The 70,398-nt window shown below is 47.0% G+C and overlaps 4 protein-coding genes across 5 annotated transcripts in view; 2 read left to right on the top strand and 2 right to left on the bottom strand.

Annotated features, from left to right (window-relative positions):
* The window catches only part of LOC124469057 (neurexin-3b-beta-like), a 47,257-nt gene extending 32,715 nt beyond the window's left edge, over window positions 1-14,542 (top strand). Inside the window, exons 5-6 of the mRNA XM_047022147.1 lie at window positions 2,605-2,683; window positions 11,752-14,542. Of these exons, the coding sequence (XP_046878103.1) occupies window positions 2,605-2,683; window positions 11,752-12,707 (1,035 nt within the window). The 3' untranslated portion in view covers window positions 12,708-14,542. The remainder of the gene's footprint in view (window positions 1-2,604; window positions 2,684-11,751) is intronic.
* Window positions 14,543-19,517: 4,975 nt separating this feature from the next.
* On the bottom strand, window positions 19,518-39,384 carry LOC124469056 (centrosomal protein of 128 kDa-like). The gene is made up of 24 exons (XM_047022146.1): window positions 39,277-39,384; window positions 38,372-38,541; window positions 38,209-38,295; window positions 37,800-37,926; window positions 37,440-37,564; window positions 36,754-36,845; window positions 34,920-34,992; window positions 34,429-34,545; window positions 33,398-33,484; window positions 33,231-33,305; window positions 32,781-33,093; window positions 32,564-32,703; window positions 31,543-31,830; window positions 30,174-30,749; window positions 29,120-29,284; window positions 28,370-28,567; window positions 27,291-27,350; window positions 27,024-27,183; window positions 25,013-25,062; window positions 24,297-24,320; window positions 22,513-22,590; window positions 21,879-21,992; window positions 20,705-20,813; window positions 19,518-20,511 (listed from the first exon to the last, which is right to left on the bottom strand). The coding sequence occupies exons 2-24, from the start codon at window positions 38,519-38,521 to the stop codon at window positions 20,417-20,419; spliced, it is 3,303 nt and encodes a 1,100-aa protein (XP_046878102.1). The 5' UTR covers window positions 38,522-38,541; window positions 39,277-39,384; the 3' UTR covers window positions 19,518-20,416.
* A 704-nt stretch (window positions 39,385-40,088) lies between these two features.
* On the top strand, window positions 40,089-55,904 carry tshr (thyroid stimulating hormone receptor). The gene is made up of 10 exons (XM_047021790.1): window positions 40,089-40,264; window positions 44,368-44,439; window positions 46,204-46,278; window positions 48,200-48,274; window positions 48,787-48,861; window positions 49,147-49,224; window positions 49,527-49,595; window positions 50,963-51,040; window positions 52,955-53,143; window positions 53,787-55,904. Exons 1-10 carry the CDS (start codon window positions 40,095-40,097, stop codon window positions 55,231-55,233), a joined length of 2,328 nt encoding a protein of 775 aa, XP_046877746.1. The 5' UTR covers window positions 40,089-40,094; the 3' UTR covers window positions 55,234-55,904.
* A 2,616-nt stretch (window positions 55,905-58,520) lies between these two features.
* Window positions 58,521-65,916, bottom strand: gtf2a1 (general transcription factor IIA, 1). Of its 2 annotated transcripts, none has more exons than XM_047022024.1 (10): window positions 65,659-65,916; window positions 64,019-64,120; window positions 63,223-63,373; window positions 62,796-62,860; window positions 62,230-62,305; window positions 61,803-61,954; window positions 61,210-61,314; window positions 60,595-60,897; window positions 60,327-60,416; window positions 58,521-60,120 (listed from the first exon to the last, which is right to left on the bottom strand). In XM_047022024.1, the coding sequence occupies exons 1-10, from the start codon at window positions 65,686-65,688 to the stop codon at window positions 60,013-60,015; spliced, it is 1,182 nt and encodes a 393-aa protein (XP_046877980.1). In that variant the 5' UTR covers window positions 65,689-65,916; the 3' UTR covers window positions 58,521-60,012. The 2 variants fall into 2 exon arrangements, with proteins under 2 accessions (XP_046877980.1, XP_046877981.1); XM_047022025.1 differs by lacking the exon at window positions 65,659-65,916 and adding an exon at window positions 64,499-64,607.
* Window positions 65,917-70,398: the final 4,482 nt, after the last annotated feature.

Raw genomic sequence — 70,398 nt, 5'->3', positions numbered from 1 at the left:
AACACGCACGCACACGCTTACACACACACACAGAGCCTATGGATGACACAATTCCCCTCCGAATAATTACACTTGAGAGAATATTATTATAAAATATATGCCCACTCTATGTTATGGAAATTGAGTCAGAGAATTGGAGTTCTCCAGCTGTGAAATCAGTTTCTGTAGTCTTTCCGGCCTGGCGCATCATCATTCTACACCTCCCCGTAGGCTGTTCTGCACGCCCTCCAGTGCACACACAGGCGCTCCACTCTAGTCGGCCCCTGTTCCCGCCATACGTCACATCGACGCCTCGCCTCCCCGGGGGACCGGATGTGGGCTTCACGAGTCACTAATTGGGTTGTGAGTTTGCCTGAGAGCTGAGACGCCTGCTCCCCTGGACCAGCCCCCCGCCAGCACAGCCACCCCGAGGGGACGACGTCACGTGTCACCAGAGCTGATCTGTGAGGCCGTGGGGGGGGAGGTGTTACAGATCCAGAAGGAGAGAGGGGGATTCATCACCGCCGAAGTTGTGATGATTCTTTTCAATCGTTTGATAACCAAATCAGTTTTATTGAGATGGATTTTTGACGGTGTTTGCGCTTGAGTAAGCACAGTCGGGTCGAGGGCGTGTGGTGTGATTCACTGCGGAACAGCAAGTTCTTCTGAACCTGTGGTGTGTCAAACTGGAGGAGTAAAGGAGAAAGAGTCAGGCTTTCGTTCTATCAGTTCAGGCCCCCTAAACCCCAACTGTTTTCTTCTCGTTTTAGTGTGAGGCTTAACTGGGTGAGAGAAACTGGAGCCTGGCTCAACCCACCGCCTGTGGTGTCTGTGTTTGTGTGTACCTGCTTGTATGTGTGTGCGCGTGTGTGTGTTTGTATGTTGTGCGCCTGTGTGTGTGTGTGCATGTCTGTGTGTGTGTATCAGCCTTGTTTCTGCTCTGCTGTGAGCGTTATTGGGAAACGGGCGTGAACCCTTGGCCAGGCTTCTTCCAGCAACACGCTTGAGACACGACAACACGTTGGTACACCTGTGTCACAAAATGTGTCCATGACATGGTTCTGGAGACCAGCCTGTCGGACAGGATGAGCGTCTGGGCTGGAGGGCAGAATTCAGCTCCAACTCTGACCTGACGTGATCAGGAAGGCTAAGACTTCACCAGAAGCCTTTGAAGTTACTTGGTTTTTATCTTTCCTTGCATCTCTCTTTTTTCTCTCTCTCTCGCCTTCGCTCTTTCTCTCCACCCGTTTCTCTCACGCAATTACTTCTTTCAGCAATTACCAGACATGATCTGACTTCAGTGAGTAAGATTGTAATACTGAGGGAAATATCTATTTGGTGGACAGAGTGTTGTCTTTCCATTGTCCTTTGTTATTCATCAGCAAATGCTTCACACACGCGCGCACGCAGGTGTGGCACTCACATATTCACATACACTCACTGACACACACTCTTACACACTCACAAATAAGCAGACACATTTATTTATCGCTCTCTTTCTCCATGAGTGTGTCAGTGTGAGCTTGTGCATGTGAGTATGAATGTGTGTGAATGTGTGTGTGTGTGTGTGTGTGTGTAAGTGTGTGTGTGTGTCCATGCGTGCCAATGTGAGTGTGTGCGTTGGTGCATGCCTGTATGTGGTGTGTGTGTGTTCTCCCAGGCAGTGGTGGTATTGGGGGGTGGTAGAGACTCGTTTCATTAGTCTGTCAAACTCAATGATATTTAGAGCCTGGCACTGAGGGCCTGGACTGCAAACTCAATCAGCGCTCTGATTTCATAACCCTGCTCTCTGACAGGTCGCTTTTATCGGCCCGCTGATCCACTCTAATAAACGCTCGCCACCGCGCTCTGAAATACGACCCTACGTCCTGCCCAGGCCGGGAGAGGGGGTGGGAGAAAGCGAGGCTGGGAGAGGGAGGTGGGCGAGGCCAGGGAGATGGAGGGAGGCGAGGCGAGGCTGGGGAGAGGTCCAGGGATAAATCACTGCTGCTGGGTACTGGAGGATGCTGATAATCCACCACGGCTTCACGTCTTCTCAACACACACACACACACGCACACATACACACACACACAAAGGTATACGCACACACAAACACTTGACTCATGTGCACACGCACACTGTCTTTCACGCACACACAGCACAAATCAGAGCGCTTGGCCGTGGACAGGGCTGATGTGTGGGGCTTGGCAGAGGCCATTGATTGTGGAGGCTGAGGGCGGGCCAGGCCATAAAGCAGGCAGGTGGAAGGATCTGGAGAGCCCAGGAAAACAATTATCTGAGGGAGGAGAAAGCCCATTCATGGAGGAATGATAAACACAATGAAATATGATTGGCTGACAGTGATGGATGATGTGTCTCAGAGGGCATTCTGAGTTGGGTTTATACACTGTAGATATCTCTGAGCTGGGTTTATACACCGTATATATCTCTGAGCTGGGTTTATACACTGTAGATATCTCTGAGCTGGGTTTATACACTGTAGATATCTCTGAGCTGGGTTTATGCACTGTAGATTGTACTCTAGGTTTTAATACACTGTACAGACTCTAAACATGTTCTTCTCTGCGTGTGTGTATCTGTGTGTACCTGCATGTGTGTATCTGTGTGTGTGTGTGCCAACAGACGACGGACGACATTGTGTCTTCAGCGGAGTGCTCCAGTGACGACGAGGATCTGGAGGAGTGTGACTCTGGACATGCAGGTGGGCTGGGAGGGGGGTAGTGCCTGCCTGGTCTCTCTCTCTCCTTTCTTTGATTTGCAACTGAGGATCTACTCCTCCAAGCATCACGCCCCATGGGAGCCTCCAGTGTAACTTCAAAAGACTTCCTAAAAGCAACAGAGAAAGCGAAGGGGTAGCGTTGAGGGTTGAGTGTATGTAAAGTTTAAAGAGCTCCGGGCTCTTTGGAGGAGGATGAAAGCAAGGAGGGCCCTCTTTAACGTGCCCTCTATAAAAAGTCCCTTTAAGTTGTTGTGTACATCCTCAAACTGGAAGTTACCACTCTGTGCATAGTCTTGAGATCCCACACACCACATAGACTTAGACGAAGGAGAGCTCCAGTTTAGCTCCGATAGAACACAAATGCTAAAGTTACACTTCGCTGTGGGGCTTCTGGTTGCTGACATGGTGATGTGTTAATACTAATTTTGTTCTCTTAGCATTCAGAAGAGAGCAAACTTTAAATGAAAAGTACAAAATTAGTATCAAGCTCCATGTCGCCTTGCTGATGCTTCAAAATGTATCTGTCCTGCACACGATTTGAGTTCCTTGCTGTGCGTGTGTGTGTGCATCTTATCGACAGATGATACATTTTGAGATTATTTTATTAAAGAATACAGATGCTTCCAGCATAGATAGTGTGATATGTAGCAGACTAACTGCACCAGAGCCACTTCCTCTTCGTCTTCTTCTCTTGTTTGTTTCTTTGTTTTCTCTCCTTGAAGGTTCGCCTTACCTGAAACATTCTAATAGAGAACAGATATCCTAGAATTTCTGTGCACATCTTCTGTCTCCCGTCCCCACACATAGTCACCAGGTCAAAGTGTTAATCCTCAGTCGTGTCAGATCACCCTAACACAAAGAACTGGAGCTCTGATAAACAGAGAGGCACTGGTTTTGAGAGTACTTTGGGTTTAAACCTGCTGATGGATGTCAAGCTGTTTGTCGGGGCCTCTTGTCCTGGCCAGCTGTGTTTCTGGGTAAGACCAGGCCAGAGAGAACTTGGTCTGGCTTCTCTGAATGCTTAAACACTATGAGGACATGTAGGCCTAGCGTTAGTCTTTCCCAGCTAAAGCTTTTTAATTGCAGGGCCGTCCTTCAAAGACACTTTTCTCTCCAGCTAATGAATGCTCTTCTAATCTGTCTAAATACGCCTGGGCCTATTATGAAACATATGTCCACTTTCTAAACCACAATGCTGGCAAATGTCATTTGGGCCAGTTATTATCGAGGCTACGAGATGATAGATAGGCAGGACCACCCCTCCTCTCCCTCCTTCTAAATGTGTGGAGAGAATTTATTATTAATCCCCTAATTCTTCTCTCTGGGCATGGTCACCTTGTAAGCTTTATCGCTGTGCAACACCGTTTGGGTTGTGGCAAATGCATATTTGCAAAACATTCCTTTATTGCCTGGTCTATTTGATGATAGCTATTGTCAGGGGGAAGTCATTTTCCCTGGAAACACATGCAATGTTTACTCCAACTTAGCACGTACTGTCTGACTTAGCATGAATTAACAGTGTTTTTCTTCAACCACTGACATCCTGAGTTAAACAGGCGTGTTTGACAGCTTGTCAAAGTTTGACATCCCATTATTTCAACAGTTTAATCCCAAGCTTTCTCAAAAGGAAAAGTGCAAGTCAGTAGTTTACAAATCCTGTAAGATTTCACTTGGTCCCCCTGCTCATATAGTGGTACATGTTCTAGCCATATAGCCATACATTCATGCTGACACAGAAATTCATATCTTCATTCGGATCCTTCTCTGCTCCTGGTTCTGTCAAGTGATGCATGACATTTTATTGTTTTTATTATGATTTAATTACATTTTGGGTTTTCCTGGTGATGCAAATGTGGACATCTCTCCTCGGTGTCGACCCCAAGTTGTGTTGTTTATGATTTGAGCTTCAGTTTGGACTCCTTTCGATTCAGTTTTATTTGTCGTCTTCATTCGTCGCACATCTTCCAGGATTAAGCCCCTCCTACGTTTTGCCTCATCTTGTGCCGCATGAAATTTTGGTGGTAAAAAAAAAAGAAAAGAAAAGACAGTACTCTTCCTCATCTTTCTGTTATTGTCGTGCCATGCGGCTTTTAACAAACCATCCCCATCTTCAAGACTTACATAGGAAATGAAAGGCAACAAAATCTTTTTCTTGCCATCACCCTTTTTTGGCCTTGTGTAGGCAACCCCATTCTGTCTCAAGAAAGTTGTGAGTGAAAGAATGACCCCCAGTCCTCCCATCCCTCCCCCATCCCCCCCCCCCCCCCTCCCTCCCTCCCATCTTCTTTCTCAGCCTTTCTGCATACACACGTCTGTTTTGAATGCAGATGGCATAAAAAGACTTTTATTGCCACAAAAGTATATCTGTTTTTCTATTCTCTCTGTCGCTCCCCAGTAGGAGGTGTTAGTGGCATGTGTTGGACTGGACGGTAGCTTAGACACCCCCCCCCCTCTCTCTCTCCCCTGTCAACCTCAAAGCTCCTCCTCTTCTGCGCATGCATGGATTTCGATTGGCCCGCCATTGAGTGTGCTTCCCCACCCATCCCTGTGCTCTGGGGCCCACATGGCTGCCGTTCCCCCTGCGTGTTCAGGCCTCCTCTCCTGCTCTGCGGCTTCAGTGATGTCCCCTGTCTTGTGTCTGTGTGTCTGTGCTCCGTCTGTCTGCAAACATGTCTCTTGTCTCTTGCATAAATGTTTAGTCTGTTTAAAACCGTTCGACCTGGCCGCCCCTCAATCCTGAGTGAGTTCCACAAGAAGGCAACAAAACTTAAAATGTACATATAAAAATGTCCACACAATTTCATACCCGGAACCACATCTAAGACCAAACTGGATTCTATTAACATTTTAACTCCAACTCTCTTTAAAAAAATATCTAATAGCTTTAACTTTCATTAACAATTGACAGGTTTTGACAAGGTAGCCTATGGTCAGATCAAAATCATTGATCCAGTTAAAAATGGAGCACAGAGTACCCAAGATTTGCTTATCGTCTCGGTGAAACGTGACCTGTAGCTGTGAAAGCCGGCGACACTAACACGCAATAAAATGCGTCTCCAACGCCACCGAGGCGTGTGACACGAGCCCGTTAGACTCTTGACGTATAGACACACACACACACACACACACGTACACACCTAATGGAGATATAACCCAGTTCCATATGTCTCTCCAGCACGCACGGTCCGTGGAGAAAGTGGAGGGCCGTTCTCCCGGGGACGCGTGTGTGATTGAGGGCGACGTGGCCCATGATTCCTTCACCCCGCCACCGCAGATGTGAGGGACCGGGGGGGTGAGGGGGCGATGAGGAGTGAAGTACGAGCGGACCAGATCAGCGGTTTCCTGGGCCTTGTCCCGGCCGCCGTCAGGCCCCATCGGAGCGCCTGTCACCGCCATGCGGCCCTCACATCAGTTTAAAGGTTGTTCAGCTGACACCTGTCTCGCTCGCGGGAAGGTGAGCTTAATGGTCCTCCGACAGGGGAGCAACCAGGCCGGGCGAGGAAGGCTAATATGGAGCAGAGCAGCCAGCCACATGATGACGGATTAAGAGCTATCTGCCACACATCCGGAAGAGGGGAGGGAGAAGGAGGAAGGGAGGAAAGGGATATGAGAGGAGAGGAGGAAGGGGAATCCTGGGTAGCGCGGGCCTCTCGCTCGGCCAGAGGTGTCTTCTCACAGCGGCTGGTAGAACCCTGCTCTCAGCCCCGCCTCAGAGAGTTGCATAAATCAGCACGCACACACACACACCCCTTTTGTTTAGCTCACACACACTCTCCCCTCCTGATTACCTCACACACAACACATATTCCCCTCCTGGTTAGAGATGACTTGTTATGTCTTGACAGTCCTGTCGAGGCTTCAGCCTGTGGCCTTTCCTGGAAGCATCCAGAATAATCCGTAGAGAGTGTCTCTTTAAATGTGTTGACAGCAGGAGTTGTTGTTCTGCTGGAAGTGTTGCTGCAATCAGCTCCCTTCCTGCAGTGGCAGAGGCGAGGGAATGTGCTTCAGAAGGGAGCCTCTGGACACAATAGGATTTCAAGCCCAAAGCACTGACTCACCTGCAATCTGCGGCTTGAAATCCCATTGACTCAGTCCAGTTGCGTTGCGGAACGATGTACTGGCTCTCCTTTAGCGTGTCACACCTCAGGATCCTACACACACACACACACACGCCGGTGGGATTCGTCTCCATTCCGAAGTCTCAGCAAACACTGGATGAAAAACGAAGATTAGGCCAAGAGAGGGAGAAAACAATGGTGAAGAGAGAGAGGGTGGGAGAGAGAGGGTAAAGAGAGAGAGGGTGGGAGAGAGAGGGGGGTCGGAGAGAGAGGGCGGGAGAGAGGATGGGAGAGAGGATGGGAGAGGGATGGAGGTAGGGGGAGAAAGAGGGAGATAAAGAAACTAAAGGAAAGAGATGGAGAAAGAGAGAGGGGGGGCTGTGAAACTGCAGCTCTGAGGTTTGTCCTGTGCTGTATGGCTGCCTGAGCCTGCTGAGGTAGTCTGATCGTAGTCGCTTTATTTGCTTACTGTAAGTCTCCTGAAAACGACACATTCAGACTGAAGAATTAGGCTGAGTTACTGCTCTGTGGGAGCATAGCCTACAGATTTTGTTTGTACTATTCAGCATAACATGAGGTTTGCTTTTTGGGATTTCGATTATGAGTTAACTTTTTGCAGCATAATGTTATGTTTTTCTAGCTAGCATCGTCATCTCTGGCAACTGGTTATTCTGTCTTGTTTTACACTTTGTTGCGAGAAGTCATAACCCATTAGGAGAGCCTATGCCTTGTTACTTCGAAAGCTTTCCATACTTAATCTCCTTTGGTAAAAAAAGAAAAAAAGAAGTTACATTGCTTCAGGTTTGCCGAAGTGTAGAATTGTTTGCAGAGATCAGGAGGGCTTAGCACAGAGCCCCCCCATCTTGACACTTGCGCCCAAAACAAACGCTATCTCGTTAAGTAAACCCATTAGAATGTGCAGTGTTTGTTCTGCACACTATGCAGCGAACTGTGTAGTGCCATAGGGGAGCTAATCGAGGATTAACGTGTTTACAAAATCGTCAAGGTTCTCCGTTAGGCTTTGCCCGGAGCACCTGACTGGGGCGGATCTCTTGGATGTAAAGGTTCTGTTGATCCGACGGGAGAACTAACAATACCTGTAAACAAAACAGACAAATCCTGTCGGGCAGACATGCAGAACAAGAAGCAATCAAGGGACGACATAGGGAGGTAGGTAAGATACACAGATCCTCCTCTGCCATCGTTTACTCTGGCCTGATACTGTTTATATAGCGGGAGCTCATTGGAGCTTAATGATAACCACGCGGTAGGAGCAGAAACGATAAAACGCCCGTACTGACCACATGGCAGGATAGTGAAGGATACTCTGTGTTGACTTTCCTAAACTACATGACAGATATTCCCCAGTAGTGGCAATAGATGCTAACAGTGTCTGAGCAAAGACGGGTAAATTAGAAATGCTAATTCGGAGTATGTATTTGGTGCTGTCATTCACGTGAATAAACACACACAAACACAACCCAGTGTAGTCTGACAAAACAAGGACACCCACTCTGTGTAATCGTGTAAACGGCTCGCGCTATCAGCCCGGAGCACAGGAACTAACACTTACAGCTCTGAAGACTAATGCGATCCTCACATCCCTCTGAATCACCAGGGGCGTAAATATACTCATCTCCTTGTGCCCTCTTGTGGAACTCCTCCGAACACTGTGTTTGTTTACCTGTCAAACAAAGGCTGTTGGTTATGCAGTAGCCTAACTTCAAACTAAACATTAACTTTAAAGTAGACTCCTTAATTAACGGTAGTTGAACTGGATTAATTAGATAGAGAACTGGAACTAACGCCAATTAACGTTGGTTGTATATCACCCACGGTCTTGTTCCAACCGACAACTGGTAATTTGTGTTTATTTTATTTGCCATAAATCAATACCTTACAGCCCTTGGTGCAGTGATTTTTAACTGACCTCTGACCCAGTGACTCCCAGCTTGTTGTACTGTAATCATATATTACTCTCCCTAAATGCAACTTACTTATAGCATGCATAAACCTAACCTCTAAGAGTCAAACCAAAATCTGTCAAGTAGGCCTATCCTCTCTCTCTGACGTCCACCCAGACTGCACGCGCTGTCCTGTCTTTTAAAATACTAACAAGAGATCTGTATATTTCGTAAGAAAGAACTAATAATATCAAGGTATTATTAGTTACAAGATGGTGGTGACATTTGACCTCCGACCTGTCCTTTTCCCTGGTCTGCAGTGTGTGCTTTCTGGTGGTTCATCTGATAGTTTGTGAGAAAAAAAAAATGCCTTTTTTCCTTGCTTGCAAATTTGTTTTCTTTCTCTGTGTTTGTACATATATGTCAATATACATATATGTGTATATATCTGTTAATTTTTTTTAAATTGTTTAAATTACCTCTTGATGATTTAATAATTTGCTAAGAATTACTATCAATATTTTTCTGATGACTTATTCGAAATTTGTTAACATCTTCCTTTTTTCTCGATGAGTTTATTGACAGTGGTGCAGTGTCACTCCACTGATCCAGTTGGCTTTCTACAACCTGACGAGCTGTTTCACTAAATGTACAAATTTATCGAGAAAAAATGGAAGATCACTCCAAAACAGCCCCTCACCACAATCTGTGAAAATCTTTCCAAACTGTTCTAACACTAATCTATATTTTTCCTGTTATCAGACAGCTATTTGTGATTAAAAAAATAATACATAAATTGGGATTATCAATAATTATAAGTGATTAATTTGTGCATGGCAAAGAAGTTGCAGTTTAGGGTTTGTAAAACTGTCAGTGTTGAGAGTGCTCTTTTCTTCTGTTCATGGGCATGAATATGCTCACTGTGTGTGTCCCCATCCCTTCCTTACAGCCAAAAGCTCTAACGCTGCCCGGCCGCTTCGTGTCGCCTTTACATGGACATGGCAACTGACGTACACATTCACCCCCATCTATCTCATTTCCTTCCTAGTATGTTCATAGGATGCCCTCCCCCCCACACCCTCCTCCTCCTCACACACCCCCTTCCCCCCACGTAGAGATGTTAAGATATGTACAGTCATCCATTCGTTCATTACCGATGAACAACCTAAAAAGTCGAGCGAAAAAATAAAGAAAACATTTTAAAGAGTTAATCAGACTGTAGATATTTATGCAGAGGTGAAACGGGAGCGTATTTGTCAAAGCAAGACTTATAGATGTACAGTTTTCTTTTTTATAAAATAAGATGACTATTAAAAGAGAGTAGAAAAAAAAACCTGAACAGAATGGTGAAGGATTATTTTTCATGTCATGATGTGTGGATGTATGTGTTGTTGCCTCCCTGTACCATCCTGTCTAAAAGAGAAATAATTACAAATTAATTAAATTGTTAAAAAGAAACTAACCTAACTTGTCCAAAAGCATTCTTACACAACTTTCTTTTGTAAATTTTTTCTTCCTGCCAAAATCATGCGGGCAATTTGTTGATGTAAGTTGACAAAATTGATGGTATGCTTTCTGCCTTTGAAAACTATTTTTGCTTTTATGATTTTCCTAGCTGACTTTATTTTTTCCTCTTCCTATCAGTTAATAATCCCTCTTTGGATAATATCTATTTTTGATATCTCTACCTGTGGCTTTAGTTTGTGAATGTTTACAATGTTTGCTCAAACTCTGAAACGTGTCTGCATTGCCTTACTTATTTTGTATTTCCTTTATTTATTTTGTATTGTTTTCTTTTTTTTGTTTCTAGAGACTTGCATCTCCTTCTAGTTCCCTGTTTGTGCGCCTTTGCAGTGTGCAAGCTACAGTAGCCACCTTGGCAAGAGGTTTCAGCAGTGTCAACCAACACCACCATGTTTCCTGCTCTCACCCTAGACAACCTAAAGTAGCATCCCATACATGAATAGCACCAGGAAGAGAGAAAGAAAGACATACAGAGAGAGAGTGAGAGAGAGACAGAGAGAGAGAGAGAGAGAGAGAGAGAGAGAGAAATCTCTAACTGTTGCTAGCTTCCTGCAGCAATCCCACATGTGAAGAGTGGGATTGCTGGAAGAAAGGAAGAGAGAGATTAAAAAACATACAAGAAAAGAGCTAGAAAGAGAGACTTTTTCAAAAGAGAGAAGGAGAAAGAGAGACAAAGAGAAGGAGAAAGAAAAAAAGGAAAAGAAAGAGAGAAAGAAAAGAGATCACACTCCCACATTCTGGCTGACACCTAAGTGAGCACTTTATAGAAAGAATGGTTTGGCCTTTCAGCATTCAGGTGTTGGTGAGCTGCTGGTTGACATTTTGCCATTGTGGTGTCTGTATAAGAGAAGTCAAAAGGCGAGGGGGTGTCCAGGTCTAGAGTGCCCACACTGACCTGCCGCAGGACATCAAAAGCTTAGTGACACACTGAATAACTGACAATGTTACAAGATGTTATAACTAGAGTAGGACAAAGTCAGTGTATTTAAACCATTCAACCTTTAATAAAGGTCATTTCAAGAATTCAGGGAAGAAAAAAACATCAGGGGAAAAAAACACTGATTTAGTTTAGTGTGTTTTAAGTTAGTTGTGTGGTGACCAAAACAGCAGATCCAAGACTAGATAGATTTGTTGTAGTGTTGTAATGATGCTAAGATAACTATGAAACACAAAACGCCACATGTTCTTGGTAGCAATTTTACTAACATAGCTAGAACCTGTACTACAGAACTAAGCAAGAACCTTCAGTACAATTACAGTTGGATCACCCTCAGGTTGCACAACCCTTGAAGCCTTTTGATGCAGTGTAAACATTTGATGTTTCATTTGATTTTTGTTTGGGTCTTGTTTGGTTTCTGGTTTCATTGAATTTTGCACTGTTACAGTATTTTCCGTTCATTTTATTTCCTTTACATTCATTACGATTTTTTTATTATTATAATTTGTTTCCGTTTTAATCAGCTTTGCCGTTGATGTTGTTGACTAGCTGTGTTTGATGCTGTTGTGTTTGTTGGCTGGTGTCTGGGCGAGTGCTGACCTGTTCTCTCTCTGTTTCCCCTCCTAGGAGAGGAGTTAGTGATCCCCATACTGGTAGAGGACCCCCTAGACACCCCTCCCGTCTCCCAACCCTCCCCCTTCATCCCCCTCCCTCCTACCCTCCGCCCCGTCCTCACCATTATCGAGATCACCCAAGAGTCCCTGCCACTGGCCACTGAGGCGGGGCTACCTTGCTTGTCGGACCGAGGCAGCGATGATTGTGATGGTGATGATGATGATGATGATGGCATGGTGATTTCGGGGTTTGGCTCTGGTGAAGCTTTCGACTCTAGCCTGCCCCCGACTGACGATGAGGATTTTTTCACCACCTTCTCCCTGGTAACAGATAAGATCTTGACCACATCGGCCTATGAAGGAGGCTACAAAGCTCTCGCACCCAAGTGGGAGGCCAAGGACTTGAGGCCTAGCAAAGCCTCAGAGGCGGGTAGGACTACCCCCGCCCTGCCTCTGCCTGATCCCAGGGGCACCGTGGTGGCGCCAGTCCCCTCAGACACGCCGCCCAAGTTGCCCGCCGGTAAAATGAACAACCGTGAGGTGAAGCCCCTCCAGCCGGACATAGTCCTGCTACCCCTCCCCACGTCCTCCGACCTGGAGGGCACCAGGCCGCGGGGGCCCCTCGTCACCTCGCCCATGCTCCGCACCGTGCCTGCCGCCCTGCCCACCGTGCCTGGTGTACGGCGGGTGCCCCCGGGCGCCTCCGAGGTGATCCGGGAGTCGAGCAGCACCACGGGCATGGTGGTGGGCATCGTGGCAGCGGCCGCGCTCTGCATCCTCATCCTCCTCTACGCCATGTACAAGTACAGGAACAGGGACGAGGGCTCCTACCAGGTGGACGAGACCAGGAATTACATCAGCAACTCGGCGCAGACCAACGGCGCAGTGGTGAAGGACAAGGCGCCGAGCGCGGCCAAGGGCACCAGCGTCAAGAGACCAAAAGACAAGGACAAGGAGTACTATGTGTAAGGACAAAAATAATATAAAGGTCCATCATTCCCAACGACATTTAAGAAAAAAATTATGTAACGAAACTGGTTGGAATTTAAAAACAAACTGTTGACAGTACCATATTGGGAGCTGCGATTTCAAACCGGGGGAGGGATTCCTCTGTGAACTCAATGAGTCGTCGAACATTTTCAAACGTAACTGTGACTTGTTGAAACTTTCTTGCTGAGGTGACTGTGACAAAGTAGCTGATAGGGACGATGCAGAGATATCCTGCCTACCCCAGTGACGTAGTCCAAACGACAGTGTAAGATATTTCACTGGTCACACGGCTGCCCCAGAGACTGTTAGGAGGTGTGTGATTGTTGGCGTAAACAACCGTGTCCGTTGTAACCCCTGTAAAATACAACCACCATCATTTCGGCCATTTCTGCGCTTGCATGTGAGTTGTATGTGACGTGCAGGCATTTGTGTAAGTGAGGGACCTGAAGAATTATGATTGTCAGAAAAATGGAAAGACTAAACTTTAGTGTCCAAGGGAAGGCTTTTCAGTACGTGTTGCCAGTGACAGTGTGAGGTAAGCTGTTTGTTGACATGGTGTCTTTCCTCGATCGAGGCATAGAGAGGGATGAGACTTTGTCGCTGCTGTCCACACAGTGCTCAACAAATGCTCAGAGAGAGGCAAAATAGCAATGTATCTCAATTTGTCTTTATTTTTCCTCCCGATCTCACATACAGATTTGATTGCTATGCATGACGTCCAAATTCTAGGTGGTGCTCAGCCATGCTGGAGAGGATTCACAAAATGGCAAAATGCAACATTGTTTTATATTGAACTTTAGATTCCCGCTATAACATTTTCTTTCTCAGTTTTCCCCAAAGACCTCCAGTTTTAGCCATTTATTACGTCCTGTTGGTCCCGTTTTCCCATCTCTGGATCTTACTGACAGATACTACATCATCATTTCTGGAGGTCTGCTACAGTATTGAGACCAAGAGGCAGAGGATTCACCCCGGAATGAGGATATTGTGAATTGTATCTGTTGTCACAGTCAACTGTGTCGAAAACAACAAATATGTTTACATATTTTATTACATCATTAGCCGTTGTAATTTGCCGCTCAATATTGTACATAACATTTGAGTTTCCGTTGTTATTTTTTATTTATTGTACAGACACTCATTTAGTGGTGTAGTACACGACAGAAATCAAACCTTTGTTGTTGGGAGAAGCTGGGTTAGAGCGTTGTACGTATTTGCATATTTTATAAAAGACAGGAGGAATATGTTTTAGGTTAGAAAATCTAGTCTTTCTGGATGGTGTTTCTTCGCATGGATATGTGACTACCGGGAGTTGTCAATGAACTAGAAAACACCCCTCCCAAATAATGTATTGGGGATTCCTTGATTCTTGATTACTTTATTGTAATTTTTTTTTCATTTGAGATCAATTGGCAAGGAAAATAAAGATGCTGAAGGATTTGGAGACCCATAGCTGGCACCTTACTGACATACAGGTGTGGTTTAGTTTTTTAAATTGTGATGTCTATGTTTCTCTCTCTGTTTTTAAATGTTATTTTACATTTGTGTTTCTCTGTTGCTTGTGCAGGTTCATTTACAACTTTCTCATTTTCTGACAGTTTGTGGCTGGAAGTTTTTTTATTATTTATTACACAAATTATTTATCTGTTACATTTTCATTTTGCGTTCATAGCAAATCCAGTGTGTACATTCATTTATTTTCTGTGTTGTTAACGCTTTTTAAATAATTTAATTACTGTTTTTGCTCCTTTGACTCCAGACAATTCCCAGCAATAAAATGTTCTCCCCAAAGTGTTCAATGGTACGCTGCGTTCTCTGAATGTTGCCAAGTGTGCGTCTGAATCGGTTCCTCAAGAATCAAGACCATACACACCTACCAACACTTTGACTAAAGGTGCCACACTTTCTATTCAAATTACCTCCACACAAAGGCCTGACACGTGTGACGATTTCCTTCTTACCTGGGCTGAATGGGTCCTATTAAGCACAAGCACACTGCTAGCGTGCGCTCACCCTGTCAAGCAGAGAGAACTGGAGAGGAAACGCCAGAGCAGAGAAACCTTGCCTGCTTCCTCCAGACGCCGGTCTCTTACAGCAAATGTGATCAAGGCTCGTGGTAGGTTATGACTTGGTGAATGGCCACCACACCTGCTCAGCGCTCTGCTTTAACACTCTCCATATTTCCTGCAAATGGGCCGCATAGTCCTGGTCATTACCTTGGAATAGCCTATTGATGTAAGTTATCAGAGCCCCGTGTTTGAGTATATTCAGCTAACACAATGAGAACATGAACACATTCATCCTGTGAGTGGCCTGTGGATAAGGGGCTGAGAGGGATTTTTATGACCCAAGAGCTACTTCTCATTCTCTGGGAGACCCTTACATGGTTTCTTGCATCCAATAAGAACTTTGTCTCGAACCCCATTGCTCTGTACAGGCAGAACAGGCAGGGTCTGAGTCTGCAGAATCTTCCCTGATCACATGGTGGTGTGAATCCAAACAGGGCTTGTTAACAAGACAGTCAGGATGTTTAGTATCGATGGTGACAGTGGGAAGGGGCAAGAGTTGTGTTGTGGTTCAGTAATGACCTAGACTTATAGGATGCAACAGTGAGATCACTCCACGTTGCACAGAGAGAAAGATTCACAGCAGTAGTTCAACCAAACCGCAGTCCTACACAAAAGTATACCAGCACAGACAAACGTATACCAGCACAGACAAACGTATACCAGCAAAGACAAACGTATACTAGCACAGACAATAAATATATAATCTGTTACGTCCCTAGAAGCTTAGTTTTGGTTTTCAAGATATCAACTTTCAATTGGCTACAGTTCATAAAGACTACAAACCTCTGACCTATCAAGAGGGGGTAAGGGGGTAAGCTCAAAGAGCTGTAGTTTCATGCCCAAAGCAAACTAGGTCAGTTATGAGCCTCTTCCAGTTGAGTCCTCAGTGGGTCAGATGGATCTTTTAGGTCAAGTACCTAGTATCTATTCAAATCAATAGATATTCAATACTAAAATCTAGTTGGCCAATATATTCTAATTGCTGTTTAATGTTAGATCACTCCCAACCGATAGGATGTACCGGGCTGACGGAGGGTGCTAGGTCAGAGGTCATGGATGTGGAGTTCAGAGTTTGCATCACGTCGTCCTGTATTTTAGGGGGTCGACAATTGTGACTGATTGCAGATGACTTTTCGCTTCAGTGAAATTGGAAGAAACAGATTACATCCATTTAGCCAACACAGGTTGGATGATTTGTATCTTAATCGACAGAAAGACTATTTATGTATGCTGGTGGGTTTGCTTCATGGAGTTGTTTGACTGAATAAACTGACTGCGTCGATGTATGGGTGAGAAGTTGACATTTTACCAGATTTGTAAATAGGCTACTTGCAGAGATGGAAAGTTACGAAAGTACAAATACTTTGTTACTGTACTTTTTCTGGTATCAGTACTACTTCACTATTTATTTTTTTGACAACTTTTTACTTTCACTCCTGATATTTTATACACAACTATCTGTTCTTTCTACTTTTTACAATTTCAAACCAGGCTTGTTGCTTTAGTTTCAATCTAGTTTCTGATTTCCCAACTCTGTTACACTGTTATTATTTTGTTAGTACACTGTTGTTACACTGTTATTATGTTGCTGTTACACTGTTATTCCACTGTTATTCCACTGTTGTTACAGCCTTGCAGCATTGGGAAGTAAGGAAGTACAAATAGGCTACTTCGATACTGTATATTTTTCCTGGTATCAGAACCACTTTTTTTAACTTCACTATAAATTGTTATGACAACTTTTTACTTTAACTCCTTAATTACATGTTCATACCAGGCTTGTTACTTTAGTTTTTATGCTGTATTTGGTGGCATGATCAATATAATTTATTGTGGTTGCACGCCTTAATTTCCTGGGTATCACACAACAAAGCTACAGTATAGTCTACGAAGCTACGGAGCAAGGCAGAAGGCAACAAGAAGAATTTCTAACCTTAAGGATGAGACACTTGAGAATGATCATCGACACCTGTCATCATCCAATCACAGCCTCACGCGCATCAGCACACATAATAACAGTGTAATAAGTATTTTTAAACATGAGTATCTGTTTCTATTTGTGTGAAAGATGTGTGTGCTTTTACCATCTCTGGCTATTTGTTTACAGCGAGAACCACGCTCAAAGCTCCACCGTGCATTATAGCCTATAGCTTGTTTCAAAAATGTTCTCAATGGTTACCGTTCTCTAACCGTTTCGAGAACAGACAAAGTACCATTAAACTCTGTGGGATTGTTGGCTTTCAGTTGTCTCCCTGGGGTCCGAAAAAACCTGCACTGAGCAAGATGGTGATCAAACCTGACAAGTCCAATATGAGTGGATTCGACCTTAACGCCAGGAAGATAAAGGGCAAGAGGCTGTGCGTGTGTGATGTGTGTGTGGGCGCGTTTGCATACGTGTGTGCGCGTGTGTATGCGTCTGTGCGCCCTCTTATTATTCAGCTCCTCGAGTTTATGGGGTACGATCTGCACGTAGCTCCATCTTTCAGTTTGCTCTTCAGACCTAATTAACTGGAGAGATATGAACGCAGTAAATCTGGAATCTAAATCTTTGGTTCCACTAACAAAAGCGAGCAGCTCGTCTCCGCTCAGCGGTAAACACTGCAGGCTGGGGGGAGCGTGCTGGACGGACAGTGCCACCTAGAGACTACGTGGGAGGCAGGCTCCGGTAGAACATTTGTATGCTGATCTTGGGAGAAGGGCTTTGTTTGCATCCCCAAACAAATCTCCCGGATTACTTCTGTCTCAAAATAGGAGCAATTAGAGTCTATCCAGAAAACCATCTATTGACGTGTGGCTTTACCTGCCGGAGATAAAACATTTGAATACCTCCAAACACACAGAATATGACTAACAGGGTTATCTGTTTCCATCAAACGAAGACTATAATATCCACATGGGCAGAACCCAGATGGGTAAAGGTCCAGAGGGGTGCTCTGGAGTGTCTGGCAGAGACTAAGAATAACCTTAAATTGGGATTCAGTGGAGCTCTGCAGCCAAGGGTATTGACAGGGGTGAGGTAAGAATTTCTGAGTGTGTTAGTGTGTGGTTGGTTGGTTTGTGTGTGTCTGTGGGGGCGGTGTGTTCATGTGTGTGGTGTGTTCGTGTGATGTCCATATGTGTTGTGACTGGGGAAGGCTCTGTTCCTGGCTGAGCTCGACTCGGATCCAAGAACAATCCCAACGAAGCAACAAGCAGCAGCAAGCTGCTTCCATCCCAACCACAGGAGGACAGACAGACATGCAGGCAGGTAGACAGACATGCAGGTAGACAGACATGCAGGCAGGTAGACAGACATGCAGGCAGGTAGACAGGAAAATAGGCAGACAGGTAGACAGACGGGCAGAAAGGCACACACACAAACAGAAAGAGACCGACAGTCTTCCTGCACAAGTGCTCATGGGAAGCCTCTTGAGAACCAAGCTGCTATAACCAGCTTACTCTCAGACATCAAGGCTGAACACATGAACGGCCAGAGGGCTTCAGGTTGCGCTAAAGGAGTCTGATTGAACAGGTTTGTAATGCAAGAGATCCATATTTTGTTGTGCTTAGGAGAGGGCTGGGTGGGTGTGCGAGCTCATGCAGACACAAGAGCACCGCTGCACACTTCATCACAGCGAGAAGCTTTAGAAACACTGTAGCTACCCTCTATTCACAAATGACCTATTTTTGACAAGATGAAGCTAGTCATTGTGGAGTCCAATATAACTGAGACTGGAGAATGTGTGTGTGTGTGTGTTTACTGTCAGTCACTTGCTGCCAGTTTTGAGGTCTCCTGTGTAACAATCAAGACGCAACAACACAGCTTCAATGACCTGATTTACCCGCCTGTCTGATTTTATCGAGAGAGAAAACATTCAATAATTCATCCGGAATTGATTTGAATATGAGTGACCTCCTTTGAATATCTTTGAATGTAATCCATGCCTACCTCATTTTGGTAACACTTACAAAATATGTGTTTTTCTTTCTCATACATATGCAAATTAAGATTACCGTTGGGTGTTTTTTGACAACGGAAATCCAAGCAAAACCTCAAAATTCTTGATTTTATTCATCATCCATTGCTCACAGAACCGAATATTTGAATGAAACAGCTTGAATAAGCAGGTAGTGTAAATGGGACAGCTCTCACCTGGAATCTAGCTCCACTTGCCCTCTACTGGACTGCCAAGCAGCTGTTAAGCAGTTAGAACAGGCTTTAATCAGACAGAGGTTCTGAACGCCTTTTGGCTTGGGTGTCTAACTGAAACACGCTTTGGTTTGGCCAAGATCAAGATATCAGTACGCCTGGATATGGTTCAATAACTCATCCGTGTTTGTCCAGTCCTTTTTACAAGCAATGTCGCAGAGGCCTTCACAGACGTGTCCATACTTCCTGCCCCTTCATGTTGTGAGGTGGAGAAGGCTAGCCTGCAGAAGAGGCTCCTGCAGGGGATGCTTCTCACTGGCTCTGGTGAGAACGTTATCTTAAAAGTGGGTTAGTGTTCGGGACGCTTCAGTTGAGTCGTTTGCTCAGGGTGCTGTGCTGGGAGGGTTTTGTGTTTGTAGTTGCAACTTTAAAGTGAGGCTGAACCGAGGGGGGCCTCTGAAATAAGTGAGGCTGAACCGAGGGGGGCCTCTGGAATAAGTGAGGCTCTGCATGGACGAGGGCAACACCAGCAGACAGACCAACACCTCAACATGAATGAGACTGAAGTAAAGAAAAACAAACCATGTCACAGAGGTTTTTATTATCACATATATTCTTTCTAAATGTCAATAGAAAATATACATCTTTAGTGCTTGTTGGCGATTCTTTAAAAAAACACTGCATACGGAATTTAAAGGATGAGGGACGATTATTCCCGACGGTAGAAAAATTAAATAAAATATGTTACAGCTATGGTAAAAGTGTTAAAGCTAAAAAGACAATTATTTGTCATTATTTGCTGAGCATAATAGCGTAAATGCATGTACAAAGTTAAAAAGGCACCACAGTATCGCTAAAAACAAATATATAAACAGTCACTGTTAATTGCTTTAGATAACATAAAATGTTGGCATGATCCAGTCCAAATGACCAGTAAAGAGGTAAACAGGAGACTTCAAACCGTGTTCTTTGTTATAAACTGAAATGGTGAGCGATAAAAAAAACAACTAAAGATGAAATTGAATTTAGCTTCAGAAATGCTGTAGGGCCATTTTGACTTTCATTCCATTCTTTTGCACATTCAGATAAACACTCGCATAAACGTTCACACGGAAACACCTTCAACAGCCGTCGTCGTTGAGCACCCCCAGGCGTTTCAGCACGTAAACACTCCCAAGGTTACCTTGTTCTGCACAGCACCACACAGCACCGCCTGTTCCCCTGGCTGCAGCCTTGTTGAGGTAGTCACCGAAGACGGCTGTGTCTTCTCTCCAGGCCCCTGGGTGCAGAGTAGCTGCCAGGTTCAGAGCAGGTGAGCACAGGGTGAGCAGGCGAGTAATGGACTGACTGGAGCACCATGTGTTGAGGAGCGTGGAGGGAACGTTGGGCCTCACGCCGGGTTGACTTATTGGCTGTCGGCACCGTTTCCAGAGGGGGTTGTGTTGAGCACCGTGTGTGACAGTTCAGCGAGGGCGCGGGGGGCGCTGGGTCTAGGTGCTGACGGAGTCCGACAGACCGTTGACGGGGGGGCAGCTCTCTGCAGGGAGGCTGCCGGTCAGTTCTGATGACAGGAGGAGGGGAGGGGCTGAGGGGGGGACACAGAACAATACAACAGTTGTGTGTGTGTGAGTTTGTTGTGAGTGGTGTATGTGTGTGGTATGTGAGTTTTGTGTGAATAACAGGGTTTTACAAATAATAATAAATACTAATACATTTATATAACAAATGCCTTGAACCACAGCAACGTACAGTTCAGGGGAAATGTGAACCTGACTCACAGGAGGTGTCCTGGCGCAGGGAGCTATGGAAGAAGTTGCTGGGGCCTCGTATGGACGATGACATGGCAGCCAATCGGATGCTGCGAGAAGTGGCATCCATTTTCTCATCCTAAAGGGAAGACGACAAAGATGTAGATCAGCGTCGCAAACGACCGACATCCCAACACACTCACACACACAACACATACACACCACACGCACAGTGTAACAACACAACAGGAAACAACATCTGTCCACCGTCCAGGAGGGGACTTGAGAGTGCATGTTTGGAGAGGTTCTTTAAGGGAACTGCGTGTGGAGGGCCAGGGCCACTGTGGTGAAACCAACTGCTGCTCCTGCCAGCAATCAGACTTTCTAAAGACTTCCCTTCACTTCCTCTAAATCAACCCTGGGGTGGGTGGCTGCCATTAGGCTAATGCAATCACTGCTAAGCACTCGATGCAGGGAGTCAATTGGAAACCCTCCTCAGCGATGTGTGAGATGGATGCCTGTTAAAAAGGGACTCTTATTTACAGGGGCTGAGGACTCTGGGTGCCAATCTACTGTCAACGTTGAGATGCTTCTGTGGGCCCGGACACACAGAGATGAATACTGTGTTTGAGACAGATTGTCTCTCCTTCTCTCTCTCTCTGGTTCTCTCACTTCCCCCTCTCTCTCCATGTCCCCTCTCTCTCTGTCTAGCCTCTTCCCCCATCCCTCTCTCTCCCCCCACCTGTCCCTCTCCCTTGTAAGCCTAATGTCCTCCATGTTTTTATCCAGGCACCCAAGGAGAGCAGAGAGAGGACCAGCTATGAGAGGAACTTCCTGTCTGGATGTGGAGGGGCTACAGGGGGAGATCAAAGCAGGAGCACTGGAGGAGCCTGAAATAAAGAGTGGGGGTTGCTTTCTAAGCTTGTGTGTTTTGGATTACCACAAAGACTGCGGCCTGTGCTCAGAAGGTTTTTATTACTTTTATTATTTGTATTATTGCTTTTATTGATTTTATGTAAAGCACATTGAGCTGCAATTCTTGTATGAAATGTGCTATATAAATAAAGTCTTCTTATTATTATTATTATAAACAACGCGTTCCACGGTTGCATACAAGACATTTCACATCGCCCACCAATCGCAGCTTTGATTGGGTGTCTAGTGGTTGCTGGGGGGGGGGGGGGGGGGGGGGGGGGGGCTGTACCCTGTACTCCTGGATCTTGCGTTTTGATTCTTCCAGCTGGTGTTGAAGGTCTCCAACGATGTCCTTGTACTTCACATAGCACTCATCCACCACCTGCTTCTGGTGATGGGATTCCTGGGAGAAGGTACGTTGCAGACATTACTGACACAGAGGGGAGAATGTTACCCACACAGAGGGGACAATGTTACCCACAGAGAGGGGAGAATGTTACCCACACAGAGGGGAGAATGTTACCCACACAGAGGGGAGAATGTTACCCACACAGAGGGGAGAATGCTACCCACACAGAGGGGAGAATGTTACCCACACAGAGGGGAGAATGCTACCCACACAGAGGGGAGAATGCTACCCACACAGAGGGGAGAATGTTACCCACACAGAGGGGAGAATGTTACCCACAGAGAGGGGAGAATGTTACCCACACAGAGGGGAGAATGCTACCCACACAGAGGGGAGAATGTTACCCACACAGAGGGGAGAATGCTACCCACACAGAGGGGAGAATGTTACCCACACAGAGGGGAGAATGCTACCCACACAGAGGGGAGAATGCTACCCACACAGAGGGGAGAATGCTACCCACACAGAGGGGAGAATGCTACCCACACAGAGGGGAGGAGCTGTGCTGTCCTACCTCCAGGTCTCTGATGTCGTCCATCAGACCCAGTTTCTCCGGGACAGACTCCAGGTGATTCAAGGCCACTCTGGTGCTCTGGAGAAAAGCTCCAGACGTTAGACACACACACACACACACTCTTACAAGCACCTATACACACACATTCTCCTTTCCTCGCATACTGCAATTTGTGTCAATCACTACACTGTAGGTAAGTGAAGTCTTTAGCAGGAAGTGACAGTTTAGAGCTGTACTGTTCCTGCATAGTCCCTTCAAGAAACAAAGAGCCCCAATCAGAGCGCTGTAGAACTGACCAGAGGCCAGCTGTTTCACCTTGACTGACTCACTACAGGAAGGGAGGCTGAGCTAGTAACCATTATTAATGCTTTAAACTGTACAATCATGCCTGTGTGATTTGCCTGAGTGTTCCCAGCAGTGTACAGTCAGTATAAGTGATTAGAACCTAACCAAAAGAAGCAACAAGTTAAAAAAAACTTTATAGGGCTCTAATAGCTACCCCGCTTCAGCAGTGCGGTAGCAGGGAAACGTGGTGATGAGCGTGAGCCTAAACAGGTGATGTGGGGTGGTCGCTGGATGTTTCAGAGATGACATGCTAAAGGGTTACTGGGAGTCACACACACACACACACACCAGCCTCAGAGTGGGGGAAGTGACAAGGGGGGGTTGCGGTGAGCACTCCACTGACGAGCGATCTTGTACAGAAAAAGCAGCCTGCTGATTGGTGGACGAGCGCCACACGGTTCGGGGTCGATAAGCACCGCCATGTCGTAAGAAAAACAGATTAGAATGAATGTCTTGGACGCCCCCCCACCACCCCCCCCCCCCCCCCCGCCCCAGGTGACTCAGGGCCAGCCAGCCTGCTGGGGGGGGGAACAGTGATGGAGAAGAGGAGAGCCCCCTGCTAGGGGGGGGAACAGTGATGGAGAAGAGGAGAGCCCCCTGCTAGCCTGCTGGGGGGGGGGGGGGGGGGGACTGTGATGGAGAAGAGGAGAGCCCCCTGCTAGCCTGCTGGGGGGGGGGGGGGGGGACTGTGATGGAGAAGAGGAGAGCCCCCTGCTAGCCTGCTGGGGGGGGGGGGGGGGGGACTGTGATGGAGAAGAGGAGAGCCCCCTGCTAGCCTGCTGGGGGGGGGGGGGACTGTGATGGAGAAGAGGAGAGCCCCCTGCTAGCCTGCTGGGGGGGGGGGGGGGGGACTGTGATGGAGAAGAGGAGAGCCCCCTGCTAGCCTGCTGGGGGGGGGGGGGAGACTGTGATTAGGAGTAAACGCCTCATCAGCCAGTGTGCTGTTTTCACACCCCTTTAAAGATCCGTCGAGGGTCTATAAGAGCTGATGTGTTGTAGATGATGGATTTCCAGCTCCACGGCGAGGGTTTGGGTGCATGAGAATGCGAGCGAGGCCGACTGTGCGTTTTCCCTGCTCGGGTCAGTGGTGTTGAGTTAGGCCCTGGTGAGCCACCATCCTTACCCGGAACATGATTCCATGAGCTGACTCGATGATGATTAAATGATGGCCAATGCTTCAGCAGAAGCAATCACTCACTATCTCACCTCCATTAATACGCTTCGTGGGTTTATATGAAACGTGTCGTGCGCTGAACTTCTCATCAGTGCTCCAGGAAGAACTAGGTTCATTACTACGAACCATCAACATCTGACTTGTGAAACAGCTGGTGACCTTATAACCGACCATGGGCCCTCTCGTCCACCAGCACGCCAGGGTGATATCAGACGTGATGTTAGATGTTCCTCACTACGGGGGCTGAGCAAACAGAGCCTCTCACCTTCTCCAGCTCCAACACACGCTCCTGGGGATAGACAAGCAGCTCAGTTACGAGACGTTCAGTCAGCCTGTCAGTCAGTCAGTGTGCGAGGGACTGAGAGCGAGTGAGTGAAAGTGAGATACTGAGAGAGCAGGAGAGTGACAGCTGTGTGTTGGAGTGAGGGAATAAACTCAAGCAATCTAACAAAAACCAGCCGTCTGAAGACAACACTTCTCCTCCTCTCTCATCCCCCTCTCTCTCACCCCCCCCCCCCCCCCCCCCCTCTCTCTCTCTCTCTCTCTCAACCCCCCTCTCTCTCATCCCCCTCTAAAGCACTGTTCTGTCTAACAATGTGTAAATGAGGCTGTGCTTCTTATATGCCATTCCGACACACACCTGCTAGATTGTTCTCCATTTCTCCTCTCCATAACTCCACTTCCTGATGGTGGTGGCTGTGGAGTGTGTGTGTGTGTGTGTATAAATGTGAGTGTGTATAAATCTGTGTGTGTGTATGCGTGTGTGTGTGTGTGTATGGACGAAGCGGGGCCCATCTGTGACAGTGCGTCTGCACCTGCCAGCGTTTGTCTGGAATGAATCAGCCCCCTCAGACCAGACAACGTTTTAATTAAGAGGGATGAGAGTGCAGCGAGTCTACCACACACACACGCACACACACAGTTATACACACACACACCCACACACAGAAGAGGGGTATTTGGGTGTGTTGATGTGCGTACCTGTAGACTCCTCATGTCCTCCTCCCTCCTGTGGTTCTTCTCCAGGAGCTCTGGAATGAGACAGCACCAGTGAGAGCTGAGACCTGCACTGCTTGCTGTGTGGTTATGAGTGTATGTGTGTGTGTGTGTGTCTGGGTGTGTGTCTGTGAGCGCGAGTGTGTGTTGCGTCTGAGCACAAACCTACAGCAAACACACCATCATTCATGAAACCAATCTGAGACCACCTGGCCGTAACAGTGTTCCAGCCATCATCCCCCACACTGCCCTCAGCCCCGCCCAGCTAAGCGCTGGCCCAGATCTGTGCACCCACACTGGGACGCCAGCTCCCTCCTGCTCCCCCCTGCTCCCTCCTGCTCCCCCCTGCTCCCTCCTGCTCCCCCCTGCTCCCTCCTGCTCCCCCCTGCTCCCTCCTGCTCCCCCCTGCTCCCCCCTGCTCCCTCCTGCTCCCCCCTGCTACCCCCCTGCACCCCCCTGCTCCCTCCTGCTCCCCCCTGCTCCCTCCTGCTCCCTCCTGCTCCCTCCTGCTCCCCCCTGCTCCCTGCCACAGAGCTGGGGAGGAGGGGAGGCATAGGAGAGGGGGGATGTGGGTAGGGGGAGAGAGCGGAGGTGACGGATTTATAGATCTGGAGGGGAGGTGGAGAGGTGGAGGGTGGTAGCAAAATAGCACAGCCTTGTGCCCTCTTGTGCTCCCCACATTTAATATTCCATCACCCATGGAGGACTGCTTCTCTACCTCCCTCCTGTCTTGGCTGAGTGGGTTGAGGGTTGGGGGTCGGAGGGATAAGGGGGGGGGAACTCCCTCACCCCCCCGACCCCAACACCCTTCAGCCAAGACACACCACCTCAGGAATCCTCAAACAGCTGCCACTCTCCTGATCCCAGCTTACAGGCCTCGGCTCACCGTTCTACCGCCGCCCTGAGGGCAGGGGGCAGTGTGCTGGAGCTCCCCCTGGTGGCAGAGGGTGCCAACCACCTCCTGACACCATCTGTTCCCGTCAAAGGGGGGAGATATAACGAGGCATGGTCTCACACCCATCAGGGCTCACCTCCACCCATCAGGGCTCACTTCCACCCATCAGGGCTCACCTCCACTCATCAGGGCTCACCTCCACCCATCAGGGCTCACCTCCACCCATCAGGGCTCACCTCCAGCCATCAGGGCTCACCTCCAGCCATCAGGGCTCACCTCCATCTACCAGGGCTCACCTCCACTCATCAGGGCTCACCTCCTGCCATCAGGGCTCACCTCCACTCATCAGGGCTCACCTCCTGCCATCAGGGCTCACCTCCACCCATCAGGGCTCACCTCCACCCATCAGGGCTCACCTCCACCCATCAGGGCTCACCTCCAGCCTGGGGAAAGTTTTCTAAACTCTCCCAAAAAAGATACACGGTTGAAGGCTCTGAACACAAAGCTGATTATCTCCCTCTCCCTCTCTCTTTCTCTGTCTGCCTCGGTTTTTATGTCTCTGAAGATGCAACTTCAATTAGGCTGCTCTCTTAGCATTGTTTGTGTGAACCCTGCTGAACCCTACCTAGCCTCGTCCACTTCGTTAAGAGTCATTATGTGGATATTCAACACAGGGAGATGGGCTGCCCTTCACCAAGCACGGACGGGCAGAAGATAAGAGGGCTACACACACACACACATACAGCTTTCAAACAAACACACACACACACACAGCTTACACACACACACACACACGATCCAATTAGCTAGCAACCAACTGGACTGTTGACCTGTAAAATAACAAGCTACTTTGTGATCCAACATAAATCAGTCTGGTCCATACTCCACCCCTCCTCATCCTCATTACAACATACAGTACATGTAAACAAGACGGATGCACACGCAGCCTCCACTGCTGGAGAGGAAACTTCCAGAAGGTTGTAAAGTGCTAGCATATATATTTGTACATATTTATTTACACACATATAACCCAAGTGAGGTCCAGGTGGCTGTCTCCTCTGTGTATAATGAGACTAGCAGCTTCTGTGTGTGTGTGTGTACCGGTCTTCTCGGACTGCAGGGACAGCAGCTTGCTCTCCTGCTTCTCCAGGCGCTGCAGGAGGGTGAGGCGGTCAGAGTCTCTGGTCTGGATCTGTCTCCTCATCCTCCTCTCTGCTGCCCCGCGCTCACACATCTCCCCGCTCAGCCAGCGCAGCTTCGCCTGACACACACACACACACACACAGGTGAAGCTACACAGGTGCACGCAAGGTGCTGACACATCCATTGTTAAGGACAAACACACACAGAGAACACAGAGTACGCTACCTTGGTGTCAGCCAGCCAGCAGTGGGGGTCTCTGAGGAGGCCAGGGCTGCCAGATAAGATCTGGGAACAAGGTAGGTAGCACGTTCTTATGAAGGGAGGCCCTGTTAACACCTTCCCATAGCTAGCAAAGATACAGCCACGGTGAGAACGAACACTTTTGGTGACAAAAACGTCAAAACTCCCCAGAAATCACACGGCTCCCAGCTCCCTAAACTGGTATGAGGGAGTTACAAAATGCCCGATTTACAGCGACTTCACACAAACAAGCGCTTTGAGAGAGAGAGAGAGAGACAGAGAGAGGAGAGAGAGAGGAGAGAGAGGAGAGAGAGAGGAGAGAGAGGAGATATCTCTGTCACATTAAAGAGAGCCTCCCCCCAGACTAGGTTCTGTGCTGTCAGCAGCACCAACACAGTCTGACACTCTCCACTGCTGACACAGGGTGGGAGGCTGCCTGCCTGGCTAGGTGTGTGTGTGTGTGTGTGTTTGGGGCTGGGTGTTAGGAAGTGTGTTTGTGCGTGTACTTGTGTGTGGGTATCTTGGTGTCTCTTGTTATGCAAGTGTGTTTGTGTGTGTATGTGTGTGCGTTCATGATTAGAACTGTGACTGTGAGTAATGCTATTTTTTGGGAGTCGGGGGTGCAACCTGCCGGTTCCTCTCCCTAAAACCTGCTGGCAGATAAACAGGTGTGTGACAACAGCAGCCTTAGAGACAGAGTAGGAAGCTGTTTTGACAGTCCCAACCGAGGAGACAAGCACACGCCCACACACACACACACACACACACACACACACACAGAGCCGTGTTAAGATGGAGTGTGTATGTGTACCCTGTATGTGTGTGTCTGAAGCTCGCTCTCTCCTCTGTGAGAGGGGAGGAGAGAGGGGAAGAGGAGAGTTTCTCAGACTCATACTGATCTGTCATTAGGCCAGTCCCAGGCAGCCTGACTTTCCACCAGGGCAGAGTACACCTGACCGTGCTAGCATCACTGGGCTGGCTCACATCACCAGGCTGCTGGCTGGCTCACCTGCGCAGACTGAGCATGTGCAGGTGTGTGTGTGCAGGTGTGTGTGTGTGTGTACCTGTAGTGTGTCTGGGGCGTCCTTGCCCAGGGCTCTGCAGGCTGCATCTATCTCGCCCCCCGCTGTGCTGAGGACAGCCTCCTGCTCTACCAGCACACCACGCAGCCTCTCCTCCAGCCCCGCCCTCGCCTCCTCCAGCCCCGCCCTCGCCTCCTCCGACACACGCCGACGCTCCGCTTCCGAGGCAGACCAGCGCACCTGGGGCAGAGAGGAGACAGGGGGGGCAGAGAGGCAGTGGCAGAATATCAGAAAAGGAACAAGAGAAGGACAGACAATTGTATCCAGTAGACAGGCAGACAGACAGACAGACAGACAGACAGACAGACAGGCAGGCAGGCAGGCAGGCAGGCAGGCAGGCAGGCAGGCAGGCAGGCAGGCAGGCAGGCAGGCAGGCAGACAGACAGACACATCGTATAACAGCAGGTTCATCCGGTCCCAGATAATGCTCCAGTGTGATGTGTCCCCAGCCTCAGAGAGTCATCTCTCCTGGCTGTCAGGCCAGCGGGGGTCCATCCAGCCGGGACCAGAGAAAGTGTCATATCAGACATCATTACCTGGCCATTACCCAGCAGCAGTACAGCAGTGGTGCTACCATAGTAACGAGCCTACCGTCCATCCATCCATCCTGCTGTCAGACAGCTGTGATGAGCGAGGGTTAGCTCTGTAAACTCTGTCATGCACAGCTCGCCAGGGGACCAGCACATGCCACTCCTGGCAGGAGGAGTTCATCCACGTCGTTAAGTGACTCACTTTTTCATCAACTTCCTGCTTGAGCTGCTGGTATTTCCTGTGGAGGATGCGGTTGGCTTCCTGAGAGCTGGCCAGCTGCTGGGTCAGCTTGTCACACTCGGCCTTCATCCTGTCCAGCTTCACACCCAGCGCCCTCTGCAGCTCCTGAGACGCCCCTGCAGCCGCCTGAGAGCAGACACACACAGGAGGGGGAAAGAGGGGTTTGGAGAGATACAGGGGGGAGAGAGAGAGAGAGACCAGAGAGCTCAGACACACCCACACACTCACAGAGAGAGACAGAGAGCTCATCAGGTCTAAAAGGGGCACAGTTCAAACAGATTGGGCGGGTAGCTACTTAAGCCCATATCCCCAGGCCCTCGTCCCAAGCCCTTTCCTCATCAGCTCTTTGAGATGATACCATTAGAGTGAGTGATGCCAGATGATAGGAACATCAGGGTGAGGCTAATGGCCAGCGACAAGACTGGGGCATATCTACGAGCACCATCCTGTCTGCTAGACAAAGGATTCACAGAGGGAGGGAGGGAGGGAGGGAGAGGAGGTGGGGGTGAGGGAGGGAGGGAGGGGGGGGGGAGGGAGGGAGCAGAGCACAGCCCCTCTCCCATCACACTGGGCACTCTGACGACCTGTCTCCCATCAACGGACAAACTGATGAGACACTTAAGAAAGGAGAACAGGAAATGTTGAAATTAGCAGCTGAATATTCCAGACTAGTGGAGCCCAGCCTGGGGAGGCAGGCAGGGAGGGATAGAAGGTTCTGGACTGGTGAGTACTCACTACAGAAGGATACAGTAGGTGAGTGCTGTCATGGCTGGCTTAAACACCAGCAGCTCAAATGCTGTACCACTCCTGAGCCGGGAGGTGTGTTATCTCCACCCCAGTATATGGGGAAAGCCAAAACACAGTTCTAGTCTAGATGAATCATGACATATACTGGTCACAAACTGGTTGTAAACCGTATGTGTGTATGCATGTGTGTGTGTGTGTCCAGTATGTGAGTGAACGGTGAACGAGTGTGTGCACATTGACTGTGTGCACGTGTGTGACGGCGTCATACCATCATCTCCAGGAGCCGGGCTTCCGTCTGCTCCAGCCTGCTCCTGCCCTCCTGGGCCGCAGCCTTCACCCCCGCCAGCTCCCTCTGGTGCTCCTGCCTCTCCTGCTCCAGACGCCCCCCCAGCGAGGCGCTCTGCTCCCGGGCCTGGCTCGCGCTCACCTGCAGCTCAGCGCTGGCTCTCTGGAGCTCCCTCCTGGAGGCCTCCTCCTCAGCCAGCCTGGATGCCAGCTGAGCCCGGCTGGCTCGCAGCTCCGTCACGGCGGCCTGCAGCTCCTCCCGGTCCCCCTGGTGCCTCCGGGTCTGGGCCTCCAGCGCCTCCTCCAGCCTCTGGTTCTCCTGGCGCAGCCGGGCCTGCCGCTGGGCCTCCTCCTCCCCGGCCTCCCGGGCCTCCAGCAGCTCCTGCTCCAGGCCCAGGCGGCGGCCTCGTGTCTCCGACAGCTGCACCTCCTTCTGGTGCAGCTCCTCCTCGCGCTGGGCCAGGCGGGAGAGGGCCTCGGCCAGCTCCTTCCTCACCCCCTCCGCCTGCTGGGACGCAGCCCTCACCTGGGTTAGGGAGCCCTCCCTCTCCTCACATACCTGGGAGGGGGCAGGAGGAGGAGGAGGGGGAGGAGGGAGATGGAGAGAGAGGGAGAGAAAGAGAGGGAAGAGGATGAAGACAGGCAGAGGAGGACGGGAGAGAAGAGAAGGAGAGAAGGAGAGAGCGGAGAGGAGAAAAGGGGGGATGGAGAGAGAGGGCGGATCAGAGACTCAGAGATAAGGGAGGAGGGTGAGGAGGTCAGGAGTGGAGGGGAGCCCGATATGGAAACTACAAACAGAGCCTGGCTGTAGATAAAGGACACGACCAGCTTGTTCAGGCCTGATTGGCTCTCCTCCCCTCAGGTGAAGCAGACTGTTGCGTGGAAGCCACCGGAACACCAAGGCTTTGTTCGAGCTCAGCTTCTAATCATTTAATTGAGCCTTTAAATTCTGCGTTGTGGTTTGTGAGCGCTGGCATTAATTTGCCTGGCGTAGTCAGAGCCAGGTGGGAACCATCATCTGCTGCCACCAATGAGGAGGATGAAGAGGAGGTGAAGGAGGGAGGTGATTACTTTGGAGGTGAGTGACTACACACATGTGCAAGGTGACTTTCAACTTCAGGAAAAGACTGAGTCATGCTCGAAAGTAGGCCAGGGATGCAGGAACAGCAAGCCCTGCTTCTGGTTAGTGTCTGGAGGTAAAACGAACCAAGTGTGTTCTCTCACCAGGTGTGTGTGTGGACCTTAGAGGGTGACCCTCTCCACCCCCTGAGCTCCACTGGCCCTCCACTCTGCTCACTCCCCCCCCCCCCCCCCTGTCCTACGACGAAGGCGGTCCGTCCCCGCTCTCTGACCTGCTTGGCCTTGTCAGCGTCCAGTCGGGCCTGTGCGCGGGCCTCCTCCAGCTCCCGCTGCAGCCTCCGAGCCCGGGCCCTCCACTGGCGGACGGCCTCCTGCGCGCGGGCCCTCAGCTGCTCCCTACTGCGGGCGCTCTCCTCCAGCTGGGCCTCCGCCTCCTCCGCCCGCTGGGCCGCCCGGGCCCTCTCAGCCGCGCACGCCTCCGAGCGCGCCTGGATGTCCTTCAGCTGCTGCAGCATGGAGAGCTGCTGGTGCTCCCGACGAGACAGGTCTGAGGACAGAGCCTGGGGAGGGGGAGGGGGAGGAGGGGAGGGGGGGGAGGTAAATGGAGACGGAAAAAGAAAGAGAGACACACACACAAAGACAGATGGAGATGTCTGGTATAAAGGGGGAACGAGAGACTCTGCTTTCAGAACCCAATGCGGTGTGCTCACAGGCCCACTCTCTCTTTCAAACCCACAACTTTGTCACTGCTCATTTGTTGTGTGACTTTGAATTCATTTCAGTTATATCAAAGGCTGCCTCCGGAGCCCGATCCAACACAAAACACTCGTTTTGTGTCTTGCCTCCAGTTTGAACTTTGACGCATTTCACTTCACGCTGAATTGAAAACTCCAAGACCCAAAGAAGCGAGAGGCGTCGCTGACATTAATAAACATTTCTGCAACAAGGTCTCTATTCCACCAGCTCTGCAGTGCCGTGTGAGGACTATGTTGAGAGGTGACAGATCCTGAGTAGCACGCCTCTGATCTCTCTCAGCCCTCAAGTCAGCTGACACACTCAGGAAGAGGAAGTGACACGAGGCGAGCGCTCACAACCTGGTCTCCACCTTGGAAGCCTTGCACACACTTACCTGAGCACACACACACACGCATTCACAGACACACAAACAACGCTCGTTTGCACACTGCCCCCCCCCCCCCCACACACACACAGCTACACACACAGACAAACGCATGCTGTAGCTACACACACTCACACAGACTGACACCAAGACGCACACACGCACACACACACCTCGACCTGTGTGCAGAGCAGAAGTCTGTCTCCCTCCTTGCGCTCCAGGCTCGTCTTCAGCTCCTCCAGCTCTCTGAGGGCTGCCGTTCTGCTGAGCTGCCCTCGCAGTGCCTGCACCTCCCGCTCCAGCTCCAACACGTCTGCACACACACACACACACGTCACAAACACGTCACACACACGTCACACAACACACGCTCACTGTCCAACTCAGTACCTGGGCCCAGGTCTCCTGCCCTGCTGTCCCTGGCCAGGTAGTCTCTGGGCTGGGTGGAGGGCTGGGTGGCCACCCTCTGCTGCTCCACCCTCTGCTGCTCCACCCTCTGCTGCTCCACCCTCTGCTGCTCCAGCCTCTGCTGCTCCAGCCTCTGCTGCTCCACCCTCTGCTGCTCCACCCTCTGCTGCTCCACCCTCTGCTGCTCCAGCCTCTGCTGCTCCAGCCTCTGCTGCTCCACCCTCTGCTGCTCCAGCCTCTGCTGCTCCAGCCTCTGCTGCTCCAGCCTCAGAAGCTGCTCACGCAAGTCCTCCACCTGGACACACAGCACCAGGGGCAGAGGGTTACCCACACACACACACTAGCATGAGCACAACACACACTCAAGCATAACACACACACACCCCAGCGCAACACACACACACCCACTGACACTGATACACACACACATACCTGTTGTAGTAGGGTATTCCTGCCTCCCTCTGATTGGTCCAGCTGTTTCCTGGCTCTCTCCAGCTCCTGCTCCAACTGGGGGTCAGATAGCATGTCAGGTGACGTGTGTTATATACTGTACTCTTGTGACTCCCGCATGCTTCTTGAGTCCTGCTCCAGCCCCTCACCTTGGTTTTGTCAGCTTTTGAGCTGAGGAGTCTGATCTTAACCACCTCCTCACTCTCCATGACCCGAGCCTCTCGCCTCCTCAGGGCCTGCACCACAGACACACACACACACACACAGTCAGTGCCTGGACCAGCAAATCAGCACACACAACACATCTTCCTTCAGCACTCGTTTTGATCCCATCAGAGATCTGAGCTGGGGGCTGGGGGTGAGAGTGATGCTGAACAGTCTCCTTTCCTCCTCCTCTCCCCCCCCCCCTTCCAGGACCTCATGGTGGATTTGTACCAGCTCTTAACACACCCTCCCACTCACTCTGTACAGGCTTAGAGACTCATCACTGCATCTGCCAGAGAGAGAGACAGAGGGGGAGAGAGAGAGAGAGACAGAGGGAGAGAGAGAGAGAGACAGAGGGAGAGAGAGAAAGAGAGCGACAGAGGGAGAGAGAGAAAGAGAGAGACAGAGGGAGAAAGAGAAAGAGAGAGAAACCTCCACCACCCCAATGAGTCATCATCCTCATTCCCTCTCATGAGCAGAGCCAGCAGACTAATACCAGCGCCCCTCCCAGCACCTCCACCACCCTTTTAACAGCAAAACTGATCTACTTCCTCTTCATTTCATTCTCTTGTTTACTTACTCCTTAATTTGGGAACAAATACATTATTTCCCATAACCAGAGGCCCATTGGCTTCTCATTAGAGTACTGAGGAGCAGAGACATACAAATTAAGCTTCTCTTATCTGAGCCTGTTCTCTGTGCTAAGGAAAGAGAGAGAGAGAGAGAGAGAGAGAGAGAGAGAGAGACAGAGAGACAGAGAGAGAGAGACAGTGGTTGGGCCCACCACAGGTGAAGACTGCCCCCTTGTGGAAGAGACCTGTGCTGGGCTGATCAGGTGATGGGGACCAGTGGGTTAGGTGAGTTAGCGTAGCTGTTTGGGAGGGTGAGAAGGAGGGAGGGATGGGAATGAGGGAGGGAAGGGAATAAGGGAAGGAGGGATGGGAATGAGGGAGGGAGGGTGGGAGGGATGCGTCACCTCCTGCAGTTCGTCAGACGTGCTCCCCCGTGCCTCTGGTGGTCGCTCTGTGCTCTGTCGCTCTGCACGCATCTCTCTCTCCATCTCCTGCAGTCGCTGCTCCACTCGGCTCGACACCTGTAGGGGGACAGGTAGAGAGGGAGGGAGGGATAGAGGGTGAGACAGAGGGAGAGAGAGAGACAGAGGGAGAGAGACAGAGGGAGAGAGACACAGGGAGATGGGAGGGAGAGAGGGAGGCACGTAAACAGGAGAGATTTTAACAGTGTTAAAAAAGACTGTTCATCTGGAGATATGTATTCGTGATCATGAGGGAAGTGTCAAATGTGAACATGTATAATGTATATTATAGAGCACAGTGCCTGATAGTTGAGATGTTGTTATGTTTGCACTCAGCACATAAAATATAATTTAGGCTTTTAGCACTATTGATAGATTGGATAAAAGTGTCTGATAAATGAATAACATGTAAGCATGCGATCGTCTCAGCTCACCAAATCTTGCTGCTGTGAAGCCGTAAGATGCTCTGCCAGATTCTCCAACGCTCGCCTGGTGTCAACATCCGACCTTACAAACCAGATAAATGAGACAAGAAGAGAAAGGGGAGACCACTGGGCTCGTAAACGATCAGCATCAGAGTAACTACAACACAGGCTCTTCTCCTGTCTGGCCCCCCAGTGGTGGAATCAACTCCCCACCTCCATCAGAGACACTGACTGTTTCCCCACCTTCAAGAAAAGGCTCAAGACTCACTTGTTCCGGGAGTACGATGGTACTTAGGAATGATTTGCTGGACCTGATGATAGTTTCCTCCAGGATCACAATGACTCTTATTGATAGACTTGCTACTCTTGCTGGTTAGTTGTAACGGTTTTAAATTATTGTACTCGCTGTGAAATATTTAACTGTTGCTTGCTTTTCTACTGGAACACTCTTGCACTTTTTGAGGTTCATGTTGTTTAATTGTAACTTGTATAACTACATGCTCTTATGGGTCTTCCCTTTGGCACTTATTTGGTTTTTCACAATGTATGCTTCATGTTTTGGGCTACCCGCAATGTTTGGGGCTATCTCGTTGTTATGATCAGTGACCTATGCACATTTGTAAAGCTCTCCTGGAAGTTGCTTTGGATAAAAGCATCTGCTAAATGAATAAATGTAATGTAAACTACCAAATAAAGTGCCGTTGCAAGAGACAAATATTGTTCTTATTAAAGTGTTTGATTTTATAATCCATCTCCTACTCATAACCCAGCATCACAGATGGGCTCTAAGGCGGATCACTGTAAAGCAAACGTCAACACCAGGTCAAAGGCTAGGCTACAACACCAAGGGCACGTTCTCCGTACGTCGCTAACTCAATTAGCTGGATTTGATTGTCGACGATTTGTCATGATCTTGGATTGTTCGGTTCTTCGAAGGTCATCCTGGACTTGCTGTCATAGCAACAGGCCTGTAAGCTTGAACCTGCTCGGGAGCAGGTTTATTTGATGTAAACACGATTAGATTGAGGCTTTACAAGCAGAGGTGAAACAGGAAGTCTGTCACGACCATGTCTTATCCGTTTTTACGACAACAACCTGTTGCAGAAGGTGCACAAACAATGAGCAGAATAGCACATTGTGTGATAGACAGGTCCAATTAGCACAGCGAGACAGGATACTATACTTTTGGAGAGATAGCGTTTTCGGTTTTCTCGTGAGGGTGTCATTTACATCATTAATTTGTTGGAACCACATTAAATTATTATATGACATTAGATGATGAACAATGTAATTATGAAAATAAGAAAATACAAAGACAAATAGGCCTAGCCTACTGTAATAAGTGATAAAACATCCAATGTGGTCACTACATTTAATTTGTCTGCTACTTTTTGCCAGCCCTCTCCTGGATTTTGCTGACTTTGAGGTGTTCCCTGCCGTTTGGTTAAATCTTCCAATTTGGAGTAACCTTCAAGCAACCTTCAAGTTTGGCTCTGTTGCGGAAAACACGAGGCGCTCTTTTTGGCCATGGTGAGCACCCATAGAATTATGTGAGCAGCCAATAGCAGCATTGCTGATCAAGGTTTCTACCATTGATACATACCCCCTTTTAGACCAACGCATAACTCAATCCAGCTATACTAATCATAAACAACAAGGGTGTTGGAAGAACCAAATTAGCCTGATCATGATTAGCCCGATGATGTCATCTTGGATGTGTCATTTGATCTCCGATGTAATAAGCGACGTACGGAGAAGGGGCCCCAGGTCAAAGGCTAGGTTCTAAGGCTAGGTTCTAAGGCTCGGCTGCAAGGTTCGGCTGCAAGGCCCCGGAGCTCTCTACCTGTTCCTCCTGAGGACCTCTGTGTCCAGGTCGCCGCCCAGACGGATCTGGTCGCTGCGCAGGTCTCTGAGGGACTGGTGCAGATTGTGGATCTGGAGACAGGAGACAGGACACACAAACACACACACACTCATGACTATGAGGGCTGTGGGAGAATGTAAAGGGCACTTGCTGTTAATCCCAGGGAGTGTGGATCTGGACATGAAGGGGGAGGCAGATACATGACTTCAATGTATCAGAGCCGCAACAACAGGTTTACTGAGGTTCACACCTAATATTGTCTGGTTATTATTGCCCTGCTCCAAATATTTACAAAGTCCCGGAGCTATAATTTACGGGCCTGTGAGGATGTGGGAGAAAATAAGGATTTCGCATTTGAATGTTAATCCCAATCAGAAGATCAATTATTCACAGAGGACACAAGGATATTAACTATAGATTTTGTACTACTAAGTACTCCAAACTTTGTTTGACTGCCACACTGTTATGGAGTCACTGCACCATCTAGAGGAAGAGTTGTGTATCTACACTCCCCTACATGAGCGCTGTCGCTCCAGGGATTTATTAGATAGATAATACATGAATAAAGAGTACATAGAGTATACGTATAGATACATACACACATACACTACATGAGATCTGTTCATCCCCTAGCTAAGAGCGTCTGGAGGAGAGAGCACACTCACATCCTCTCCGGCCTGTCTGGGAGAACAGAAGCGCACAGTGGCTGACCGGGATCGCCTCCTGCCCCCGGCCCACTCCGAGCTCCCATAATCCTTCAGGGGAGAGGTTGGGTAGAAACGCTGGCCTTCTGCAAACAAGTATTTTCCCCTCATTACGTATTTGATGATGAGGTTTAAAAAAATGACTGACTTAAATTCTGGATTTTTGGCAGTGAAGGGGAGGGGTCGATGGAACTACACAAACCCCCCTCCTGTCTACGGGCCAGTTTGGCTAGATTAAAGCTTGAACTGGTGAAGCACAAGCACTACAGGCCACCAGATGTACAGGTGTACAAGTATCTAGGTCTGCTTCCAGGGCCTGACCTGAGGAGTTTCCCCCCTCCAGATCGCTGGTGTGCAGGGTTGACCCCGAGGCACTGGGAGCCCGGCTGGGCCTTCTCTGCCTCTGGCTCTGGAGCTGCAGAATAGACTCCTCCAGATCCTCCCTCAACTTGGACCGAGAGGAGAGAGATGTTAGGGAGGACCAGAGAGAGTGTAAGAGAAAGAGAGAGGGTCGGGGGTGGAGAGAGTGTGAGAGGGAGTGAGAGGGAGATGGAGAGAGGGGAAAAAGAGTGCAAGAGGAGTGGGAAGGAGAGAGGGACAGAGTGTCATTGAGAGTAGTAGAGCTAGGAGATTCATCAAATAAATCCAGAAACGAAAGTGACAGAATGTGAGCTGGGGTGACATTACAGTATGTATGATTGCAGGGTTCTCATTTCCTTATGCTACCCACCGTTGCCATGGCTTCTGCCTGGTCATCTGTATGTTCTCTGTACTCGCCCAGCATACGATCAACTTTGTTCAAGTTTCTACTTGTGTCCTGACAAATAAAAATGGCTGTTAGGGGTATTGGAACAACTTGACAGCTATAGACATGGAGATGAAGATAGGGGAACCTGTAAAGTGCTTGTCAATGTGTTGATTTTCTCAGAGATGACTGCATCGGTCTCGGTTCTGTCTCGTCTGGCTCTCGGGCGTGATTCTCTCCCCCGGGATCGAACCCCTCTCGTCCTTTGAAAGCTGTCCGATTCGCTGGATGATTCCATTGTTTTGGACCGGGGAAGTCCTTGTCAGCGAAAAAAAAATGCTGATTTACAAGTCTCGTTATTAGTCTAAGCTGTGATTTAATCAGATTATCGAGAAGATACGTTTGTTTACATGGCATGGCCCACGCAAAAGATCGTTGAAAGCAGACTTTATTGTAGCTGTGATGATAACATCGCTATGATACATACGAGTGGGTTATGTCTGGTACTTAGGGTTCTAGTGTCACGTAGTAATAGTATCTGATTTGTTTTGGGATTCAATCTGACCCTCACTTTATCAGTGAAGCTTGTTAGACAAGCTAACTACTGAACTGCAGCTAGCAAACGAAGAAAACTACTATAGTTAAGAGCTGACCTTGTTTGATAACGTTGCTATGATGCTCAGTTTTGTACAGTAGCTACCAATCGATGGTGTGTGGTTTGTTTATACATTTTGCTATTAAATCCAGCTAACTAGCTAACTATAGAACACACCCCAACCAACAAGTTATCAAATAAACGAATAAAAAGATAGCCCTAATAGGCTAATCCAACAAGACATCTACTTAACGTTCACAAGTAAACCGAACTGAACTCCAAGCAACAGGTTTGTTAGCACTAGCTAGCCAGTAACACTGTCACTAGCAACAAGTTTATTCAGGCTTGCAATCTGTAGTCCTAAAATTAGTGGTTAATTCAATGGAAAGACAATTCAGGGATTCACTTTAAACCAAAAATACAATACATGCTTAATGTGCGCCATTTGCTTCACTTACCAGTACGGAATTACTTCATCAAAACCTATTGCAGGTCACTTTACCAAGAAGTGACACCTGAAGATGTTCAACTAGCTTCTCTCTGCTATGGCAACTTGAACTGACCGCCTTTGAACAGGAAGACAACAAACCAGAAAATTGTAACGTGTTGGGAATTGTAGTTTTCTGAAGCGTTGGAGTACTTGAATTTGTTTCTCTTGACAACTACATTGTCCAAAGCTTCAGTGATGGAAATAATATATTGCGCCACCTCTGCCGCTCTTCTAGACAATATAATCAGAAAAATAAATTGATCAAAGTGGAGATCGTTGGCCAGCCATGAATTATCTTTGGTCAGTCACAAAAAATTATGACAAACAAAATAATTCTAACAATAATTTTCACAATTACTATTCAAACGTACAGATATCACATCATACAATTGAGTGTATGTGAAAAAATATTGTATTTTCCATTCAGTAATTATGAAGAAGCCTACTCTGTGAAACAACTTCGATTAGTTTGGTAAGAAATAGAGTTTCACTTCTCATTTTTTTACACACGAGTGTCTACTTAACCAGGGGACGCCTTTAGACGCCGTTAAGACCACCTCTACACCAGTGCAGCGTACTACAGTATTCCCTTTCAACCTTACTGTAGCTATCACCACTTACACGGAGCCGTCGCGGCCAATAAGATAACTATTTGTGTAATTGCACAGCAAAGTAGCAAAGTTTTGATTAAAACAAGTCAGGCTTCAACTTCCATTTGCTGCTTTGGCTGGAACAGATGATACATTTATTTGACTGAAGAGAAGAGAGGAAAAGGATCAACGAAGCATGCACGTGATAACATATGCGCTGATTATCCTTGTTACCTTTTCCATCATCACCTTGGGCGAACCCGAATCCTGCCCAGCTGTTTGTGAATGCTCAGAGTGGAAGACCTACACCATCTCATGCTTTGAACTTGATGTCATCCCAATATTTCCTGCAAACACAGATACACTGTAAGTAAACAGTCCTCAGATCATTTTGGGACTTTTTATTATTATCGCGTATCTGCGTGTGTGCCTCTGTGTGTGAGAGACAGAAAGAGAAAACATTTTAAACTTAATTTAATACATTTAAATACCCTCTACTGTAAACAGTTTCTACATTACAGTCCACATGCAACTTCCCTCAAAACAATTTATATTTATAATGAGTTAAAGTCCCCTGAAAATGTGTCACTGAAAGAAGGATTACCTATTTACTAATCAGATGTTTTTGAGACAAGTGAATATTGTGAAAATGCATCTCATTACACTGTCTGATGCATTCTTTAATGGTGTTTTATAATTACAGTATCCAAGTAGATCAAGTGTATTCTAAAAACAAGAATCGGTATGGAACAATTTGGGCAAAAAGGCAAAACAATTTTCAAAAACTTTTGTGTTGTAGAAATTATCTTGATTTTGAGCTTGAGTGAGGGAGTGAGAGTGTGTGAGGAAATCCACTGCACAGATCCCTCAGCAGAGTGAGCTTAGCTCTGCCAGCCAGGCAGACTTGGAGGATTTAGGGTCTGACTGGCTCTGGTCCTGCCCAACAGAGCAGCTCCTAGAGCAGATCTCTGTCCACCTCTATGAGTGGACCTGTGGAGGTGATGGATGCACCTTCATCTCGCAAGTCACGCTGACATGAGACGTTAGGCATAGAGTGAATAGGTTAATGGGGGAATTGACATGAATGACTGCAGTGTCTGGTGTGCTGTACATCAATTAGCCTTGTTCCATGGTTTACACTGTATACATGAGAAATCTGTCAGGAATCCTGAAGTAGATGTGAACCTTCTGGAAGGGATGGAAAAGGGGGTACTCTGTTAAGGCTCTGAGAATGTGTATATGAGTTGGCGAACTGTAAGACGGTAGAACAGAGTTACAATGACCTTGGGAGAAGCATAGCATTGTGGAACCTTTCATAGTGACAGATGTTAAAATTACTGTTCTGTGGCTGAGTCTATGACTTCCTCTAGAGCAGTGGTCCTCAACCCTGGTCCTCAGGGCCCACTGTCCTGCATGTTTTAGATTAGCAGGTGTGCATGTGTGTGTGCGTGTGTGTGTGTGTGGTGGAGGCTCGCCTCTACAGACCCCTCCAGCAGCTGAGCTTGAATACTGAGTGATAATCCACATTGTCTTTGTCCGATTGTTTTTTCACACAAACACATTCCACTGTGGTGCCCTCCTCAACCAGACCCCCCCTTCGGCCCAAACAGCCCTCGCCTTCCAGGGGAGCCATCACATAGCATTACCTCCCCATCAGCGCCCCAATTCAGACCTCCAGACGTCCCCACAGGGCCGTCACATTCTTCATCCTCGCCAAGTTTACCCAGCGTCGACCCGAAAAAGAACAAGAAGACAGAGAATAGCCAAATGCCCTCTAATGAAAAGAGCTCCATAAAAACTCTGGACCAAAATAGACCAAATAGGCTGCCTGGTTATTCATGTGTGTTAGTGATGTTCTGGTAGATATACACAGAGTCAGTTTCACTCACCTGACTGTCTTGGTGTGTCTCACACGTGTGTGTGCAACAGTGCATGCGTTTGTTTGAGTAAGTGAACGTTGCTCAAGTGAACCTGAGTCAAGTGCTCTGCTTTGTGAGTGTGTTTTTGCGTTGGTATTTTTGCAGGTTGCTCAGATCCATGTGTTGGAGAGAGCTGGAGGTGGAAAGCAAAGCACAGCCGCTCTTAAAAGCCTGCGTAGCGTGACTGCAAGCTTGCTCCGGCTCCAACGCCTGGGTCTGCCCAATGCCTTAAAATACAATATTTACTTTCTGCAGCACATTGCTCAAACACTCAAAAAAAGTGCCATTTGAAGAAGAATAAAAACACAATGGCCCCACTTTCTCCAAAACTTTAAATTGTTTCCAAACCTCACATAGACCATAGCTAGGGTTACATGTGACCAATTGAATTTACTAAGTGAAATTGAATAATTATTGGTGGAGTTTCAAATCTATTAACTGTTACTGTAATTAATGGAAATGATGACCATGGTCTGACTTTTAATTTATGACACAGACCTTTTACTGTGGACAGAAATGGAAACGGTTAGAATTACTTCATATTGTGCATTTCTGAGGTAATCTGTTTAAAACTCTTTACGAAAACACATTAGAGGCATCAGAGTGATCTCAAAACTGAGGTGTTGTTTTGGTCCCTGCTCTTGTCATGCACCAGCTACCCCCACCTCGCACTGCTGTAACTCTGCCGGGGAGAGGGCCAGGACAGACCAGGACAGGCATAGCTTAGTGGTTAGAGAATTTGCCTGCAGATTAACTGGTTAGCAGGTACAAATCCTCCTGTGAATTCCCATATTAAAACATCTGAAGGAATTCATAATACCACCCTTCTCTTCAGTATCTAGCGCCTTGATTAAGGGCTGTCTGAGGGGGTTCAGTCTGGTGAGACTGGTTCTGCTGGGGTTTGTTTATGTTGTTATTTATGTGGCCTCTCTTTTGGCTACCTGCAGTCAGCCCCCCACAGGGAACATGGCAGATTGTCAGTTCTCCACTGACACCATTACAAATTATGTTGGTTTTCCCCACTTCAAACTCGTCTCGAGCTTGTTTGTTGTCACAGCCTTTCTCCCTTAATGACAAATTGAGGGAGTAATTTTCTCTAAAGACCGAGTGATGGCCTGCTACCCCCCCCCCCCTCTCCGCCATAATACACTCCGATTGTTTGGATTTGAGGTTACGGCGAAACAGGCCGACCAACCAGATGATGATGAGGTCTGCTCTGTGTCCCTGTGTTTGTTTGAGTTTGTCAAAGACCTCTGCCTGCTCCCTTTCCCACCTCTCCTGAGGAACCCCCACGAATGACTCCCAATCCTGAATTAGCCCATTGTTCCACCAAAATGACTATGCATGTCCCCCCCTACAGTATCCCCCCTGGGGTCCCTAAACCTGTTCCTGGAGAGCTACCCTCCTGTACTGTAGGCTTATACTCCAACCCTGTTCCTGGAGAGCTACCCTCCTGTACTGTAGGCTTATACTCCAACCCTGCTCCTGGAGACCTACCTTCTTTTAGATGTTCTCACTGATCTAGCATAATTGATTCTAATAATCAGCCGGTTGATGTGTTGAATGTGTTTGGACAGTTAAAGTCCAAATGGAGATTGACAGCTCCTATCATTCATTCCTTCTGGTTCTTCTCCTGCTTAGAGGACAGTGTATAATATGGTAACGGTTCCATGACTCACATCACACTGATGATATGCCTGCTGGTCCCTATTAGACAGGGATCTAATTGCATCTCTTAACCTTTGCTACTGACACCCAAACTTACCTGCTAATTAAGGTGTTATTTCTATGTAATATAAATGATATCAGGGTGATTTGTAGGAACAGATGCAGCTGCGGTGTCTCTTTATCTTTTTCTCTTGATTCTCCTCTCTCTCTCATCTCTATTTCCTCCCTCTCTCTCTATTTATCTCTCTCCACTCTCTTTATCACTCCCTCTCAATACCTCCTATCTCTATATCCCCTACTCTCTCTCTCTCTCTCTCTCTCTCTCTCTCTCTATCCCTCCCTCTCTCTATGCCCCTCCCTCTCTTTCCAGGTTGTAAGCAGCACCAGACCTTATTTATCTTGGCTCAGGGTCCGAGTCCAGTCAGACCTGAGGTTTTGTTTTCCCCTCATGTTCCTATGACACAGTTTATACCGAGCACTTCAAAGACGCCTTTCATCCCGCCCGCGAGGAAACGTAACCAGCAGCAACACACAAGCTATCAATGTTGGGCCACTGCCTACTGAGAAAGTTGAGAATTCCGTTTGATTCAGTAAGACGTTTATAATAGCAGTCTTATAGTCTCCTTTTCAGAAAGCCAAGCAGTCAAACTGTTGGGAATTGCGCTACCTCATGTATTAAGGCTCATTCATCAGTACATTTCAAAACATGTCTCTCAATAGCTGTCTGTGCATGATTCACCAGTCCCCAAAAATTATTAAATCGATGTGACAATTAACTTGTGGGTAGACCAGAACCTCTGTCTGAAGATGATGTGAAGAGACACTGCTCATACGATACTGAACGTGTCTCTAACCAAAGTTTCCATCTTTGTTTTCAAACAGATGGCTTCTGGAGACTCGACTGACATCAGTGCCGGCGGACGCCTTTTCCAACATGATCAACATCTCACGCATGTAAGTGATTCCTCCCATCTGGTGTGCAAATCCCATGAATGACTCACCTCCCATTCACCTGCTGTCTCTTAAGAAGTCTACCCACCTTCACACTATTTCTTGGGTGGGGGGGACCATCCCTGGTGTTCCCTGCCCCGCTGTCTTCCACCCAGGCGGATGATGGGCCTTCTGTTCAGTATCACGGCTGACTGCTGATTACTCCTGGAAGTGCTAATGCTAATTCCTGAATAGGAATGTGGATCCTCCCACCGCAGAAAGGCCCAGGCATGAGGAAAGGCCTGGGCTGAGGCTGGGGAGAGAGGTTGGGGAGAGAGGATGAGGAGAGGTTAGGGAGAGAGGATGAGGAGAGGTTGGGGAGAGAGGATGAGGAGAGGTTAGGGAGAGAGGATGAGGAGAGGTTAGGGAGAGAGGATGAGGAGAGGTTGGGGAGAGAGGATGAGGAGAGGTTGGGGAGAGAGGATGAGGAGAGGTTAGGGAGAGAGGATGAGGAGAGGTTGGGAAGAGAGGATGAGGAGAGGTTAGGGAGAGAGGATGAGGAGAGGTTAGGGAGAGAGGATGAGGAGAGGTTAGGGAGAGAGGATGAGGAGAGGTTAGGGAGAGAGGATGAGGAGAGGTTGGGAAGAGAGGATGAGGAGAGGTTAGGGAGAGAGGATGAGGAGAGGTTAGGGAGAGAGGATGAGGAGAGGTTAGGGAGAGAGGATGAGGAGAGGTTAGGGAGAGAGGATGAGGAGAGGTTGGGAAGAGAGGATGAGGAGAGGTTAGGGAGAGAGGATGAGGAGAGGTTAGGGAGAGAGGATGAGGAGAGGTTAGGGAGAGAGGATGAGGAGAGGTTAGGGAGAGAGGATGAGGAGAGGTTGGGAAGAGAGGATGAGGAGAGGTTAGGGAGAGAGGATGAGGAGAGGTTGGGAAGAGAGGATGAGGAGAGGTTGGGGAGAGGGGATGAGGAGAGGTTGGGGAGAGGGGATGAGGAGAGGTTGGGGAGAGAGGATGAGGAGAGATGTGGAGGAGAAAGTTGGAGGTGAGAATTTTAGGAGAGAGGATGAGGAGATAAGGTTGAGGGGAGATATTGGGGAACGTGGTTGAGGAGTAAGGAGAGACAGTCTCTTGAGTTCAGTCTCTTCCAAAAGGCTTATGTCTGCTCCTGTAGCTTGCTGGTTGATCCTTAGTTAGTACTACAGGTAAATAGGCAGTGTTCATGACACCTGTCATTTACATTTAACTATGTGTTTATCTATGTGTCCAGCAGACTCTTTTGTGACATACAAATAGTGCATTGAGAAAGGACAGCAGTTTGGTTTGTCCAGGCCAAGAAATGTGCTTGTGTTAAAATTACAACCTCCTTAATTAGCAAACAGTGAAAGAGTACTTGTTATTGTCAAAATGGGTAATTTTGTCTAGGAGTAAGTCAATAGTTATGTTACAATGAATAGATTCATTCAATTTTCAAAAAATTCACCTCCCAGTTTTTGAGAAATTAAGTATACAGTAGTTACCGAGAAATAACAAATAAAAGAGCTGTAACTGATGGATAAGAAATGGATCTATGTGGTACATACCTGTAAAATTACACTTAGCTCTAGAGACCTATGGCATACTGTAGTTGGTGGTTAGGGTGGGTTTCAGGCTTAGGAATAATTTACTGGCTCGCTTTGTAGATCCTATGGTCCAATTACAGTGTGTGTATTTGCAGAAGGTGCAAGTGAAATGTACCTTTTGTAAAATGGACGGGGTCAATGTACACGTTTTGTTGATTTGTTGTTTCAGATATGTGTCGGTGGATGCGACGCTGAAGAAACTGGAGAAACACTCGTTCCACAACCTGAATAAAATCACACATATGTAAGTATGGATGCCTTGTTCAGCATTCATATCTTGTTATTCAAGGTCAATATCAACATTATTTTAGGAAAAAAGGTTCAGCAAAATACTGTAAAAACATTACCAGAACATTACCAGTATTCAACTCTCAATCAACAAGGTTCTAAAAAACATCACAAATGTCTCAGATGTGTACTTAGCATCGCCTGCCACTAGAGAATGTTGAGAATAGCTGTTTTTAACTGGCTTTTTCTGTAATCCTTTGACCAAAAATGGGCATTTACTGTAAAGCGCTGTGTGCTGTCCATCATCGCCTAGCTGCTTCTAAAGAGACAGCCGTAACAACCATGTTACTTGAGATGGGATACCACATGTAAATAAATGGTTTTCCTGTCCATGCTTTAGTGCTTGTTAAAGTGTCTCAGATGGAATTTATTCTAAATGATGGGACTAACGTTGATGACAGTGTGGATATACACACTGTGCTACCCTGTGCTAACAGTATAGATCAACCCCTCCGTGATATTGGTGACCTGGTTTGTAACTTAAGCATTTTTTTTTCTATATCCATACTTCTTCCAGGTACCATACGTTTTCCTAATCAATTATAGATTTCATTTTGTTTTCTCGGATTGATGACTCTCGTTATTAACCCCTCCCATGGCTGGTTAGACCACTGTGTCGTGTGTTGAGGAGAGACTATGCTTCCTGTAACTGCTGAAGCCCAGTAACTGACATTGGATCTGCACGGTCTATTCACTGCTGATTGGTCCGGTTGTGTGCCATACCGCTAATAACGACATTCCTCTCCGGTTTCCTCCAGGGGTCAGACAGAAATTAATGTTCTGCTTCCTGTCAGCTGTTTGTGTCTGGTGGATAACAGCTGTAGAGGTAGATTTGGAGGCTGGGGCCACGGTTATTTGGAGGCTGGGGACAGGGGCATTTGGAGGCTGGGGCCAGGGGTATCTAGAGGCTGGGGACAGGGGCATTTGGAGGCTTGGGACAAGGATATTTGAAGGATACGTGGAAGTAGTGGTTGGTTCAAGGTTCACTGCACACAGTTCAGACACATACGCTAGGGAACCAGGAGTTCAGACACACACACACACTACAGCTCCAGGAGTTCACACACACACACACACACTACAGCTCCAGGAGTTCACACACACACACACACACACTGCAGCTCCAGGAGTTCACACACACACACACACACTACAGCTCCAGGAGTTCAGACACACACACACACACACACACACACACACACTACAGTTCCAGGAGTTCAGACACACACACCCACTACAGCTCATACACACACTGGGTGCTGAGTGCGGTTTCCCAGGTGTGTAAACTGGGGCCTTGCACCACATGGTTTAGGAAAGCAGAGAGCTGGTCTGTCTTGGTCTCTGGCCTTCTTCCAGACCAGGGCACACCAGGGTAAACACACCAATGAAACACTAATTGACCCCTGTTTCCAGAGCTGGACCAATTTTGAGATTTTTCCCCTAATCCTGTATGCACTTTGGCCTGTTTTGTTTGAGGGATGTGTTTGATTGCCGTGATCTGTATCTAGTGTGTGTGTTGTATGTGTGTGTGTGGCCAGCTTAAGTGTCTCTGTGTGTACTTTGAATGTCCGCGTGTGTGTGCTGTGTGTGCGTGTGCGGGCCGTGTGTGTAGAGTACGCATAGCATAGCTACTATTGGCAGTGTCAGTACACCTGAAGCACGATCCTAACCTTCAGAAGACATGAAAGAAAACTGTTATGAACTGTGTCTTCATGAATCAAACCCTTGTATCTACCACCCAATTCTGTCATAACACAACCTGTATGTTTAGTGACTCAGTCATATGATAGTAAAGCTTTTAAATGTTGTTAGCATATGTTGCCCTGGGGAACATACACTGGATAACATATTCATTAACAGTTGTGTCTGCTTTTCAGAGAGATACGGAATGCAAAAAATCTATCCTACATTGACCCAGAGGCATTCAAGAATCTTCCAAACCTGAAATACCTGTGAGTAGTTATTGTAATGAACTGGCACCAGAAACTACTAGAAGGTTCAGAAGCGATTAGATTCAAAATATTGTGACGCAATTGTGAGTCTCCGCTACTGACAACATTACTTTAACATTATATAAAGAGATTAGACCTGTCTTCAAATATTTGGCTTGAGGGGGGGTTTTTCGCCGGTGAAAAGCTGCTGGCTTAGGCCTTAACAAGGGGCCTAGGTTTGATTCCGGCCTGGGCCATTTCCTGCATGTCTTCCGCTCTTTCTCTTCCCATGTCTCTCTCTCCAACTGTAAAATGTAAAAAGCCTGAAACATATCTTTAAAATATAGACCTACACATATTTGCCACACACAATTATAATTTAGCTGTTCTTTCCATTCATGGTTAAAGGCTCCCACAGACAACATGTCCTCTTTCATATCCTCTTCTGTCCTGATTCTAACGGTTGGTGTAGGAGGGACTAGGTAGTCAGGGCTGGGAAGCTATCTAAACGTGTCTCTCTCTGTTCCTTTCAGAGGAATTTTCAACACGGGCCTAAGAACCTTCCCCGACCTGACCAACATCCACTCAAACGACATGAACTTTATACTGTAAGCATGTTTGGAATCAGGGCGTGGTTCTTCCTGTACAACACAATATACCAAGCGGATGTTGTGTGCGTGTGTGTGTGTGTGGTGGAGGGGGGCGGGGGGCAGTGGGGACAGTAAAAAAATACCCAAATACATGTTCTACGTTCAAGATGTTCAACAATCTCATCAAGTTTTCATTCCACCTTCCAAATCCAGTTTTGTAGACTAGAGTGTGGCGTCTCTGGGTTTCAGAGAACATTTTCTACATCCGTCTCACCACATCATTTCCTTTCGATCTCCTAACAGGGAAATTGCAGATCACCCTTACATCACGGAGATCCCGGCCAACGCGTTCCGTGGCATCACCAGCGAAGTGCTGACTGTGTGAGTGTAGTACTGCTGTATGGACATCTAGCTGTCACCTCCGTCAGTGGTCGGTGGTCAGAGTCAAAGAACAGCATGTATTTACTAGCCACAGCGCAAAATTGCCATATCTCAGCTACCAGGCAATGTAAACAATAATGGTTTTATACATAGCAGAATATGTTAAGGAAAATGTGCTGATCATCTCCAGAGTAGATAAGTATGTCATTGCAGAAAGACATGCATAAATGTGTTTAAGAAGCTATGATGACAGGCTAATTTGTTGTAGTGTAACATGTTTTTGGGTAATAACTGTTTTACAGGATGCTGTACAATAATGGCTTTATGGAAGTGCAACATCATGCCTTCAATGGGACCAAGCTGGATGCTGTGTAAGTAGCCTAGTCCTGTTCAAAGGGCTTGAGCACCCAATCATTTTTACACAAATGTTATCTTAAATATTTCTTTGTTTGTCTTCTGTATTTGGGCGACAGTATTAAAGTACAATGTAGAGAACTATTTGTTTAGTCTTTTCATTTCATTATGTCTAAAAGCATTTTTGCATTTAGAACTTTTTTATTTCAGCCTAACCCTGTTCTGTATATAGTAGGCTATGTGTACTGTATTTACTGTATACACATGATAAACTTTCCCTAGTGCTGTTTCTCAAAACTCTGCCAACTGACCCCCTTTAATTTAAAGGCACATAGATTAATTTATCATCAAATTTAGTCAGGTACTAACTTGCCAACATATCACTGACAGCCACATCAAAATGTATATTGGTTAAGATGATGGTCTTTCCCTAAACTAACAGTGGTTATCTTTGACTGAATCCTCATAAATGAGTAAATTCAGTATTGTAGAAAAACATAATAATAATATTTGACCGGATTCACCCACTTTGGCATTTATAAATCCTTACATAAATTCACACTACCCAAGAAGGACGAGAGGAATCCTGGGCTTGATTGGAAAGTTCTTATTGTCATGGAAACAATTTCCCTATAAAGTGTCCATCAGGAAATCAACATCGCGGTACCTCCACTTCCACACCAGAAACAACAAGAACATATCTGGGCCAGCCTGGAACGGTTAGATATGTTTCTTTAGGTCAGACTAACTGGCTGAATACAGGATGACAGGAATACTCATTTTGATTTAATAACGTTTTAACATCCCCCTAACCTCATCCCTGTCTTTTCGCCTACCCGTTTTCCTCTTTTGTCACCTCTCTCTGCTTTCCCGTCAGGATATTAAATATTAATGTGATATTGACCCCCCGGTCTAATCCCCACCCCCTCCATATCTGACCCTAGTGGATTCCAGAGCCTTAATGAAGACATCGGCCGGCCAAACTCTCCCGTTAGTTTTCAGTTAGTCTTACCACATGGGTGTTTGTGTTGGCTCTGAGCGCGCTCGGTGTGAGAGATGATCCCAGTGCAGTGCGACCAAAACAAACAGTCCCCTCAACGGTTTATTATCATAATTAGATTTGGGGATCTCTGGGTACGTACATTAAAGGTGCACCATGTTCTGGAGGTAACCTCTCCGGTTGTCTGATTTAAAACAACAAGACTTCATCCGTAACGCAACTCCTTATAGCCGTGTCAATAAACACAGATACATAGGCTACAGGGGCGATGGGGGTGTGGGGGCCAGAAAAAGGCGACGTGTCTTAAAACCAGTCTGTATAATTGACGGGATTGAAGGGTGTCGTGTTTGATTTTTCTTCAGCTCTTTAAACTTCCCTCTCCAGGTACCTTCACAGAAACAAGCAGCTGGCCAAGATGGACGAGAGGACGTTTGCTGGAACTCTTAGTGGCCCCACGATCCTGTGAGTAGGCTATCCGCCAGCACACGAAGGAATCTCCACATCGATCTCGCATAAGAGATTATTTATCTCAGCGAGATTCACCTGTATAAATAAAGATTTTATACAAATGACCGTTCTACATTACCCTACACCCTGTAATATATTTTATCAAATATCCCAGTTTTTGTATGGATAAGTTATTGTGTGTTTAAAGAATCATTCATATTTAGTTGATAAATGAAGACTTTCTTTTAGTAGCCAAGGCCTATTTCTCTTCACAATCTACTAAGGAGGATTCTTTGTAGATTTATCTCTTTCTTATTAGAGATGCATGTAGGCTAAGAAGAGAGTATCATGTCTGGGAATCGTGATAGTAGACTAGCCACAGCCTTCTTCAAAGTGAAAATGGCTTAACGACAGCTGTTTCTTTGATTGGGGGAATCAGACACGGGTTGTGTGCTTGCGAGTGTGGGAGAGCCAAACATCCGATCTGCTTTGTCACTTTAGGTTCTTGAAGACACGGAGGAGAACCCTTCTTCCCTTTTATGCGAGTTTAATACAGAAACCCCTCACTGGAAATTACATAGGCAAATTCTTAATGCCGTACGCTTTTTACTAATTTTCTTTCAACTAACTTGTCTTTGCTTGGCCTAAGGTGCATTACTTAATCTGCAAATTTGTCCTCTCGCTGCACGTTGTATTTGAGATGTTGTTGTATCACTTTCTGGCAAGAGCCTGCACCACAACTGTGTTTGATGGTGCACTTATGACATCACTTGTTTTGCTGCAATGCACTATAGTCAGATATTGTTGCACCTTGCCTGGTAGCTGAGATCTGGTTGCTTTGCACTGTGCCTGGTAGGCTTGATTACAGACCGTTCATTGACTAGACAAACAAAATACTGTTAGAACTTGATACTTGATATTCAGCTTTGCTTTCCATATGCATTTGTATGCCGCTTTGGATAAAAGCGTCTGCAAAATTATAAAAAATTTAAAAACTAAACAACGGTATGAACAAAAGAAAAAGTAGGATAGCAAACAACACTGTGGTTGTCTTGTGATGATCGTTCTTCCAAGCTGCTTCTCTATGAAACATGTCCTGGTGAGGTCACCAAGATTAGGTCATGCACCAAACATCCCAGAATGAGTGAATCAGACGGTCTCTCTCCGCTCGCAGTCTTGCTGTGTTTTTCAACGGCCTTGCAACAATATTCCCTTGGAGAGGAGACACGAGGCCAGAGCGGGACTCAGCACTCCGCAAGTCATCATCTGATCCATGTCAGCGAGCATCCCGTGAAATCATCGTTAAACGTTCATTTTCGCGCGATTGTTTAGAGATAAGAGATTGCCAGATGTAATTGTGTTTGCCCTCTTCTTGGCCTCGGTGAGGGGAAGCGTGCTAGGATACAGTGTACTGTGTGTACTGATATTGTTATCAGACAGGATGTGTGTGTGAAGGCCTGGTCTCTATAGCGAGGTTGTCTTTCTGAGTCTCTGGGGTTGGCATGGGAGCAGTGCATAACAAACAACCTGTTCATTAATTGAAAACGATGAAGAAGACATTCCCCATTTCAGGGGTGGTGACACAGATGTGTTCACTCTCTTCCAGAAACTCTTGTGTCACATGCATTGCCAGTAACGGGTTGGGAATGCTTAGAACAAGTACTTAAACAGAGATAGAAAAATGTTTTTTTTTCTCGAACAAACGGCTAGAACGATTGCTAAACATGCCATCGTATACTTCCACGTACTCCACTACTGAATGTGTGGAAAACACATCCACACACACACACACACACAGACACACACACACAGAGCTCCCTCTGTGTGAGTGGTGCATCAGTAATCCAGAACAGGGTAACCAGGTGAAAACAACCTGTATGAACTTTGTGAAAGGCCTTTGTCTGAGCCCTCTCCCTCTCTTCTTCCCAGGGATGTGTCCCTGACGGGGGTCACATCCCTCCCCAGTGCTGGCCTCGAGTCGCTGAGGGAGCTGATGGCGCGCAACGCCTGGTCCCTGAAGAAACTCCCACCAATCAAAACCTTTAAACACCTGACCACCGCCGACCTGACCTACCCGAGCCACTGCTGCGCCTTCAAGAACCTGAAGAAGAAGAGAGGGTGAGCTTTCTCACACACAGCGACGGCCTCAGGCCTTTACATTCTATTCACTCAGACTGAGGTCAGTTGTGTTTCTATGGTGAATCCTGAAAGTGTTTATTTGTCGTCTGAGGAGGTTAAGAACTGTATTTCATCGACAGTTCTTGTATTTTATCAATATGTCTATTGAAGCTATTATATGAATGAGGCAGAATTGCTCTCCAGTCATATGAAATGCTCCTGTGCTGGGTGTGTATATTGTGTATGATTGATGATCATACGCCAGTGACTGGGGCAGGTGTGGTACTTCCACTGTGTGGATCTTGGCGAGGATTAAGTCAACGTTCTGACGCGTTTACCTATAACTCCCTCCAACGCTGCCTTCATTAGCGTCACTCACAGCTGTTATGGTAGGAAGAGACCTGGGCAGGACTAACGACCGCTTCTAAAGATGAATCATTCTTTCTTCAACTGCTTAATGTAAATAACACCGCAAAGTTACACGTTAAAGATTTATTTTTGCAAGTGCGCTCGCCAGGCTTTTTAGTCACTCACCAGGGCACACACAAGTTTTAAGCGAAAAACACAACAAAACACAACCCAACCACAACTTAATGACCCTTTGTAACCATGTTTAATCACCGTATTTCCGTCTACTTCTCAGATATCTGGAGTATGTCATCTGCAACCTGACAGCGTTCTACGACCAGCACCAGAAGAGGTCTGTGGGCTCTCTCCGGGTCCCGGTCCTCCAGAGGGGTGAAACCTGGGGCGAAGTGGCCCAGGAAGAGGAGGAGGTGGCTGGGGAGGGAGGCTTCTCCTGGGACCCCCAGGAACCCCGGAGGGACTTTCACAGCAGCCTGCACTACCACCCTTACTTCGGGGGCCAAACAGACGAGGATGTGGGGTTCGGGGAGACCCTGAAGAACCCCCAGGAGGACAGCAGCCAGGACTTTGACAGCCGCTACGACTACGTGGTGTGCGAGGAGGGCGAGGAGGTGACCTGCGGGCCGGCGCCGGACGAGTTCAACCCGTGCGAGGACATCATGGGCTTCAGCTTCCTGCGCGTGTCGGTGTGGTTCGTGAGCCTGCTGGCCGTGCTGGGGAACGTGCTGGTGCTGCTGGTGCTGCTCACCAGCCACTACAAGCTCTCCGTCTCCCGCTTCCTCATGTGTCACCTGGCCTTCGCCGACCTCTGCATGGGCATCTACCTGCTCCTGATCGCCTCGGTCGACCTCCACACGCGGGCCGAGTACTACAATCACGCCATCGACTGGCAGACCGGCCCAGGCTGCGGCCTGGCCGGGTTCTTCACCGTGTTCGCCAGCGAGCTTTCCGTCTACACCCTCACCGTCATCACCCTGGAGCGCTGGCACGCCATCACCTTCGCCATGAGGCTGGACAGGAAGCTGAGGCTGTGGCACGCGGCCGTGGTGATGCTGGGCGGCTGGTTGTTCTGCCTGCTCCTGGCCTTGCTCCCCCTGGTGGGGGTCAGCAGCTATCAGAAGGTTAGCATCTGCTTGCCCATGGACACCCAGTCCACCCTGGCCCAGGTCTACATTGTGTCTGTTCTCATCCTCAACATCCTGGCTTTCCTGGTCATCTGCGCTTGCTACATCAAGATCTACTGCGCGGTCCACAACCCACACTACCGCTCCGGGTCGAAGGACACCAATATCGCCAAGCGCATGGCTGTCCTCATCTTCACTGACTTCCTGTGCATGGCGCCCATTTCCTTTTACGCCATGTCAGCAGTTCTGGACCGGCCTCTGATCACCGTGTCCAACTCCAAGATCCTGCTGGTGTTGTTCTACCCGCTCAACTCCTGCGCTAACCCCTTCCTCTACGCCATCTTCACCAAGGCCTTCAGGGGAGACGTGTTCATCCTGCTCAGCAAGGTGGGGCTCTGCCAGCGCAGGGCACAGCTGTTCAGGGGCCAGACGGTGTCGTCTAAAGGCAGCAGTGGGGTGTGCCAGGGCCGGAGGGACAAGGACAGGAAGGGAGAAGCAGCAGAGGGGGTTCCCCTCCACCTGCAGGAGTGCTCCGCCACCTCCCTTCAGCCTCCTCATCAGATGCCCACCCCCAAGGAGAGCCACAGCCTGGACACATAAGCCCGAGCCTGCAGGGCTCTGAGGACTGGGTCTGTGTTGGAGAAGAAGGGGGAGGAGGCCACAGGGAAATCCAGACTGGATGTGTAGGTGGTGGACTGGTCTGTTGAAACACTTTACCGCGAGCCGGTATTCGTTATGTGCTTATGCTCTGACATTTTTTTTCCCCCCACAATGTTGCCTGACGATTTCATACTGTTTAGTATGTGGGGGGGGAGATCTGATTATTCAAGTAGATTGAAGACTCCAGAAGTATATCACATTTGATCTGTGTTTCGTTGTTTTAAAGTATAGAGAAAGAAACACAGGCTCAAGATACTTGTTTGCACATACATAACGCTTGGGGAAAGGACAGCATGCAGTTACTTCATCTCATAAACACACAGAGAAAGATCTAGAACCATATCTACACATCCCTCCAGTAGAAACACTGAACCCTGACTTTCCGTTGTAGATGAGAAATGTCTGGGAGGCTTTGGTCAGAACAAAGGTAAAACAAACAGTGATGTCTAAAATATGACATACCTCAAACTTCATAAATATCTGTATACATTGTAGATGAGAAACAAGATGGCAAATCCGATTGTGTTACTGCGTGAACTTCCAGAAACTAAACGAAAGCAGGAAGTGGCAATAAAGGTAATGTGAGACTATGTGGGAACCATCCTCTGCTCTACAGCAGCAGTAATTACATTACCAGATGAGCGTTTTCACAGCGCTGGGTTCATATTTCTGACTCGGGCCCATGTATTTCTTTAATAATTTTTTTCTTTTTTAACATTTCTTTGATCATCTTTCTCCAATGTTTTAAGTCATGGCTACTGTTCTCATTGAAGTACATAAAATAATCACAGAAATAGACTTCCAACATCATTGCAAAAGTTAACATGGGGCCATATTCTCATTGTTATTCTAACAATAGTATAATAAGGTGTAAAAAATCTATACTTTAGATTTTTTTTTAATTCTGGTTCCTGAGAAGTGATGGGTATCGACTTCAACGCATGACACCACATTAGAAGACATTGGTACCAGACTCTGAGCTCTTCTGACACCTTCCAATGGCAGCTCAACATCTGGTTAGCATTTCATACGCACTGCGACATTTTCAGTGAAACACAGACATGCTGGGGAACTTTCCTGGAAAAAAGGATCACATCTTTATTTCAAGGCGATAGGCAAGTCTTTAGTTATGCTAAATAAAGACAGTTTGACTTTGAACAGACTGGAAAATCATACATAAGCAAGAATATAACTTTCAGAGAATGGGAGATAAATATTGTTTTCATGCTGCTTTAGAAGATCACTGGTTATTTAGGTAAAAACGTTAAATCAATACTACAGTACAATACTATAGTACAAATGCAGAAGAGAAACAGCAATTCGGGGCGATTCTCAAGGCATGAACGGTGCCAGCGACTGCACTGGGGCTACAGAGGCTCAAACAAAAGAATCAGTAGTTTGCACTCGTTTATACATCCCTCCTTCCCGTTTCCCAGCCATGATCATTCCTATCCTGGTAATTCAAATAAACCCATCTCTTCCAACCGCCCCTCAAATAAGCAGGGCAAGGCGCCTCGGACACGTTCACTGGCAGATTGAGTTTTTGAAATCAAAAAAAGAAAAATCACAAAGAGGGGAAAGAGAGAGAATAGAAAATAAGAGTTTTAAAATGTTGGGTATGGAAGGGATCAGGAATGTGGTAGCAGTGTTCTTACCTGTGCCAAGCAGCTTGTAGAGTGGTGGAGGTCAGCGGGGCTAGTGAAGAGCCCTCGTGAGGGGCCAGGCCCTCTCTGAAACCACTCGTGTCCGCCCCGACTCTCCAACTTCTCCACCTCAGAGAGAAACTGAAGAGCAGATCCAAGGGAAAAAAGAAAAAATATTCTAATGAGTTGACTATTTGAATGTGGCTTTGATCAAAGCATCTGCTAGATGAATCAAACGTCAACTGCATCAGATACAGCCAGATATCTGCATGTCCCAACAAAAACAGCCCCGACCTCTTCCCCGTCGAGGAACAGCTCTCCATCCTTTACAAGCACAGGGTGAATCTGTAGAATTTGCCATACACACCTGTCATTTTTCTGAACTTACATTCCTTCCACCTTGAGGAGACTGGGTCACTAGATTACCTCGTTGGCCATGCAGGCCTATGGGCTCACCAGGGGAGGACCTGACGTCAGAAGGAGAACCTGACGTCTCTCCAGAACCTTGTAGGATCCTATGCTTCTAAGCCCCCTGCTCTCTAGAGGGCCCTGAAGGAGATCAGGACCCTCCAAACAAGGAGCGATCTGATCCATTACACTCCTGCTCAGGTGAATGAATAAGCAGTGCGTGAGAATGGCTGAGTGTGTGTGGTATAGCATGACTCAGCTATAGTACACAGAGGGCTGTAGACAGTCTCACACCTGTAACTTATTATCTTATTACATTCTTTGAAAATGTTAAGCTAGCATGGTATCTGCTAATTTTGTTGTATGCAGCTATACAATGACAAGTCTTTCAATTCAATTAGACCACAGGATAAACACTTATGCAGCCTGACAACTTTTTTGATAGTCTCGCCAAAAACAGGAAATGAAGATGGTTGTTTTGTAATTCTTAAGATAAACAGGGTAATTCAATACTCAGTCTCTTCCCACGTAAAATTACTGTAAATCAACACCAGCCACCGTAAATCATTTAGATTTATTTTTTTTGAAAAGTTTAGCAAAGGCAAAAAAAAGAAAGAGCTGAAAAGGTCTGTTCAATAAAATACTACCATCTCTAATTGTTGTATTCAAAGCACAGCTTTCCAAGTTATGGTCATGAACATAGATCTTTGATTATAAAAAGTATGGTTTTTACATGAATAATACAAACGATATCCCTCACAAACCTTTCTTTGCAACAGCCGTTTAAACACAAGATACATGGGAGAAAAGAAAAAGCGTAAAATGCTAAATGTTTTCTGTGAATGCCTGGAAACTGGAGTCAAACCCGAGGGGCCCACATTAGAAATGACATTTGGGAAGTGAAATGACACTCACTTAAGCTCTATGGTCAATAGATATTTGGACACAATCGCTACCCAGTTATTCCAACGTGTTAGAACTCTGCTTTTCCAAGATCTAGAACGATCCAAACGTTCTACTAAAAAAGTTATATTGTTCCATTGAAATGTTTGGCTTTTCCGATACCCACATCTATATCCTGAAACAGCACCGCCCAGTTTTCAGTGTCCCCATTCACCACCACAGAAACACCCTACAAATGGTACCCAAAAATTTGACCAAAACAACTCAACAAAATAGCTGAAAACTTTCTTTATTTCAAACATATGCAACAGTTTGGGGCACAGTTAAAACAAAACGGCGTACAGAACACAGGCCCCTCAGATGAGTTTACCTGAACAGGACGTCTTAAAAACCATGATTAAAACCAAGCGCCGAGCTGGCCAGCTGGGGTCACATGATGAACCCAGCCAAAAGAAAATAAAAAGACCACTTAATAGAATAAGAGCACAGTTTGGTGCAGCAATTTTCTTTCTCTCCCACCTCCCTAATCCAAAAAATAACATTGCCTGAACTTTCAGGAATAAATAAAATAAAAAAAAGATTATGACTGTTAAAAGTTATGGATATGGGATGTCCCTACACACAGTTCTGGTCGACACCATCTGCAGTACTAGAGACACACGGCACAAGACACACGTTTAAAAGAACAACCGCATGGTTGAGCACGCCAAGGCCAAGCTCAGACAGCCGACAGACTCTAAACACAGACTCGCAGTGCAAATCTTCAGAATGTTGAAAAGTACAGAACTACACAGAAACAGGGGAAAAAAGCTTGCAGCTAGGCATGTCGTTTGTACAATTGTATCCATCCTCTGGTTGATTCAATCAAATTCCTTTTTCTTTGACGCAATGGTAGTCTTAGACAAGTTTAGGATCCGAGAAAGCAGATGGTAAGAAATCTGAAGATTCAGCACTTATATTCATAACAAATCATAAGGTACAGCAGAAATTAAAAACCAGGCCTTCACACCATTATTGGCTACTAAAGATCGGAACTTTTTTGTCTTTAGTGTTGGATCTTCATCAGAAAGGAAAAAAAAATATATAATTTTTAATAAAAATGTTTTAAAATCCTAACTGTGCCGGTATGGCAGAACACAGTGTGTACCAGTAGAACTGGCTTCATGGAAACGCCTAGAATCCGTAAGGTGGCGGGAATATCAGTGAAATGGAATTGAGAGCTCCGGGCAGAAGAATCCTGACCCCCTGTTGTACAGAAGGCCATGTGAACGCAGGTGCAGGTACGAGTCAGCAAACCCGTTAGCTATGGTACCACTGAAGTTCAACCGGGGCGAACAGCTATCCTATCCCTTCAGTGAGGATGCGGAGGACCCAGGCCTGGTCTTGGGTCTGCAGGGCCTGTCTGGTCCCGTCTACATGGGTGTTAGAAAGTGGGTTTAAATGGAGGGGACCTCAGACAGAGCAGGCCTCAGAGCCAGGCCTCGGAGCCAGGCCTCATGCCACCGGGCCTTGTGGAGGCGGAACATCTCACCGGCTAGTTTTCACTCACTCATAGAAAGCAGGCGGCTTCACAGTTTCTAGGTTGTTTCTTGAGTTCTCATCCACTCGCGCAAAAAGGTCTCCTGAATGTCCTCAGGTCACAGGAAATTGACCTGTCTCTCTTAACCAATAGGATAGAGAGTCCCAGTTCCTGGCGTTTTTTCCTGTGTGTGTGTGTGTGTGTGTGTTTGTGTTTTTGTTTGTGTGTGAGTTTGTGTTCTGTTCTCTACCACTCGGCGTCTCCAATGGCTTTTGAAAAAACGTAATCTCTGCCGTTCAGGTTCATGATCCCGTCCTTCAAGTGGAATTTCCATTTGTTCTTGCTTCTGTGGATCTGAGGAGGAGAGGAGGCCGTCAGGACTACAGACAACTCTCACCATAACAGTCTAGAATTTCACCTGGGTGAGCTCACACACAAGTCTGCTCTCTGGTTCCTTCCCCCTTCTCTACATCCCTCCCTCTCCCCCTTCCTTCTTCTCTAACTCCCTCCCATAAATACTTCCCTCTCTCACTCTCCCTCTCAGCTTCAGGAGACTTTACCTTGTCATACTGACAGACCACCACGTTCTCTGTGTCAAACAGCTCCTGGTCCTCCGCGTCGCTGACGTCGTCTCCGCTGTTGAGCGGCTCCTGAAACAGACGAGGAAACGTCAACCCCCTCCTTAACGACGACGCTCAGGAAAAACCATACACGTCTTAGAATATCTATGACGCCTATAGCATACAGATCAGCTATAGGTCGTAGCCTCTGTTAGCTATAGCCGTCTTCCAATAGCTTCCACAGCTAGACGGTGCCACACTCCCCCACCTCCTCGACCTGGCCGTCCTCGCCACCATCTTTGTCCTTGTCTTCGTCCTCGTCCTCGTCGTACTCCTCCTCCTCGTCCTCGTCCTCCTCCGAGGACGTGTCCCCGGCACCGTCCACCTGCAGCATCATGGGAGGCTGCTGGGCCGGCTGCTGTGGGCCCTGTGGTGGAGCTGCGCCCTGGGCCTGCGTCACCTGCTGGGCCTGCTGTTGGGCCTGCTGTTGCGCCTGCTGTTGCACCTGTGCTTGTGCTGCTGCTGCTGCTGCTGCCTGGCTAGACTGGGCCGCCATGGCCGCCTGCATCACCTACACGTACACAGACGCAGATTCAGACACTCGGGAGGTTTTCTGACGTTATTTCTAGAAAGTACTATTTCTAAGTTGATTTGCTATTTCTGACAAGCACAGCTATATTGGAATTCTTTGGACCTGTTCCTTTTGACAGTTTCCTAGCTACATATCTAGACCTAAATTACAATAAATAACAAACAAGACATACGTTATTTTGGTCGAAAGTGTCTGATAGATCAATTTAACTGTAAATAATACTGGTTTAGCCAAGGTATCGAATCAAATTTAGCCGTCTGAATCTCAATTTGTGTCAGTCCTTAAACTCACCTGTGCGTTCTGCTGGACCTTGTTGCCTGTAAGGACAATCTGCTGTGGCTGGATGATGACTCCTGTCTGTTGGGACAGACCTCCCTGGAGGGGAGTGTGCAGTACCTGCACACACACACACACACCAACACACCGCTTAGCTCCCATAACACCACCTCTTCCACAGGACATCTACTACAACTCAAATACAGGCAAGGATTCAGCCTCCACCAGGGGGCCTAGAGGGGCCCTCCACCTGCACTAGGGGGCCTCCACCTGCACTAGGGGGCCTCCACCTGCACTAGGGGGCCTCCACCTGCACTAGGGGGCCTCCACCTGAACTAGGGGGCCTCCACCTGAACTAGGGGGCCTCCACCTGAACTAGGGGGCCTCCACCTGCACTAGGGGGCCTTCACCTGCACTAGGGGGCCTCCACCTGCACTAGGGGGCCTCCACCTGCACTAGGGGGCCTCCACCTGCACTAGGGGCCTGTACTCCCTCATCTACATTCATCACGTCAACAACATCCAGCGGTCCACCTGATGCGTGTTAGGCCCAGTGGGCATGTGAGGGGTGCGGAGGGCGTGTGAGGGGTTCGGAGGGCGTGGACTTACCTGTGTGATGGGGCGTACCTGCTGTATGACGGGCGCCTGCACGCCACCAGCCTGCATCTGTGGCATCACCTGCGGCTGTAGCATCACCTGCTGCTGGGGCTGGATGATGTACTGGGTCCCATTAGGAGCACGCAGCACCTGCAGGATCTGACCTGCAGGGGGGGGGGGGGATTAGCATAAGAAATTCAGCGAGTGAGAAAGAGGGTGAATGGGAGAGAGACAGGGTGATTGGGAGAGAGACAGGGTGATTGGGAGAGAGACAGGGTGATTGGGAGAGAGACAGGGTGATTGGGAGAGAGACAGGGTGATTGGGAGAGAGACAGGGTGATTGGGAGAGAGACAGGGTGATTGGGAGAGAGACAGGGTGATTGGGAGAGAGACAGGGTGATTGGGAGAGAGACAGGGTGATTGGGAGAGAGACAGTTACCTTGGCTGGTGATGAGCTGCTGGTAGGGGGTGACCCCTGTTGGGAGGGCCAGGGTTGCTGCAGTAGCTGCTGCACTCTAGAGGACAAACAGGGAACACACACAAGACTAGGACTGAACAAGTGGCAGAGAAATAAAACCTGAACTTTGACCTGATGTAGTCAGCATACGATTACACACACATATTAATGAATTAATGAATAAATGACGTGCGAGTCAGGAGCCTCTAAAATAGTATGTCAAAGGTGACAGTCACACTCACAAGCAGAGACAACTTTGAAATCCAGCAATAGCAAATTAAGATTCTACATAGTCCCGACACAAACAAGACCCATCACCACCCATCTGAAATATCCAATGACTTAATACATTTACACAAGACAGACACACAAGATCTTGTCAGGTTGTGTCTGTACAAGATCTTGTCAGGTTGTGTCTGTACAAGATCTTGTCAGGTCGTGTCTGTACAAGATCTTGTCAGGTTGTGTCTGTACAAGATCTTGTCAGGTTGTGTCTGTACAAGATCTTGTCAGGTTGTGTCCGTAAGTGGCGGCGTGAACTCTCTTACCATCCCTGTGGTGCTCATGTGCTGCAGGATCTTGGGGTCCTGGACGATAACCTGCTGCTGCGGAGCTGTGGACAGACATGAGCAACCATCAACTGAGGACACGCGCAGCTTAGCGGTTAGAGTAACATGGCTGCAGATCAAGAGGCCGCAGCTTCAAATCCCCACTATAGTTTCAGACAAGAGTCTGCAAGTCATTAATTAATATGGTAAGAGCCATGTGGACTGCTCCCTCAAAATCGGCATTCTTTTAGACAAGTACACTATGCAAGCACAGGGTGGAGATGTTCGGGACCTTTATCTCTTTATATATATATATTCTCTATAATATGTATTCCATGACTCTATTCTATACCTGTCTGTGTATTTTGTGTCTGTTTAGACTATAGCTGTATTTCCCCGGGCTTGTTTCTTTCCTGGCCGCCCTTACCTTGCTGATGCTGGGGCATGAGGACCTGTTGGGCCGTCTGGGCCACATGGGCTTGCTGAGCCTGCTGCTGGGCCGCAGCCTGGAGGGCCTGCTGCTCCTCTGTGTGGAAGCCCTCCACTGCCTTGGACTGCATCAGCTTGTTCTCCCACAGCTACGAAGGGTAGGAGAGGGAGGAGTAAGTTTGTGTGTGTGTGGGGGGGGGGGGGGGGGGGGGGGGGGGGTTGAGAGAACGTTCAGAGACAGAGAAAACATCACGTCATCTCACAGAAAACAAGGCAGCTGATAAAATGCTTTACATCTACAGTTGAAAAGGAGAGAGACAAGTCAAAATAACGGATGGGCAGATGTCTGTCTGTTTTCTTAAAAGGAGATAATGGGATGACAAGGACTGGTCTAAAACAAAAGGACAGTTAAGAACTGAAGGCTGTTAACTCAAGCTACAGAACAACAGGGCACGGAAGGCAGTTTATGGGTTTATTCCTGCAAAGCTGATTATCCCAAAGGCAGCGACACTTCAAAATGAAGCCACACACAAGTAACAAAGCAAACTGTCGCAGAGATGGAGAAAAAGGTTACTGGTCTGTAAGTGTCCATTCACAATAATACATTTACAAAAACTAGTTCTAAACCCTTCCTCAACTTCTACATGAGATTTGGTTGGTTTGACGGTAAGCGTGTGACAGTTCAAGCAACCTAACTGGTTGGCTGAGATTCTTGCCATAGTGCACACAGTATTTTCATGTCCTTGAGTGTGAATAGGGACTTGGATCTGGCATGAGGGGGGGGGCTTTCATACCGTTTTCAGTTCCATCAACACCTGCTCATCCACTCCTTCATCCAGGAACAGCTCCCTCACTTCGTTGATCACATCTTCGATCACCGACCTGTACAGTTTAGGCTGAAGGAGGAAAGATTGTTACATTAGTACACAGTATATACTATTCAAACCCATGCACAGGCATTACTTGCCGAAGTTGATATTTTGTTACAATATGCCAATTCATCGTCATGTTTGATGTAAAGGTATTGGGTTCTTCGGAGCTGAGACTGGTTGTAAATGTATAAGACAGAAAAGTAGTCCGTGTGCTAGTTGATCCATCATTGTCAATACGCCACTATCCTATACGCATGTTTTGCACAGGTTAAATACATGTTAAACACGGGCAAGTATTTAAGAAATGTGCTTTTAACTATTTTCATGGCCTGTCAAATTCGGAGAATGTACACCGACTCCTGACCGTCCAACGTCGCTTTGGTAACGTTACGAAAATGTTACCCGAAGCAGTGACGGAAACAGGCCACCGTACTTGTCCCCGGTGGCCGCAGCGCTGCATCGGCTCTCCTTCCCCGACTAGCCCTCTCTGCTCACTATTTAAAGCTCGGCCTGGTGTTTATATGTAGCGCCTGTGACGTAGCGTTGAGTAGCACCTTCCCATCCCGGACAGTCTATATTAGAGAGCCAAGATGGCTGTATAAAACGAGGCAGCGGAGAGGAGGAGGGTCAGAACGGTAGAGAGTGAAGACAAGGAAGCCATTTTACAGAGCGGCGGTCAGCGCGTAACGCCTCGTGCCAAATATTTTTGATTATTCTAGCCACTTCAAAATGTATTAAGTGTTGCTGTGCTGTTCTAATATACGTTTTCGGGAAGGGGTAGGAAAGAAAAGCAGACAGTGAGAAATGGGTATAAAGATGGCGTTATCCAGGCTAGGTCGTGGAATGGTGGACGTGATGCATTGCTTCAAAGCTGTTTTGGACAATCCTACGGGAATTCAGAGCAACACTTCGCTGCGAAACCATTTTTTAATTTTGACGAAGGGAATTTTTTCACAACAATACGCATCGGATGAGACGGTGCTTTCAACTTGAACGAGGCAAACTTGCTTACAAAACAACAATTGAGTCACCCCCCATTCCGACATTAACGTTTGCATTTCTAACCGAGTAACTGACAAGTCGAGTCTATATTAATACCAAGTATTTTGCTACCTAGCCTGGCTTCAGGGCAGGAAGAAAAATGAAGGCAACCTCACTCCAGTACAACGTTCTGACGTGCAAAAGGAGCCGAATATTCTTAAATTAGTTAACTAAATATTAACTGCAAATGTAAAATCAGGCCATTTCTGATAGTAAAATAACCAAATGTAAATTTTTTGCTAACTGCATCTTGCAAGCGAGGTTTTGTCAGCTACATAAACCAAATGTTCCACGGCAACCGGTGCATCCCCACACTCAGAATTCAAATCTGGTTTCGAAAAGAGGCTAAAATGGCCTATTGAGGCACGTATGGCAATCATTTTATTGATGATCAATGTTGCAAACTAATTATTTCCCCATTTTATTTGAACTGTACTCAAAATGCAATCCCAACTGCACTTAACACTTAATTTGCCATAATAGCACCTTTTCACTGACTATCCTTTGAGTTTTATCCTTACCACTGGATTTGAGTTAGCCGAGCTCGCCATTACACGCGTAGTGTACAACCACACGAAAAACAAGCGAGGAATAGATCAAAAATAAAGAAAAAACGACCTAATACAACTGGGAACGACACTTAAAATTAGCCGGCATAACTTTTGTAAATAAAACACAGGTTTTAACGGTCTTATTTACAATCCCGGGCTGTGCTTTCCCAGCAGTCCTTCAGTCTTCGTTGTCCTCCTTTATATACTGAGCGATGGAGCTGCGAGTGCGCGAGACATAGGGCAGGGTCAACCTGGTCATCTCGCGACTTATCGCGAGACGTTACGATAATTTACAATAGGCTAAGAATGTAAAAATTATCAAACATCCAATTAAATTGCATTACATCTTGATCTTCAACTTAAATCATAGTTGTTCAAAATATTACCTTTTGCTTTCATGAATTGATGGTAAACTGACACAAAATTCACATTAACCAGACACCTCTGAGAATAATGTGGGAAAGTCGTTTTTCCATTGGCTGTGAAGGTAAAACCCCGTCTTGTCAGTGATTCAGTCACTGTCCTTTGTTGATATATTTAGTCTCTTTCATGCTAAACTCAGGCTAAATGCACATTATTGTTATATAACGTCTAAATAAACGGTATAGTCCACACCTTGTTTACCTGGTAGTTGTACCTGCAGGATCAGGGTGTTGATGCATGAACCAGCAGTTTGGCACATTAAATCACTTAAATGTAATAACGCAATCTTTCCACCAGTGGGCGGTCACATAACATGCCACAAAATGTTTGTTTCCAAGAGATGACCCATATCTTTACATTCCTTTCGTGTAAATTAGGTTTATATTGTGATTAATTTGTTTGAAGAGTATCTTATATTTATATTTTTTGGACGTTTTACATGATGATTAATTTAAATTTAAGATTACTAAATGTTTATTGTATGCACCTTCCTGCCATAGCAAATTCCTTCTGTGCAAACTTTCATGGCGAATAAATCCCTTTGAGTCTGATTCTGATGGTTCAAAATATCATAAATATATTATATTTCTGAAATGTTTGTTGTTGGTAAGTTAGGAGCTACATCACACTGTGCAGTTTGTAATGTTTAGCATTATTGGTAGCGAGATTTGGTGGAGTGATACGCGAAGTGATTTTTGTTGGTTTTCTGTTGTTCTATGAGCGGGCCCCAACATTGAGTAGTTCTACCGCTAACCTACACCAGCGTTCCAAGTCAAGTGAAAGCACAAGTAGAAAGTCGTAAACCAACGCTGTTAAAAGTGGCGCTTGGTCTATTTCGATGAACCTCAGGTAGCCTGCGTGTTTATGTCTCGGTAGTCGTTCACCCCCCTGAGGTAAAATTCCCCAAAAGCACGGAAGGCGAGGAATTCATGTGAGCTGACAAGAGCTTTACCCCTATTTCGGTCTCCATGGAAACGTGCCTATATTCTGGAAATACCGATGACATACCGGTTGCAAAGAATTGGGTCTACATCAGTTAAGTTGTAAACAGCTAAACCCTTGTTTTCCTCTCCTAGTTCAAGGCTATTGGATAGTATCTGAAGTATGTATTATAGGTTATTGTTGTTATTTGATGTTCGTTTTAACTTCTGTAGGCTTATATCGTGAATAAACCCACTCATTTAAAAAGTAAAGCAGACTCTCGGATAGACAGAGCAGACAATCTGCGGCGGGCGCTGCCAGACGCTCGTCGCTACCTTTAAATCTCGCTGCAGCCGACAACTCGCTGGAATGATGTCCCCTTAAGATGTACAGAATGCACACTTTCTAACCTTTTTTGCTGCAGTTGCATAGCAACCAAAGAGAGAGAGAGAGAGAGAGAGGGAGGGAGGGAGGGAGGGAGGGAGGGAGGGAGGGAGGGAGGGAGGGAGGGAGAGGGAGAGAACAGAAAGAAAGGGGGAGAGAGACAGACGGCTGCAGTTGTTCACCGAGAGCGGCAGAGGATGCATTGGAAGTCAGCGGCTAGTGATTAAGCCAGTCTTGCCTTTAATTATGAATGGACCTCCTGCACAACCACATGGCTCTAAAATGGCAACCAGTGGCGTAGCCAGATTTGTATTTTGTGGGGGTCCCATATAAAAATGAGGGGACCACAAAAATATATAACGCAATTCCTTAATAATAATATTGTTTAATAAGCAATCCGAAACCTGGGGCCCTCAAGGTTCCCTCGTGGCCTAAGGTTCCCTCGTGGCCTACTTTTATAGAGCAATTCAGAATTTATGTATTTATGCTGGTAGATACGGTACACATGCTTTTCAGGTAGATGTGACGGGTATGTAACAGACGTGGTCTTGCAAGTTCAGTCAGAGTTTTCCGGACCGTGTTTATCTTTCAACGAGGATCGAACACGCCATCTCTGACTTCCTAAGCGCCACCACTACCAGCTACACCAAAGAAAAGCTAGCTATTCATTGACGCTGGTGGCCTCTTAAATACTTGAGGAGTGAGTTTCACCGATTCACACCGGCTACATAGTTTGTGTAATAAAATAAAAAGTTACTTGCCTATTGGCTACCTTACCTTACTGCTTGCCTGTTTTACAATTCTGGAAGTATGGAATAACTTAACTTGTTTAGTATAACAGGGTTATACCAACTAGCAAGTGTAAATGCTGTTCAAATGATCTAGGCATTAAGGTGGTCCATCACTAGTCTACAGCTTTCATGATTTGATCTTGTTCTTTTCTCAAGGCAACTGAGACTCGCTTTAATTAGAGCAATTGGACTTTAATGATTAAGGGAAGTAAAATTAAAAAGTAGTCATTTGAAAGGCCTTCGTTATGATAAGACCCTTGTTGATGTGGAGATTGTCAGTCAATAATTATATCTGAGAAATACTGAGCCCCCCCCCCCCCCCTTGCATATGTAATATAGATACTGTGTATGATGCATATTGATACTACTTGCCTTACTTATGGTCTTACTGTAAGTGTTTCAAACAATCAAGTCAAGTTCTCAACTTTTGCAACTTGTATTTTTTTTTATTATTGCAACTGGAAGACAATACATCACATAAACATTATTGTAGATTTCAGAAAAATGGCAAAGAAAAAACAACATTTATAAGTATTTGCCTCAGCATAGGGCAGCATTGTTATTTACATGTATTGATGAGTTAGTTTGAAATCGTTCTTTGGCAAGATGATTGCACAACAAGAAAATAATAAAACACCCGGATACACTCTGTAAGACATCTCACAGATCATTAATAGTTTGCATTTTGACATCTCTACCTATGGCTTTCAAACACTCATCTCAAAAATTCCACACAAACGGCAGTATTGTAAAGTTTTGTCAAAGTAAACAGAAACACCAAAAAATTAAAATAGTTTATAACAAAATGGCAGAACTTGAATTTAACACATTTTGGCAGGTTTGGTTGATGAAAACAAACACCTTTATTTTTCTAATTCTGTCTCTTATTCAGGCAGTGACACATTGTGATACTCCCTAAATAAACTAGTCTCGTAGATTCTGTGAAATTCTATTTTTAAACAGCCAAGGGTTCACCTATTCTGCATGTCACTACTCATGTCACGAGTCACAGGAAGAGATGGTGGTTACCAAAGCAACACATCGCCCTTGACATGCCTATGTCGACTGAAAACATATTAGTCACTACCAGAACTGTGGTGTGTTACTGTAAATACTGCAGAGGGTTTGACCTGCGTTACACGAGCACTTCAAAGAGCAGGGTTCAGAGGGAGAATGGCGGCGTATGATATGTCTGCATTGCCGACATCCGTCCTACTGTGTAGACCACGTACTGTATGTGTGTTGAGGGGACGAGACAGAGAGATTGCAATGTCTGTCCCTGTCAGTCTGTCTGCCAGTCTGTCTGTCTCTCTGTCTCTCTGTCTCTCTCTGTCTGTCTCTCTATCTGTTTGTCTGTGCGCCCCTTACTGCTTTTCTCTCACGCAACTTACATTGAAACCCAATCCCTCATTGCACACACACTCAAACTATTAACCCCAGGCTATGACATTCTCTACAGCTTGTGTGTTGAGGAACACAGTGAGTCTCAAATGTGTTCACATCTTAGCTTACACCGATCAAAGATGGCAGTGTCAACCTTGAAGAATGTGACAGCTCACAATTGCTCTGGTGAAATCTCCCCCATAGCAAATCACCTTTTGACACTAGACACTTTAATAGAACTGAGGCATACCTTTACATATATACTGATCTGACATGACATTCACCAAAAGATTGCCATCAAATCTGGCGCAGCCAAGCAACGTACACCAACTAAAGCATTCCAAAAAAGTCTCGGAAGTTTTCCACTCACTGTGCAACTAAAACAGAGCCGTCTCAAGGAACCTTAATGTGCTATTCAGCATATCAAAACATGTTAAAGACATCGGAACAGAAGACTCAAGGGCAGGCAGGCTCAACATGTTAATGGGTGCATGATTTGAATACTCACACACACTACTAATGTGTTGTGGTAGCTGTGACACGGGCACATGTGCACACACGATGCACAGATCAGGAAAGAGGCAGACTGACAGCCACATTCAGAGGCTTTTCAGTTGATCAATCATTTTCCTTCCTATCACTCATTGAAGCAAGACTTAAAATTGCAGTACGATTTCCCTAAAAGTTCCTCCCTGAAGAAGATTTGTCATTAAAAGCCAGCTCAGAGGAAATACAATATCAATTTGATACAAAAAACAACTCTAGATCAATTAAAAACAAAATTGAGGGTATAAGAATTGGCGAAACA

Source organism: Hypomesus transpacificus, chromosome 6 (genome assembly GCF_021917145.1).
Source record: "Hypomesus transpacificus isolate Combined female chromosome 6, fHypTra1, whole genome shotgun sequence".
Taxonomy (NCBI): Eukaryota; Metazoa; Chordata; class Actinopteri; order Osmeriformes; family Osmeridae; genus Hypomesus; species Hypomesus transpacificus.
The sequence above is the reverse complement of the archived record's forward strand: the minus strand, read 5'-3'. Positions and strand labels throughout refer to the sequence as shown.

What these genes read in the sequence shown, in the direction of transcription:
- LOC124469056 (XM_047022146.1), bottom strand. Translation starts at nt 38,521, where the DNA reads ATGGAATCATCCAGCGAATCGGACAGCTTTCAAAGGACGAGAGGGGTT. An exon ending in AGGCAGAAGCCATGGCAACG is followed by an intron (nt 37,927 to 38,208) that starts GTGGGTAGCATA and finishes TCTCGGTCCAAG; the next exon opens with TTGAGGGAGGATCTGGAGGA. An exon ending in GGAATACCCTACTACAACAG is followed by an intron (nt 33,094 to 33,230) that starts GTATGTGTGTGT and finishes CTGTGTGTCCAG; the next exon opens with GTGGAGGACTTGCGTGAGCA.
- tshr (XM_047021790.1), top strand. Translation starts at nt 40,095, where the DNA reads ATGCACGTGATAACATATGCGCTGATTATCCTTGTTACCTTTTCCATC. An exon ending in ACCAGCGAAGTGCTGACTGT is followed by an intron (nt 49,225 to 49,526) that starts GTGAGTGTAGTA and finishes ACTGTTTTACAG; the next exon opens with GATGCTGTACAATAATGGCT. An exon ending in GGGACCAAGCTGGATGCTGT is followed by an intron (nt 49,596 to 50,962) that starts GTAAGTAGCCTA and finishes TTCCCTCTCCAG; the next exon opens with GTACCTTCACAGAAACAAGC.
- gtf2a1 (XM_047022024.1), bottom strand. Translation starts at nt 65,688, where the DNA reads ATGGCGAGCTCGGCTAACTCAAATCCAGTG. An exon ending in GCAGCTCATCACCAGCCAAG is followed by an intron (nt 61,955 to 62,229) that starts GTAACTGTCTCT and finishes CCCCCCCTGCAG; the next exon opens with GTCAGATCCTGCAGGTGCTG. An exon ending in TGGTCTGTCAGTATGACAAG is followed by an intron (nt 60,121 to 60,326) that starts GTAAAGTCTCCT and finishes TCTCCTCCTCAG; the next exon opens with ATCCACAGAAGCAAGAACAA.